Raw genomic sequence first — 65,597 nt, forward strand, 5'->3', positions numbered from 1 at the left:
AGATCACTATCAGGATTGAGTCCCAGGTTGATGACAACACAAAACAAGCTTTCTCCCAGCTTACTGGGTCTCTAAGCAGCCAGGGACTGGAGCTCAACAGTGATGCCACAATCAACTTTGCTGCCAACCATGCCTCTAATAAAGGCACACTGTCATTCACCAAAGATGGTCTGACCACTAGCTGCACCACTAATGCTCAGATCAGCTATGTGACCTTTGAAAACATTTTCCATTGTGTAATAACAAATACAGGTGCTACAGTGTCTGTCTCCAGCAAGGGATCAGTCAGTGAGAACAGCGCTGAACTCAAGGTTGAAGGAAGACTTGCAAGTTCAGAAGTATATCTAAACAGCATGTACAATGGTGACATTTTCAATGCCAACACCAGAAACATTATCACTCTCAAGCTGAATGAAGATGGTTTAAACTTCTCCAACAAATTAATTGCATCATTTCAAGATATTAAAATAGAAAACACAGACTCACTGATAGTTACCCTCAAATCCTTTGCCATGCATTCTGAATCCAACAGCTTCCTGAATGAGAACAACCACTACACGCATAACATTGCCGTTGACATACATGAATTCACAGCATCTTTAAAGGCTGAAAATGATCTTAAAGTAATTGGCATCATCTTCAGCAATGAGGCCCAGATGAAGGCAGACCCCTACAAGATGGAAGTTATTGGAACTCTGAAGGGAATATTTGGTGAGGATCAACTGAGACATGCATATGAGATCACATATGCTGACCAGACAGCCACTGCAAAGTGCAGCACCAATGGAAACCTCTTGGGCAGTCAAATCACTCAAAACTCAGAATTTGAGATTATTGGTTTTTCTATAAAGCTCAGCAATGAAGTGCACTTCATCTCTCCCTCTCTCCAACTGGAAAGCAACATCTTAACTAAAGTAGAACCTTTCATTGTGAATGTTGAGAACTCGTTTAACTCTGATGGAACACTTAACCTGTATGGGAAACACAGTGGCCAGGTAAAAAGCATGCTGCTCCTTCAAGCTGAACCTATGTCTTGCTCATACAAGCATGAATGGAAGGCCTCAACTTCTCACCAGCTGAACAATGGAAACTCCATTAAAACGAACTTCCAGCATAAAATAACCAGCACTATCACTCCTCAGCAGCAAAAGTTTAACTTCAATATGGAGTCTATGCTGAATGACCACACATTTGACCACTCCTTGAAAATATTCAACACTCTAAATAACATGGGTATTGCACTAAAAGGTACTGTGTCCACCAACCTTTTAAACAAAGCCAATGACAATCAAGAATTTGGCATCACAAGTGCACTGAAATATGAAAAGAACAATGATAGTCATTTTATTTATCTGCCTTTCATTGATAAAATTCCTTTTCTCATAGAGGAGGTCAAAATTACAATGCTCACCATTAAAGATCATAGCATTGGCCTGCTTGATGGAACTGATTCTATATATGACATTACAGCCACTTTTAAAAGGAAAGTAAATGAACTTTCCCAAGTAATTGTACATTTTGATGTGGACATGTTTTTCAATGATGCAAAACTTTTTGCCTCTGATATGAAAGCTGTAGTAATGGAAATGTTCAAAAACCTCCAACCCATGAGGGACTTCATTGACAATTTGGAGCAAAAAACTGGCATTATCACCAAGATAAATGAAATACTCAACATAGTTGATGAGATTTTGGCAGAATATGAGATTGAAGCAATAGTTGAGAAAATCATTGATGATGCTGTGAATTTAATGAAAAAATATGAACTAAGGCAAACCATGAAATCAGCTGCAAGTTCTTTAAACTCTCTTGACCTAAAACCAGTATTTGATAGAATCTTAAAACAAATGAATGAGCTGACAAAATTACTAAATAACAAAGTCAAAGAAATGATGGCTTATGATTTTGACACTTTGGCTGATGAAGCAAAGCAGATGGTCACTGACCTCATTAGGGTTCCCTGCTTTGGAATGCTGCACGGTGAGATTGAAATCAAGTCCTCGGAGCACACTCTGAAGACCAGTGCTGAACTTAATAATGCAACAGACAGATTGACTATTAACCTTAATTCTCAGTTCCAGACTCCTATTGATCTCTTGGCGTACACCTTTGATGCCACTGCTCACCTTAGCAACCCCAGAATGAAAGAGCTGTCTCTGATTGAGACAGTGAAAGCAAATCACATGGCTTTCACTCTTGATCATGAGGGATTCATGTCAATCAATGGCCCTATTGCCCAGGTATCTTCCAAGACCACAGCTAAGTCAACAACAGAACCATACAGTGCTGACTTAGTGAACAATGCATTTCTGAGCACAGAGAATGGCTTCTCAGGTACTTTGGAGACCTCTTACATCCACAGCGTGAACATGCCAGTGGCCAACATCTTCAGTGAAGCCACAATGACTCAAAAAGCTGCTGCTCAGCTGGAATCTGGAATAATCATCCTTACCCTTGTAAATAATGGCAAAGGAATATTGTCTGTCTTTGATTATTCTGATGAAGGAACCCATAAGAGTAACTTGAAGATTCTGATGGATGTGGAGTCCATAAAACTGACTTTTGATGGTGACACTGACAGCGGTCTTCACAAGATGAAGCAGAAGGTTGATGCTGAGACTAGGGGTTTGACTCAAATCAAGTTTAATGTGCATGCAGAGACAGAAACCCCTTTCGTCAAGAGAAGTATTGCAGCAGTGAAAGGACAGATTTGTTTGAAGGAACCCATGTTTGAGCTGAGTGGATCTCACGATGCTGAAATGATCGGCAAAGTTGAAGGCACCATTACCAACTCAGTTAACTTCAAGGCTGTGCCTTTTGAAATTATCTTTGACACCAAGAACAAGAAAAGCATTAAAATAATGCTTCCATTTAGATTGTCCAGTAAAATTGATTTGCAGAACGATATGGCTTTAACTCTGAATCCTTCTGTGCAGCAGACCAGCTGGGCCAGTCTTGCTAGGTTCAATCAATATAAGTATTCTCATTATATTAGCATGGCTAATGGTGAGAAGGAAATTCAGTTCTCTGCATCAGTCAATGGTGAGGCTGACTTTAATGTGCTGACTTTGCCGATCAACATTCCTAAATTGACTGTTCCATTCCTTAACAAAGGAACACCATATGTAGAGAAATTTTCTTTATGGGAAGACACAGGCCTTAAACAATTATTGATCACACCTCAGCAGACCTTTGATGTGGATGCAAAGTTTAAGTATGTGAAGAACCCTGAGATGTTCAACATGCAACCAGTCCTCAATTCTATTATAATACCCATTTTCACAACTGCCAAAATCACATCTGATACATATGATTGTTCTTATTTTGCCAAAATCACTCTTCCCAGTATTAAGGAATCAATTATGATCCCTGTCATGGGAGATTTGAGCTATGACTTCTCTGTGAAAACAGCTATGATCATTATAAATACCAAGGCTGAGATCCTTAATAAAAATGGAATTGATGCCCAGTTTGAAACTCAGGTTAGCTCTGAGTTTAACATACTCAATGGCAAAACCAGTGGCTCTGTCACCTTCAACATAAATTCGGGGATGAAATTGTTTACCAATTTGATTGTGGAGCATAAACATTTTGAAAACAATTATAATTTAGTTTTTGAGACCAACACAGAAGTATCAAAGACTGTTATTTCAAATATTGCAAAAGTAAATCTTCCAGAGGTGAAATTTATACTTTACCAAAATTTAACTGGAAATACAGAAGAAGGTCTTACTGTTTCAGTATCATCCCCATCTGCTGGACTCCTGGGTCTTCAGCTGCAGAGCAAGAGCTTATCCCACCACACAGGAAGACTTTTTGGTGCAAACCCAGTAAGAATTAAAAATATATATATTAAAATAATAAATGTATTAATTACACATTTTGTGTATCTTATATATCAATTTATATAAAAATACTTTTAATGTTCAATATACAAGTAGGTATATTACTAACATTATCTATTTTTTATTACAGTCTGAAGATGATGTGGACATTCTAAAGGTTGACGTTGCAATAAAGGACCCAAACAAACTAAACTTCCAGATGCAGTGGAACAAGGAGCTCCCTGGTCAAATTATTTTCTGGCTTAAGACGAAAGTTGCATCATTAAAGGATTTGAAAGACACAGTAACATATTTCATCACTGCACTTTACAATGACATCAGCAATAAGTACAATAAGCTAGAAAGAACTATTGATCACTGTCTAAAAGAACTGCCTGGAATCCTGAAATTAAGTGTGGAGAAGGCAAAGGAGCATGTTAGCTCTATCAAATTTCAAAATCTGAGCAAGCTCTCATCCTGGATCAGTAAAGTATTCTCTGATGCTGTCAACTCCAACATTCTGAATGAAGTAGCTGAGCAGGCTGAGAAGACCAAGATAATTATTGAAGACTACTGTAAAACTGTCAAAGCCCAGGCCCATGATATTTTTGCTGAGATGACCCTTGAACAACTGATTGAAGATACCCAAGCTTGGATTGAATCTACTGTGACCCATCTTGAAGTTCTCATGAACAAAATTATTGAGACCCTCAAGGATACCAAAAATATTCAGTATTACATAACACTGAATGACACAGAATTGAATATTGACATTACTATTTTATTCATAAAAGATTTAATCAGCAGAATGAGTTCACATCCTTGTACCAAGACAATAAGTAGCTAAACAAGAAATTAATATTATTGTTATGCTCACAAAATACAAGCTGCTGTGTAAGTAACTAATTTAGAAGTGTTCTGTAAAGAAAATAACTGAATGTTATGATACTGTATTTAACAAGCAATGTTAAAGTACCAATAAAAAAAAAACATTTTTACTGCATAAGGTGCTATTTGTATTTGTAACGAGCTATCTCTGCTTATACTTTAGACACTTGCAACAATATACAGATTAACAATGCAGATGCAAACATAAACAGAAAAGCAAATTAACAAAACTATTATAAAAATGTATAATTTATACCCTTAGTCTTATCTTAAGCACCAACTGTAATGTTGGGGTGAACTGAAACATGAAGGACAGCAGGAGGAAATTACATGTAGTTAAATAATAATAAATGAACATGCAAGAAATTAAAAACTCAAGAATAATAAGAAACAAATAAATAGCAATCAGGGGAAAATACAAATGGGAGCAAGAAAAATAATAACATTACACTAAATGTACATATACAAAACAAGTACTAAACTAAAAGAACAAAGAAGTATAGTGGGGTGGTAGTAATTTACAGCCCCGACAGAGGGAAAGCAGGAGAGGATTATGATTTGGAAGAGGGCCTGGAGATTTCGCCCACATGACGTCTTAGAGGACATAGAAATCAACACAATGGATACATTTACATTTACATTTAGTCATTTAGCAGACGCTTTTATCCAAAGCGACGTACAAATGGGGTAGGCAATAGAAGCAATTTATATCAACAAAAGGGCAGCAGTGCATAACTGCTCTGAGTGGGGTCTTGGCTTACCTAACGCAGACACAAGTCTTTTTTTTTTTTTTTTTTTTTTTTTTTTTTTTGTTTAAAGAAAGTATAGGAAAGAACAAGATAGGAAAGAGCAGGAGAAGAAGAAGAAAGTGCTAGCGATGTTGGGTCAAGTGTAAACGAAGTTTTGAGTTGGTTTTTGAAGATTGCTAGTGACTCTGCTGCCCTAGTGGCAACGGGCAGATCGTTCCACCAGCGAGGAACAGACCAGGTGAAGGTGCGCAAGAGTGATTTTGCACCTTTTTGCGATGGCACTGCAAGACGCCTTTCGTTTGCAGAGCGTAGGCACCTGGAGGGAGCACATGATTTAATTAGTGAGTGTAAGTACAAGGGAGCGATGTGATTGTCCTGTAGGCCAGCATCAGGGATTTGAATTTGATGCGGGCATCTATAGGAAGCCAGTGGAAACTAATGAAGAGGGGCGTGAAGTGGGCCCTCCTTGGTTCGTTGAAGACCACCCTTGTCGCTGCATTCTGGGGCATTTTCTTTAGAGATAGCTCCCTAATTATAATATGTGTAAGGAGCAAAATCAAAATCCTGTAATTTAATAAGACTAATCTGAGAAGGGATATCCAAAGCAACAAAATGACTTCGAAAAGAGAGTAAACAACACCCCTGTTTTTTGTCATCTCTCCCTTTTGATTTACGACACCCTCCTCACCTCTGCTCTTCCTGCTTCTGCTCAAAAGAGCTGGCTTAAGGTTCATTAAGAATAAGGCGTTATATGTCATGTGCCTTGTAAACCTATTGTTCCTCAATTTCATGTTCTCATTTGAAAGGTCTCAGTGCGATTGGTAAATTGGTCTCAATTTCACAGTAATCACTTATATTATGGAAAAGATTAAGAACTTGGTAGAACTGTCTTCTGTGGAAAAGGGGGTGTGCTCCTTTGGGTCTCTAAAAGTGTTCCAGCCAGGTGTGACCCTGGAGCATGGGAACCTAAACACCAAAAGGTTTTTACAACTCAATTTGGGATCTCTTTGGGATCTCCATACACCACACTATGTACTTTCTCAAGACCAGGTATAATGACCTTTTATGTTTTTTGTTTTTTTTTTGTTTATGTACTGCTGATCAGTTGTGCAAATGTTTATGAATTTAACCAATTTGGAACATATTCTTGCCTGGCAAAATAAACGTAATCTTGGTTAACTTATAATATTGTCTGAAATCTTTATTCTAGTAGGTTAGCGACTTCTGTGGTTTTCCACATTGTTGGCGTGCTAGGGTGAGTCAGATCAATGATCAATGGACGGAGCCGGAGGCATGTTCTTGAGATCTTGATTTCTGGTCACCAAACTGGCTTAGCATGGTCAGAAAATCATCAGACGTCAGAAAATTATGTAAAGGTCAGAAAGAAAATTGAAAAAGCAAAAGATTAATAAATATAAGTGATTTTTAAAGAAACGCAAGGAAAAGACTGAACGCGCTTTAACCTTTGACCAGGGCCTCTGGATTCTGTTCTTCGGGAAAGGGGGGACCCTTACATATGTAACACAAGAAAATTCAGGTATGTCCCTTATTGCTCTCATACAAACAGAGAAAACATTTAAATATTGAAAAAAAAATGCTAAAAGTCCCAACTGTGTCCCGGTGCAGGTTCCCCTGTGGAAGGCCACAGCCAAATCCATCGCCCACAAGCTTTTCCTGCTGTTTAGCTGAGTCGGCATACCCAGGGAGATCCTGACCGATCAGGGAACCCCCTTCATGTCCCGGTTATTGGCTGACCTCTGCCAGCTGCTAGGGGGGTGAAACAGTTGAGGATGACAGTCTACCATTCCCAAATTGATCCTTGGTCTGGGGAGGAGGGTTAACCAGACCTTAAAACAAATGTTAAGGGGAGTGGCCACCGAGGACAGACGTGACTGGGACTTCATGTTACCATATGTACTTTACTGTACCATATGAGGCATCCAGGAAGTCCTCCAGACCTCAACTGGCTTCACCCCCTTCAAGCTCCTCTTCAGCCAAGGAAGCCTGAGAGCAGCAGCCGGCAGACCATCACACCGTAATCGAGCACGTGAGGGAGATAAGGGACCGAATCGATCAGGTAATTAACCATTAGTCAGGAGCTGGTACTACCTTTAGGGCCAGAGGTTCACCCTGGTAACCGACCATGCACCCCTACAGTGGATGGCCCGAGCCAAGGACATGGGGGGTGTCAAGCATCCCGAGTATTGATCAGCATCGCCCTGGCAACCAATGCCGTGCACCTGGCAGCACTCATCACAGGCCGATTGGTCACACCTGCAGCTCATTCTGGTTTGGCTATAAAGCCACTCATGGCTGATCTGCAGTTGAGCATCGACTCCAAACGAGAAGGAAATTACTTAGTGTCTCTCCCATTTCCCCAAATAGCAGCGTGTGACCGATCGGCCCACAGAGCACCCACGGACCCACTGCACCGCGAAGGGAAAAGGTTTGAGCACCATTGTGCACCGGATCACCCACTTAGTGCACCAACTTCAGTTTATTACACTGTTTGTAAATAAATCCACCCTCCGAGGCTTTTGTTTTGAGCTCTCCTTGTTGTGTTATTCTTCACCTCGTCACACTATGCTGCCAAATATGAAAAAATTGCTACTCCAGCTGCTGATCACAGTTTTCAATTTGAAAACTGGTCCCTCCATTGTTCTTGAACATCTTGAGGCCTTATTGAATTCCTACTCAGAAGAGCAGCTGGATAAGTACCTCTGTGAGCCATTCCAGTGGTCACCCACTGGAATAGTGGAAACAAAATAAATCTTGCCTACACCTTTCTTGCACCACTGACAAGGAAATTCCTCTGTATACCCCCCTCTTGTTTTCAGTGAAAGAGTATTCAGCGAGATATTTGACAACAAGATGAGCCGCCTCACAGAAGAACATGGAGAACAGTTGTGTTCCTGCATGACAACCCGTCGTTCTTAAATTAGAATTAATGAAAACTTTCAGTGAAAGATGGGAGTGAGGAAGACTCAACTGAGACTGCAATTGAGTTAAAATTAAATCACATTACTTTTTATATTGTTCTGTAATGTTTACAAAATTTCCTTCACTCAAAAATTTGGGTTTGCTGCTGTTATTTGCACTAAAAGATATTTTTGATGCTGCTAAGTCAAGTCCATGGAAATCAGAGTTTTTTTCCCCACAGTTGTTTACTTGTTGTTGACTTTTTTATATTACAAAAATGCAGAACATCACAAAAAAGCAGAAAGTTAGAATGCACTTTAGATGTTCTGTGTCATTTATACCAAACACAAATGTTGCTGGTTGCTAGTATGTTTGCAGCACTACTATTTATTTTTTTATATTATTTTTTTATTATTATTTATAAATAAAAATCAATTTAACTAAAAATATAAAATTGTATTTATTTTATTTAAATGTATATTTAAGTTTACATTTATGTTCCAATGAACTGAAGCACTGAACAGTATAAAATAGGAGAGTACAATGATAGGCTTGTATAGTAACAAGATTGAACAATTTGTTATTAAATACAGAGATGCTCTTTTTTGGAAGGTTGCTGGGGCACTGTGGAGACCGAAGGAAAGTGTCTGGTACTGCTAATGGCCACTGGGTGTAGAGAAGGCAGTTTTAGCTTTAGCATCAAGTCACCAGAAACTTGCAGGCGGCAGTGAGGACGAGGACCATCACCTAATCTCCAGGCTGGAATTCCTGTGGTTGGGCTGCCTGGTTGTAGGGGTGTTGCTGTGCTTGTTGGACTTTGTTGAACTAATAGCATGAACCTGTCGATTTTCTCCCTCATTTCCTTTACATGCTCGAAGATGGTGTGGTGGGCTGCCGGTAGCTGTTCCCATGCCTCCTTATCGACATCCAAGGGGGTGAAGGCAGTTGATGCCTCAGGGAAGACCCAGATCCTGAAGAGCACATAGGGAAGCATCAGATCCCAATCCCGCCTGTCTTCTGCAACCACCCATCAGAGCATCTGTTTGAGTGTCTGGTTAAAGCGGTCCATGAGTTTGTCCGTCTGATGAACTGCTTCACCTTCAGCCATTAGCCGGGACATGAACGGAGTACCCTGATCAGTCAAACTCTCGGTATGCCCACCCGGCTGAAGAGGAGGAAGAGCTCTCGGGCGATGGTCTTGGCCTTCCTCAGGGGCACTGCTTCAGGGTAACGGATGGCGTAGTCCACCTAAGCGGACTTAGGGCCAGCAGTGTTTTAATCGGTCATCCTCCTTTTGGGCTTTTGCAAATGAGCCACCTCTCGTGACAAACTGGAACACATCAAAAACAGGTTAGAATTTTGGGAGGGGGACTCACCATCTCTCCCGCTGTCGGACATCAGCGGTGTAGGGCGTTGGTGTGGTCCACGGGCCGGCCTCCATTGTCTGCGGTTCCCTCTGGGACTGGCAGGCTGTGACGTGGCCCGAGCTAGTCTCGTCCAAGCACATGTAATGGCAGGTCTTTCACCACTCCCACTTCCACTGGCCAGGTGCTCCACACCACCGACAGGTCGCCGTGTGTCTGTGTGCATGCAGGTTATTTAGATGAAGACTTTGCACTTGGGGCGTGGAGCCAGGATGTTTGCCCGAGCAAATCCAGGTGGGCACAGAAGGGTTTACCGTTCACCTTGATGTCGATCTCTAAAGCTCCAAGGGGTGGCTCCTGGTGGATGATACAGCCTGCCAGCCATGTCCAACCGGGAAGTGCTGGGTCCTTGGTGGGCATTAGCTCGCTGGTCTGTGTACTGGTTGCTGGGTACCCTCTGGCGCATGTCACTCCTGGTGAAGTTTGTTTATCAAACGTGCAGAACAACCACTTTTTGTGTTAACACCACGTTTTGAATTAACAGTTGTGCATTTGACGTTGAGAGCATAGGTTGTAATTTGGATATATGTTTAAGATTTTTAATTGTAAATTATTATTGTTTACCACAGTAAAATATGCTATTAAATATGTTATTAATTACACTTATTTTAAACACCTTATCTGATGCAGCAGAATTAATAATAACCCTGAAATGCTCGTCCAGTGAGTGCTTAGCCGGATTAATATCAACTCTAAGAAAATGAATTTCCTTGGCCTTAGAAAAAAACATTCCCCCCGTGGTTGGCTAGACCACAGTACTACATCAGTTTTGTAACAAAATCAAGCAATTTAAGTGACGTTAAAGCGTGAGCAATGAATCATCCCGGTACCAAAAAAGTCATCTCCCTCCTGTTACTCCTCCTGTTATCCTCATGAAGTGCTTTGAGCGGCTAGTCATACACCACATCAAGTCTGTCCTCCCCCCTGCCCTGGACCCCTACCAGTTTGCATATCGGTCTAACCGATCAACAGAAGATGCCGTCTCCACTGCCCTCCACTCAGCACTCACCCACCTGGAAACCAAAGACTCACATGTCAGAATGCTGTTCATCGACTTCAGTTCAGCATTCAACACCATAATCCCGCAGCAACTCATCCATAAACTGGGCCAGCTGGGGCTCAACTCCTCCCTGTGCAACTGGCTGCTGGACTTCCTGACAGGGAGACCTCAGGCAGTTCGGGTTGGCAGCAACTCCTCCAGCTCCATCATCATGAACACGGGGGCCCCCCAAGGATGTGTGCTGAGCCCCCTTCTTTTCACTCTGCTGACCCATGACTGTACTCCATCATCCAGCTCTAACCTCTTCATCAAGTTTGCGGATGACACGACTGTGGTGGGTCTTATCAACAACAACAATGAGACACCCTACAGGAGTGAAGTGAGCAGGCTGGCCATGTGGTGCAAAGATAACAATCTCCACCTGAATGTGGAGAAGACAAAGGAGATTGTTATGGACTTCAGGAGAGCGCACACCCAGCATGCTCCACTGATCATCGACGGTGCTGTAGTGGAGAGGGTGAACAGCACCAAGTTCCTGGGTGTGCACATATCTGAAGACCTGTCATGGAGTCACAACACCGCATCACTGGCCAAAAAAGCCCATCAGCGCCTGTACTTTCTCCGTAAACTGAAAAGAGCAAAAGCCCCACCCCCCATCATGCAGAACTTCTACAGAGGCACCATCGAGAGCATCCTGTCCAGCTGCATCACGGTGTGGTACGGAGCCTGCACCGTGTCCTGCCGTAACACACTGCAGCGCATCGTGAGAGCTGCTGAGAAAATCATTGGTGCCTCTCTCTCCCCTCTCTGGGACATTTTTAATGTTCGTCTCACGCGAAAAGCCACCAGGATAGCAGGAGACCCCACCCACCCATCCCACTGCCTCTTCAACCTGCAGCAGTCGGGGAAGAGACTGCGGAGTCTACGAGCCAGAACCAGCAGGCTCAGGGACAGTTTCATCCACCAGGCGGTCAGGAGACTCAACTCCCTACCTACTCTCCCTTCACTCACCTCTACCTCTGGCCCCTGCCTCAGGCCTCAGACCTCAGACTGTGATCCCGCCCCCCACATAAACTCATAATCTCAGGGTCTACACTTTTTGCACCTCAACGCACTACCTCACTTTAACTTAATTTAATTTTCCAACAAGTGCCTTGTCTGTATGTTTAATGTCTGTATGTTTAATGTTGCACTATTTATATTTTAGATATTTTAGATATTTACCATTATTTTATTATACTTTAGTTTTTCATTCTTTTATCTTTATTCTTTTATTCTGCACGATTGCAAGGTCAGAAGGGAAGGAATTTCATCTGTGCTGTATGTTGTACATAGAGCATATTTGACAATAAAGTTGACTTGACTTGACTTGACTTGACTTGATGAACACAGCAACAAATTCAAACGCGAACTTAGCCGAAGTAAACTGCCGAAGAAAGCTGTGTCAAAGGGGGAGACAGGTCTTGGAAGGAGAGAGAAAGAGTGTGACCAGAGGGTCACGGCAAGGTTCCGAAGAGCCGGTCACAGGAAGGTCCTAACGAGCCATGATTCCTGGATGCACAGATGTTTTATCTCCTGGGGGGTTCCCCCTCAAAGAGTTCAGCAATCCAATGAGAAGGAGTCTGTTTTGGGTGCGAAAAATGGTTCTTTGTTTCAACTTCTTCTCATTTTCATTTATATGACCGCCTGCACGAGCGTGTTTCAGGAGTTGAAAATAGTTGGAATACAACACATTACAGTACTATACACCATTGTTTGAGCAATAACAAGATGAGCATTTACTTATGAGACATGGCAGGGTTTTGAATACCTTCACACATAGTTTCAACAAGAATGCAAATATAAGCAGGATACAATTGCTATGTTTGCCCCTGAGGTTAAGTGATAAGAAAAACAACAATTTAATAAAGAGTTGTACATTTTATACAATTTAGGCCAGGGGTGTCAAACTCAATTCCTGGAGGGCCAGAGCCCTGCAGAGTTTAGATGCAACCCTAAATAAACACAACTGATCCAGCTAATCAAGTACTTCAGACATACATAGTATATGTGGCAGCCCTAAAAACAGCGAGGGCCAAACTGTCCCAAGCTATCAGAGATGCAAAACGCGCTTATGCTAAAAGAATCCACAGCCACTTCCAAAACAGCAGTGACCCACGGCGCATATGGCAGGGCATTCAAGCAGTCACCAACTACAAGACAACTCCAGATGTGCTGAATGACTTCTATGTGCGTTTTGAGGCACAGAATAAAACAACGGTCAGGAAGTCCACCCCTCATACTAATGACCCAGTACTCTGCTTCACCACAGCTGACGTGAGGAAAACACTTTATAGAGTTAACCCATGGAAATCTGCTGGACCGGACAACATTCCAGGCAGAGTACTAAAGGAGTGTGCAGAGCAGCTAGCTGATGTCTTCACTGATATCTTTAACATCTCTCTGAGCAGCTCTGTCATTCCAACGTGCCTCAAAACAACAACAATTGTCCCGGTGGATTTCATGCCTCAATGACTATCGTCCCGTCACACTCACACCAATTGTGATGAAATTCTTCGAGAGGCTTGTCATGAGGCACATCAAGTCACAGCTACCACCTTCACTTGACCCATTACAGTTTGCTTATCGTCCAAACCGCTCTACGGATGATGCTATCACCACAACCCTCCATCTCGCCCTCTCACATCTGGACTCTCCGTCCGAATGCTGTTCAATGACTTCAGCTCAGCATTCAACAACATCATCCCTCAGCAACTTATAGAGAAGCTAAGCTTGCTGGGCCTGAACACCTATCTCTGCAACTGGATCCTGGACTTTCTGACAGGCAGACCTCAGTCAGTCTGGATTGGGAACAGTATCTCCAGCACCAGCACACTCCTCAGCTCCTCAGGGCTGTGTGCTCAGTCCACTGCTGTTCACTTTGCTGACTGATGACTGTGCAGCGATGCACAGCTCCAATCATATAATCAAGTTCGTTGATGACATGACCGTGGTGCGTCTCATCAGCAAGAACAACGAGTCAGCTTACAGAGATGAGGTGCAGCAGCTCACAACTTGGTGTAGAGCCAACAATCTATCTCTGAATGTCGACAAGACAAAGGAGATGATTGTTGACTTCAAGCGAGCAAAGAGCGACCATTCTCCACTGTCCATCGACGGGTCCAAGGTGGAGACCGTCAAGAGCACCAAATTCCTTGGTGTTTATCTGGCGGATAACTTCACCTGGTCACTCAACACCAGCTCCATCACCAAGAAAGCACAGCAGTGCCTCTACTTCCTGAGGAGGCTGAGGAAAGCTCATCTCCCTCCACCCATCCTGACTATGTTCTATAGGGGGACCATTGAGAGCATCCTGTGCAGTTGCATCACTGCCTGGTTTGGGAATTGCACCGTATCGGATTGCAAGACCTTCCAAAGGATAGTGAGGACAGCTAAAAAGATCATTGGCGTCTCTCTGCCCTCTATCACGGACATCTACACCACACACTGCATCCGCAAAGCCCACAATATAGTACAGGACCCCACACACCCCTCACAAACATTATTCACCCTCCTGCCATCTGGAAAGAGGTAACGGAGCATTCGGGCCCTCACAACCAGACTGCTGAACAGTTTCTTCCCACAAGCCATCAGACTCCTCAATAACCACACCTGAATGGACTTCCTGTTCCATAAGCATTCTTGCACGTCATATTTATTGTTGTGCACTTCATATTTATTGTTGTTTGTATTTTGTGTTCTTGCAGTAATTATGTCTTTGCCTTGCACTAATTTTGTCTTTGCACTGTTTGCACCAGTTTGCACACTGGGTTTGCACTCTACTCCCCTGCTGTTTGCACTAGTCTGCACTCTTTGCACTTTATGTGGCTAAGGCACTGTCTTAGCTCAATATGTGAGTTCTTTTGTATTGTGGTGTAAGTGTGACTCCATGTAGCACCAGGTCCTGGAGAAACGTTGACACATTTCACTATGTACTGCACAGCTATATGTAGTTGAAATGACAGTAAAAGCCACTTGACTTGACTTGACTTGACTTGCATCCAATTCTAGATCTTCGCAGGTTGAACCGCTCTCTCAGAACATACAAGTTCAAGATGTTGACAATCAAGATGACTGTTTCTCAAATCCAGTCAGAAGACTGGTTTATGACAATCGATCTAAAGGATGCATATTTTCACATAGAAATCTTCCTGAGGTTTCTGAGGTTCGCTTTCGTGGGTTATCATTTCTTCCATCAGTATTAGGTTCTTCCATTCGGCATAGCCCCGCACATATACCAAATGCATGGATGCAGCTCTGGCTCCTCTGTGACTCCAGGACATTCGCATTCTCAATTACATAGACGACTGGTTAATTCTAGCCCAGTCTAAAGAGCTAGCACTTCGACATCGGGATGTCGTCCTGGCTCATCTCAAATCTCTGGGGCTGAGACTCAATGCCAAGAAAAGCGTTCTCACTCCTGCTCAGAGGACAACATATCTAGGAGTTGTATGGCATTCGGTCACGATGCTGGCACAACTGTCTCCAGCATGCATCGAATCCATTCTAAACACCCTAAAGGAAATCAAGCTAGATCGGAAAGTGACTGTTTATCACTTTCAGAGAGTTCTAGGTCTCATCGCAGCTGCATCCACAGTAATACCCTTGGGCCTTCTGCACACTCCAGTTGTGGCTCAGAGCCAGGGGATTTCATCCAAGGGCCAATTCCCAAAAGCAAATAAGGGTTATGCGTCAGGCGCTCCATACCCTTTCTATGTGGTTCAGACCTCGGTTTCTGACCTTGGGTCCCACTCTAGGTCCTTGTTGTCATCACAAGATGCTAACGACAGACGTTTCCTTCATGGGCTGGGGAGCGGTCTTAGATGGCCGTGCAGCCCAGGGGATCTGGAGTGGTCACCTTCTCGCATGGCATATCAGTTGCCTTGAGATGATGGCTCTATTTCAGGCCCTGAAATATTTCCTCGAGTAGTTGAGAGGCTACCATTTCCTAGTGCGGGTGGACAAGTTCCTGTCCCTCAGGGTGATTTACATTCCTGGGCATATGAATGTGGGAGCAGACATGCTGTCCAGACAAGCTATGACACATGGGGAATAAAAACTCCACCCCGAAGTAGTGAGTCTAATCTGGGAGAAATTCTATGTAGCAGAGGTGGACCTCTTTGCCTCACAGGAGACAGCACAATGTCCCCTTTACTACTGTCTGACTCATCCAGCTCCCCTGGGTCTGGACGCAATGGCCCACAAGTGGCCCAGACGGTGTCTTTTTTTACGCATTTCCTCCGATAGCTCTGCTCCACGGAGTCCTGGCAAAGGTTCGTCAACAGGGCCTGTGCCTCTTATTGATAGCGCCTTGTTGGCCAACCAGAGTATGGTTCTCAGATCTAATAGCCCTTCTTGACAGTTCACCATGGGCAATTCCGATCAGGAGGGATCTTCTGTCTCAGGCACAGGGGACAATATTTCATCCCCGGTCCGAGCTCTGGAACCTTTACGTATGGCCCCTGAAGGGGACCAACTGAGAAATGCTGGCCTTCCAGCCAATGTAATAGATATTATTCTAAGCGCTAGGGCTCCCTCCACCAGAAAGTCTTATGCCCTCAGATGGCGTGCTTTTGAAGATTGGTGCATGACACATCATGCAGACAGTTCACTGCCAGATTGTTTCAGCGCTGGAGTTTCTGCAAGAGAAATTGTCCTCTGGCACATGCCCTAGTACTCTCAGAATTTACGTGGCTGCCATTTCGGCCTGCCATATTCTGATTGATGTGGTTTCCATGGGAAAGCACCCTCTAGTTGCAGTTAAGGCCACCTATCAGAGCAACGGTACCATCATGGGATTTGACCGTTGTGCTCGAGGGGCTGGCTGGCACCCCTTTTGAACCATTAGAATCAGTGCTGGACAGGTTTCTAGCGCTAAAGATGTTTTTTCTGATGGCCGTGACTTCTCTGAAGAGAGTTGGTGATTTGCAGGCTCTGTCGGTTTCGCCATCCTGCCTAGACTTTGCCCCTGGGCTGGTCAAAGCTATTTTGCATCCTCACCCTAATTATCTTCCTAAGGTGCCATTCTTGACTGTAAATCCGGTTGTTCTTGAATCCTTCTGTCCTCCGCCATTTACTACACCGGAGCAGGAGAAACTTCACTAACTGTGTAAAAATCATATATTTTTAATTATATTATATTTATTAATCTTTGGCTTTCCAATTTTAATTCTGACCATTCACATAATTTTATCTGACTCCAATCTTTCGAATCTGACTCTATCTTATATTTATTTAAATGTAACTGCTGATCCCTCTAGTTGTGATTAAATTTGGATCATTAATATAATACTTAATATAATATAATATAATACTTCCTAGTTTCGACTTATCGTTCGTTAGGAGTCTGGGTCGCTTAGAGACCTTGTTTGGCCAGAACAGACTCACAACACATCTGGGCTAGTCCAGGTCTAAGTCAGAGGTTACCCCATAGATTGTTTACCTTAATGCAGCCATTTCCTCAATAGACTCAAAAAGAGTAATTTTTCATGCGTTCCCTAAGTAATAGCATGCTAAGCCAGTTTGGTGGCTAAAAGTCAAGATCTCAAAAACGTGCCCCCGACTCCATCCATTGATTGTTGATCTGACTCACCCTAGCACGCCAACAATGTGGAAAACCTCAGAAGTCACTAACCTACTAGAAAAGTTATTTCAGACAATATCAAGATTAACGTTTATTTTGCCAGGCAATAATAGTATCCAAATTGGTATAATTCATAAATATTTGCACAACTGATCAGCAGTACATATACAAAACAAAACAAAATAAAACAAACATAAAAGGTCATTATACCTGGTCTTTTAGAAGTACATAGTATTGTGTGTGGAGACACACACCCCACTATGGGCCAATCTAGCTACAGAATCGCGCCTTGTTGTGTTTTGTCACAAAACAAAAGAGATCCCAAATTTAGTTGTAAAAACCTTTTGGTGTTTAGGGTCCCGTGCTCAAGGGTCACACCTGGCTGGAACACGTTCAGAGACCCAAAAGGAGGACACAGCCGCTTCTCAACAGAACACAGTTCTACCAAGTTTTTAATCTTTTCCATAATATAAGTGATTACTGTGAAATTGAGACCAATTTACCAATCGCACTGAGACCTTTCAAATGAGACCAAACATGAAAGTGAAAAGCAATAGGTTCTTAAGATACATGACATATATAACATCTTAGTCCTAATGAACTTTAAGCCAAGTCTTTTGGGCAGAAGGAGGGGAAGCAGGAAGAGCAGAGGTGAGGAGGGTACCATAAAGCAATAGGGAGGGGGTGTGTTGTTTACTCTCTTTTTGAAGTCCTTTTGGTCCTTTGAATATCCCTTCTCAGATTAGTCTTATTGCATTACAGGTTTTTGATTCAGCTCCTTACAGCATCTAGGTGTTCTGGTCTCTGATTAACATAATCTCTGTGTGCTGATCCACCATCTAGTCTGGATACAAACTGTGAAATAGATTAAGAAGGAAACATGACTAATATTTGCGTAAATGCCATTCTTTTTACAATGTCACAAGTACATTGTGTTTTATGAGGAGTGTTCCCGGTTTCATCTGATCTAATTAATGCAGCCTAAAAATCCTTTAACAGATTTGAATAATAAAAGTGTGTTGGTGTATTATGTGTAGGCTAGGTTAAAAAGATGTGTCTTTAATCTAGATTTAAACTGAGAGAGTGTGTCTGCTTCCCAAATAGTGTTGAACGCGCAGGAAGACCTAATAGCACTAATAACGAGATACAACCATGATCAGATGATAAAAGCAGGTCATTTGTAACTCTAATGAGAGCTGTCTCAGTAATATGGTACGGTCTAAATCTTGATTGGAAAGCTTTGCAGATACTATTTTTCTCTAATAATGAATATAGTTGTGAGTATACTACCTTTTCTAGTATCTTTGACAAAAAAACGGAGATTAGATATTGGTCTGTAATTTACATAGTCTTTGGGGTCAAGATGTGGAATAGAGTCTAACATACATGTTGCTGGTTTAGATTATTTAACAAGTTTGTACAATTCCTTCTCTCCTATAATAGAGAATGAGTAGACTTTTTCCTCAGGGAATCTATATCTGTTGGGATACTATGGCTGACAGCTGCATAGTTACAATTTTATTTCTGATAGTATCAATCTTGGAAGTAAATTAGTTAATGAAGTCATTACTGCTGTACTTTTGGGAATGTTAGCACCTGTTTACACTTTATTTTTCATTAATTTAGTCACTGTATTGAATTAATACAGTTTGTTTTCTTCTAAAAGATATGAAAATAATCAGATCTAGCAGTTTTTAATGCTTTGATGATGTTTTCTTCAAATTGTGGTTGAATTCCATTGCTGTCATTTATTATCTGATTTTATTATCTGTATCATTATTTGGGTTTTTTGCTTTTATTAATTACTTTAGTTCAACAGTAAGGATTAATTTGCAAGAGTAAACATTTTGCACAGGAAGCAAGCTCCAACAGAACCAGTTCATACTGATTTGGAAGGTGAATTTAGTTCTATGTGTAACAACTTTTGCAGAGCACCGAGCAGCTCCTGATCTACAATGGAAAAACAATATCTGACTATGTTTATGCTAAGTGTTTTTGCAAAATGCAAATAAGGGAATAAAATGCATGAGATGTGTGTGTTTCTAGAGGAAGAGGAGGAGCTATCTTTTTGGGGTTTAAATGAGGAGCTAAATTAAGTTAGGGGGAGAGACACAATCGATCAATCTCCAGTGTTATATCTCTGTCTACAACTCTTTAATAAAATTGCTGATTATTGTTAAGTATTGCTGGTCATCCTTATTCCCAAGAAAAATTCAACAACATTTTGGGGCTGCGAGCAGGGTTGCAGAGGGGATTGAATTTGGATCGGGATGAACAGAGACTTTGAGTCTCGGGGGGATGTCTGTCTCCTGAATGCTCTAGGTGTTGCTGCATTGGGCATTGAACTGCATAGACTGATGCCAGTCATTTAAAATAGAGATAAGCAAAGTGTTATTTGCTGTATTTTTATGCCTGATTGTAGTAGCACTTTGGGGAGTTCTTGAGATAGATTACAGACAGAGCGTTGAGATTCAAATTATGTTAATTTCTCAATGCAACCATAAACGCACATTTGGTTTTTGACTGGGAATAGATTTTGGTTTGTACATGTCATAAATTGATGTGCTTATTGTAAGGAGGTGAATCAAGGATTTCAAAAAGAGAGTAATCAACACACCCCCTCCCTGTTGCTTTTATGACACCCTCCTCACCTCTGCTCTTCCTGCTTCCCCTTTTACTGCCCTGCATGCCTTGATGCTGTTGTTCTGTATCCTGACCTCAGTCTCAATTATTCTGACTTTATTAAACTAATTAAGATAGTAAATTTAAGAGTAAGTCTCATCATTGACAGACCTGAACCTGGGAGGGAAACAAGGAAGATTTTACCCAACAATTAATAATCCAAATTTAATCACAAATAGAGGGAACAGCAGTTACATTTAAATAAATATAACTAAAATCACGAAAGATTGGAGTCAGATAAAATTATGTATAAGGTCAGTACTATAATTGGAAACACAAAAGATGGGGACCATTACAGTATACTTTTAATAGTGAAATGATTTTTTATTTTTAGTTTTCAGTGTGTATGTGTTAAATTGTGTGTGTGAGTTGGAATTTTTGACGTCAACAGCCAGGGTGTGGTCCAACAGCCAAGAGATAGAGGCCAGGAAGTGCCTAAAAGACCAGAGGAGTGTGGTCAGGTGGCCAGGAGAGCCATCAGGTAGTCAGGGAAAGACTACTGGGTAGACAGTCAGCGTGAACTGTCGGACAGTCGAAGGGCGACTGGGTCACGGAGGTGGGCGTTGTCTCTAAGGATTCATTACCATTACAGTGTTTCATTACCTTTGTTGTTTTTTTGATTTAAAGGGAAGCCTGAAAACCCCAGGCCCAAGATAGGTTTTTTTAAAGCATTTTGATTTAGTGATGAGGAAACCACCGCAAGAGAGCCTAAGCCCAAGACAAGGGGTTTGAAACAGAAAAATTTGGTGGTCAGGGAACTGCTGTATGTAAAACTGTGGGCATTTTTCATTTATTGTATTTTCTATCACAAGCAATGTATCATATCACAGGCAATATATGATAAAGAATTGCTGCTGGTGGGAAAATTTAAAGGATTTCAGTTAATATTTGCAACGGTAAATTTGTAAAATTATAATGGTTATCACTTTTTTGGGGAAAAAAGGAAACAGTTCGCTGTGAATTTATTTTAGGCTGCAGGTCTAAAATGTGATTAATACTGCTGTATTCTACTGTTGTTGTGTTGGGTTTGAATACTGAATCTGCATTGCTGTGCAGTTGCAGCAAATTGCTTGGGGAGAATTAGAGAATATCTGCTTGCAGTAAGTCTGACAATTAGTGGGCACAATTTTTTATTACCAGAGAGAAGCACTTAGAGATTGTGTCCATTTGGGATGATTTTAGGTTTTTAGTACTCATCCTACACACATTTTATATAGATTTAGGAAGTAGACAGAAAAACATTGCAATGGAGAAGATAACTAGATTGAACAAATACAAAATACAAAATAAGAGATTATTGAAATTGATTGGAATTGGTTGAGGGAATATAAAGCTAGTGATACTAGCAAACATAGGGAGCAGAAAAGGGAGAATAAATTAAAGGGAATGGACGCATGGGCAAAAGCTAGGGAGTTGTGGAGCACACAGGCTGAGAAAATGAGTACAGAGATAGAGGCTGAAAGCTGAAAAGGAGCAAGAAGTGAAACAAAGTAAACTTAAGAGCAGGGATGTAGGAGGTGCCTACTCACACACCACTTGCTCCCTAGTTGAGCCTTGTGGGATTTATGTTTTAAAGGATTTATGTTTTACAGGTTTTACTCAGTAGAAGCACTGTGCCCAGGCCTCATAAAGGCTCTGAGTTTTTCTACTTGATATTATGTGTGTATGTTGTAACAGCCCATAGTTCTGTCACTATATATTTGGAGTTGTTGTAGTTATACTACCCTCCTCTAGGGGCTCTAGGGGGAATAAAATCTCTAATTGTGCAGCAGTAGAGGAAGAGATTGTTTGGAAGAAGCATGGTCTGCTCCCCATGTATCTTTTTTTGTGGTAAAGAGTTCTGTTTGAGAAGCTTTAACATTTGAAGCCCTATCACCAAGGACCTTTGGATATTGGTCTTTTGTGCTGCTAAGGTGGCCATTGAGGACATATGAAGGGTGGTTTCACAGCGGTATCTGAACTTGATGGACACACTTGATGAACTTTTATCGTCTGGAGGTTGGACTCAAACCTGATGGTTACTAAGCTGTGAACTTTTGGACATTATCAAGCCTAATCAACGTTATCATCATCGTCATTATCAACTACAGCCTCTGCTTTGATAAGTATCAGAGACATTTATGAAAAGACCTTGAATTCTGTTGGTCTATGTGCAAATTTAATCATTTGTGTAGTGTTTGATTATGGCATGTTAAAAATTAAGCGATCTTGGGTATTTTTATGATGTTATGTTTTTTTTTTTTGTAGCTATGGTTCACCTATGGAAGTTTGTACTTATTTAAGGTGCGATTCACAAAAAGGCTGATGGGTCCTTAATAAAAATAATATAATTGTAGCAGGCAGTTTCTTAATATAGAGAAGAGCGGTTACAATGTGCTGTGCAAAATGTCATATCTGCAGAAACAGGATGTGGCAACTGCTGAGCCCATCTACTGATCGAGAAGAAACAACTGCACCTGGTTCTGTGAAGGACACCCTGAGTGGGAGGAAGACGCAAGCACAAGAATATAAATACTGTGTGAAATGTAGTGTGAGCATACAGGACTGCTCTGCATGCCTTTAATGCTGTTGTTCTGTATCCTGAGCTCAGTCTCAATTATTCTGACTTTATTAAACTAATTAGAATAAATAGTAATAAGATAAGTAAGTAAGTCTCATCATTGACAGACCTGAACCTGGGAGGGAAACAACAAAGATTTTCCCAACAGCCTCCATCTGAATACACCTAACCTCCAACCACTGCCCCTCCCCTGTACTCAGTGCCACCTTAATACAGTGCCCACTGTCCATTGTATATATCCTGCAATATCAAGACAGATTACATTGCAAGACACGGTGGAATTAGATGTTGACATCAATAGAGGAGAAGCTGCAGTGAGTGAGAAACTGATCAGCAGATCAGAGCCATTGCTGATTGTAATAGAAAGTGAAACAGGAAGTGAGCAGCCTAAGAGAGAGAGTCCAGAATTAAAATCATTTATGGATACTAAGGCAAAGGATATAGAAAGACTTAGACAGGAAGTGGAAAAACTGACAGTGGAGGTTGAAGCAGCAGGGAAAAAAAGACAAAGCAGTAGGGTACACAGAAAAGAGGGAACTGACAGAGAAGAATTAGAAAGAGAATTAAGAGGAAATAAGAAGAAAATGCCCACAACAGTCAGCTTATGATTTAGACATGCTGCATCTTCGCGGACTGTATGATATGAAACCTTTCCGGGCAGACAGAACGGCGGATGACTCCGGTAAGACCAGAGGCGGGGGATTGTGCATTTATATGAACAATGCTTGGTGCACAAACTCTGTTATCGTTGGGAGACACTGCTCAGCCAACCTAGAGTTTCTCATGGTTAAGAGTAGACCGTTTTATCTGCCACGGGAGTTCACATCCACCATCATAACTGCTGCTTATATTCCTCCCAATGCTGATGCCAAGCTTGCTATGAACGAACTTCATGCAGCCATCAGTAAACAACAGTCTGCTCACCCGGAGGCTGCATTTATTGTTGCGGGGGATTTTAATCACTCTAACTTGAAGGCAGTCCTCCCTAAATTTCACCAAAACGTTTTCTGTCACACCAGAGGAAACAGAACTTTGGACCATGTATACACAAACATGGCTGAAGCCTATGCTGTGACCCCCTTCCCCCATCTAGGACAATCGGATCACCTTTCTTTGTTCCTCACCCCCAAGTACTCCCCCCTCATCAACCGTGTGAAGCCATCAGTGAGGACCATCAAAGTCTGGCCAGCGGGGGCTGACTCCACACTCCAGGACAGGTTTCAACACACAGACTGGAGTATGTTTGCTTCCCAGGCTACCTGTGGCTCTCACACGGATATAGACCACTACACTTCCTCTGTTCTGGATTACATCAACACCACCATAGACAGTGTTACTACCCAGAAAGAGATCACCACATACCCAAATCAGAAGCCATGGATGAATAAGGAGGTGCGCCTTCTGTTGAAAGCACATAACACTGCCTTCAGATCAGGTGACGCACAGGCCTACAGCACTTCCAGGGCAAATCTGAAGAGGGGCATCAAAAAGGCCAAGTATTGCTACAAGCTGAAGTTAGAGGAGCACTTTTCCAACTCTGACCCTCGACGCATGTGGCAGGGCATCCAGGCCATCAGTGATTACAAGCCCAACCACTCCACCCCCATAGCACCTAATGTCTTCTTTCTGAACGAGCTTAATGACTTTTATGCTCGCTTTGAGAGGGATAATAATGAAACGGTCACCAATATCACCCCCTCAACCGACCCACCCATCACACTCACCTCCTCAGAGGTTTACACTGCACTAAGCCGGATCAACACGCGCAAGGCTGCTGGACCAGACGGTATCCCTGGACGCGTACTACGGGCATGTGCAGAGCAGCTCGCTGGGGTATTCGCGGACATTTTCAACATGTCCCTTGCCCAAGCAGCTGTGCCAACATGCCTCAAATCCACCTCCATTGTGCCAGTGCCAAAAATCTCTAGCCCAGTGTGCCTAAACGACTACCGCCCTGTAGCACTCGCACCCATCGTTATGAAGTGCTTTGAGCGACTAGTCCTCATTGTGGACTTCAGGAAGGTGAGAAGAGGCACACATGATCCCATCCACATTAATGGGATTGCTGTGGAGCCTGTCTCATGCATCAAGTTCCTGGGAACCCACATCTCTGAAGATCTGTCCTGGACCACCAACACCTCCAGCCTGGTCAAGAAGGCTCACCAGCGTTTATTCTTTCTGAGGAAACTTAAGAAGAACCAGCTGTCCTCAGCCATCCTGGTGAACTTCTATCGCTGTACAATAGAGAGCATCCTAACAAACTGTGTCACAGTCTGGTATGGGAGCTGCTCTGTTGCTGAGCGTAAGGCACTGCAGCGGGTGGTGAAAACTGCCCAGCGCATCACAGGAACTCCACTTCCATCCATTGGGGACATCCAGAAGAAACACTGTTTGCGTCGAGCACGCAGTATTCTTAAGGACTCCTCTCACCCTGCCCACAAACTGTTTTCCCTCCTGCCATCCGGCAGGCGATTCAGATTCCCCCGGACTAGAACAAGTAGACTGAGGAACAGCTTTTTTACCAGAGCTGTCTCACTACTGAATTCTACCCCCCACTGATGCCACCCCATTAAAAACAAAAATACAAAAATGCACTGTTAACATTCATTGCACTCCACTGTATATATCTTTGTAAATGTATGTACATATCCACTGTACATACTCTTGTAAAATTGTCTATACATATCCTGTATATCATGCTCTTTCTTATGTACATAACGATCTGTAAATTGCTTACACATAATCACTGTAAATTCCCCCTTCTCATCTGTAATTTAATTTGTACATATTTATCTTTGTAATTTATATTTATATTTGTACCTATATCCTGCACTTGCTGCTTATTGCACTCCTGGTTAGACCTAAACTGCATTTCGTTACCTTGTACTTGTACATGTGTAATGACAATAAAGTTGAATCTAATCTAATCTAATCTTATAAGGAATACAATGTAAGCCAAAAAGCAGAATATGACAGCATTGAAGGAGAAGAATATGAAGGGAAAGAAGAAAGGGAAAATGCATGCAGTCAATATAACAAATCAGATTAGACACAACCACAGTGTAGATGAAAGAGCCGCGCAGACTAGTACGAATAGTCCTGTAGGTTGGACCAGGTCAGGTCAGCAATATCAGGGACGGCCCAAAATCCAAGCAGAAAGGGCATACATCAAATGCCTTTGAGAATCAATCAATCAATCATTTTTATTTATATAGCACTTTTAACAACACAGGTTGCATCAAAGCTGTTGGGTCTGGATGCCCCTTTAAGGTTCTTTACCACCCCGAAGACAACTCAATAAGAGACACGAGAATTTGTTCCAAATGTGTAACTTGCAAGTGACATCGCTTCAGTTGCAAGGGAAGTAAACTGTTTCCAGCTCTCTTCAGGTTGCTTCTGAAACGCAGCCCATCACACATCTTAAATTATACATAAAGAAAGAGCAACCTTTCTTGTGGGTGCTTGATCCTAATTAGATATCATTTAGATGGAATCTGCTTGGGGCAGAGTTCAGCAAGAGTTCAGCAAGGTGTCGGCTCTGGACAGCGTCCTGTCCTTTGTGAGCGTGTTGCCAAACTTTTTACACACACATAGAAGTTCTTCAAAACCATATTGATATATGAGACAATAATGTCAATAAAAGTACGAAACAAGAATAGTAGTTCCAACATTTCCCTCCTGTTTGACATTATTACAAAATGATCATCAGAAACCTCCACTTCTCTGCAGTCTTACTTCACTGTACAGGGGAGCCCTTTGAACCCCTAGCCTAGCATATTCCCTGCCTGACAGGGGCTCTTTCCCTGTTTTTCCTGTCCCTCGGGCCTCCTGCTGTAGCAGAGTGTAAGACACAATTGTGTTAGAAAGCATTTTTTTTTTTAACATTGATCTGATACAAGGGATTACGCAGGTCATGAATAAGCAAAACAAAATCAAAACGATGATAGAAGCACAGATTTTCAAAAGAATTTTCCACCAGCTTCCTGAAGTGAGCCATGACAGGGGATCCCACTCTGATCCCACTCTACTATCTCTGGCCATTACCAACCACAAGTTGGGAATGTACGTACAACAGCTTTCCACATCCACTCGTCCGGGTGGCTGTCTGTCCATCTTTTCAGTCTCACAATGTTCCTTTTTACAGTTTCGATGATGATGGTGAGTAGGGCAGCAAGACCTACTACACACCCGAGTCCACTTACCACCCATTTGGGTTGGGGAACCCTGAGACCCATAGCTGGGAGTGAGGGATTAGTTGGTTTCTTCAGCAGCCAAAGGTTTTGATACCGGTCGACTTCCACTCTCACTCGAGTCCCAGGCGTTCAGCAGTTTACAGTGGCTCTGGTGAATCCACGTGGCTTTCTCAGCGATTTTCAATACAGTGGGTGTGGTCAGGATTACGGTATACAGCCCCTCCCAGCTTGGTGATGACCAGTTCTTTCGTTTGATGACTTTTACCAACACGCTGTCTCCTGGTTTTGATCCTGTGGAGACTTTTGATCCTGTGGAGTATCTGGCAGGCCATTTGCACCTGCAACATCTACTGTCAGTGCGTCAGCCTACTTGCTTGGTACAATTTCTACCCATTTAGAAAAAGGGTCAATCAGAACCAGACAATATTTATACTGTTGACATGGTGATAATTCAATGAAGTCCATGTGAATAAATTAAAAAGGAAATTTACAGCGCTTAGGCCTAAAATTTCCCTGTGAGTTGTGTTTGCAGCAGATCAAGCATGATCTACAAAATTTTTTAGAGTAATTTATAAAGCCTGGTACATAGAAGTATTGTTCTACCCTATGCACCATCCCTCCTGTTGACACATGCGCTTGCCCATGTGTCAATACCGCAGCTGTTTTAAACAAACTTCGTGGTAAACAAATTTTGCCTTTATATCTATAAAGTTGATTTCTCAATTCATCCCCTTCTTTGATCCACAGTTGTTGCTCTGTCTTAGGTTTCAGTGGTAATACCTTTACCAACCTGCACAAGGTCACCTATCAGGGTGAAAACCTGGGCTGTCTTAGACTTCTTATCTTTTAACACTTCTTAACTCTTGTGTAGCATAATTCATGATGGGCATTACCCCATCTGTGGGTGTATTAACATTGTGCTTTCTAATAAAGCTGGAGATTGGTGGTAGAAAACCAGTGAGGAGGGCCTGCTTTAGGTTTTGTTGATAAGGGCTAAATGCAGCATTCGTTGCGATACCAGGGGTCCCTGTATATTCTTTGTTCCATTTCGCCTAGATCTTCTTTTTGTAATGCACAAAACTGAGCCTTCTGATTTGCTTTTCTCTCCCTCTCTTTAGATCTTTTTCCGGCCTGCTCTAGCCATTTCATTGTTTCAATTATTTGTAATTCGTACACCAAGTTTTTACTTACCTTTTTTAATGAGATACATATTATTAAAGCCTCAACCAATCTACTGCACTCAGGCAGAATTAATTTGCCTTGGAACCATGGATATTTCTTTGTCCATTCCACCAGGTATCTGCAGCTATCCGGGGCATATGTTTCCATGAATTTAGCATCTCCCGACAGTTTACTGTCATCGTTCCCCATTTTTTAGGTATGATTCAACGATAAACCACGCGTTGAATGAAATCGTCCACTAAACCAAGCTTCTACAGGCTCTAATAGTCTGCTGGTATAGCCATTTCACTCAACCAGTTTTCTCAATTTTGAATCATACCACCCCTTTAAATCCTATGTGAAAGATTCAACTAGTGACTTTTCCTAATGTTCCCCTTTAATTTATTGATTTCCTTGTAAAATCAATAACATACATACTATCATTCATACCGTTCACACAAAATTTTCCTCAGTCGACGACAAAACGTATCTAACGTTTTACTCAGAAATTTTAATCTGTTGCGGAACTGACATCTAGCCGGGCATCTAGCCTCGTCCGAGCGAAACTTATCGTTGTGTAACTAACACTCAATCAGAAAAACACTGAGATGTAGGCATCTAGCCTTATGGGTCGACAACAAAATGTATCTAACGTTTTACTTAGAATCTGTTGCAGAACTGACATCTAGCCGGGCATCTAGCCTCGCCTGGAGCGAAACTTATCGCTCAGTGTAACTAACACTCAATCAGAAAAACAGCCATCTAGCCTTGTCCGGGACACAACTCTATTGCATGCATTCAAACGATGATTATATTTACCTAATTAGCGCTGAGATATCTTCTGAAAAACGGTCACCGTCAGACAGCACGGAGAAGTAGATTTTTGCAGACGGAGATTTGCTGACCTCCCACAAATTCACGAGGGTGGATTTTAGACAGGCGTCTATTGCCCGACTCTGCGCAGAGATATTCTCTCAGGTCCTCTCCGTCCTCTTCTTCTCCGATCTGCCTTGTTGGTGACCGGGCGGAAACCCCAAATTTTTTGGGTCTGGATGCCCCTTTTAAGGTTCTTTACCACCCCGAAGACAACTCAATAATTCAAGACTCAATAAGAGACACGAGAATTTGTTCCGAATGTATAACTTGCAAGTGACATCGCTTCAGTTGCAAGGGAAGTAAACTGTTTCCAGCTCTCTTCAGTTTGCTTCTGAAACGCAGCCCCTCACACATCTTTATTTATACATAAAGAAAGAGCAACCCCCATAAAAAGGTCACAATAGGGCACATTCCTTTCTTGTGGGTGCTTGATCCTAATTAGATATCATTTAGATGGAATCTGCTTGGGGGAGAGTTCAGCAAGAGTTCAGCAAGGTGTCGGCTTTGGACAGCGTCCTATCCTTTGTGAGCATGTTGCCAAACTCTTTACACACACACAGAAGTTCTTCAAAACCATATTGATATATGAGACAATAATGTCAATAAAAGTACGAAACAAGAATAGTAGTTCCAACAAAAGCACTGTACAGTATAAGGTAGAAAAGTACAATGACAGGGATGTATAGCGACCAATTTGTTATTAAATGCAGAGACGACCTCTGTAATCAATTCAACATTAAATCACTAGAAGTTAAGTGTCCCCAACAAAGCAAGCCAGAGGCGACAGCGGCAAGGAAACAAAACCCCATCCATACAGAATGGAGAAAAAAAAACCTTGGGAGAAACCAGACTCAGTTGGGGCCAGTTCTCCTCTGACCAGACGCCCAGCACTTAACTTCCAGTTCAATTTTAAACTGCTTTAAAAAGCTGTGTCAGATAGTGTAAATGACTTAGTGTGTGTGTGTGTGTGTGTGTGTGTGCATCAGGATCTGGTGATCTGTCCACGGGCGCATCTAGGTTTTCTGGTCTCTGATGAACATAATCTCTGTGTGCTGATCCACCATCTAGTCTGGATACAAACTGTGAAAACAGATTGAGAAAGAGACAGGACTAATATTAGCGTAGATGCCATTCTTTTTACGATGTCACAAGTACATCGTATTTTAGGAGTAGTGTTCCCGGTTCCAGCCAATCTAAGTAAAGCAGCCTAAAAATCCTTTAACAGATTTGAATAATAAAAAGTATGTTGGGGTGTTATGTGTAGGCTAAATTAAAAAGATGTGTCTTTAATCTAGATTTAAACTGGCAGATTGTGTCTGCTTCCCGAACAGAGTTAGGGAGATTGTTCCAGAGTTTAGGTGCTAGATAGGAAAAGGATCTGCCGCCCGCAGTTGATTTTGATATTCTAGGTATTATCAAATGGCCAGAGTTTTGAGAACGCAGCGGACGTGCAGGACTATAATGTGATAAGAGCTCGCTCAAGTATTGAGGAGCTAAACCATTCAGGGCTTTATAGGTAATTAATAAGATTTTAAAATCTATCCGATGTTTGAAAGGGAGCCAGTGCAGTGTTGACAGAACCGGGCTAATATGATTATACTTCCTAGTTCTAGTAAGGACTCTGGCTGCTGCGTTTTGGACTAGCTGAAGTTTGTTTATTAAGCGTGCAGAACAACCACCCAATAAAGCATTACAATAATCTAACCTCGAGGTCATAAACGCATGAATTAATATTTCTGCATTAGAGGTTGAAAGCATAGGTCGTATAGATATATTTTTAAGATGGAAAAACGCAGTTTTACAGATGCTAGAAATTAGGTTCCTAACTGATGATGAAGAATTAACAGAGCAGCCATCAAGTGTTAGACTGTGTTCTAGATTATTATATGTGGGGTTTTTAGGTCCAATTATTAGCACCTCTGTTTTTTTAGAATTTAGCATTAAGAAGTTACTCATCATCCAGTTTTTTATATCGGCTATGCATTCTGTTAGATTCCCAATTTGGTGTATATCACCAGGCTGTGCTGAAACATAGAGCTGAGTATCATCAGCATAGAAGTGAAAGATCACACCATGACTCCTGATAACATGTACAGGTTGAAAAGTAACGGTCCTAGCACTGAGCCTTGAGGAACTCCATATTTCACTTTTGAGCGATAGGATACCTCCTCATTTAATGCTACAAACTGATAGCGGTCAGATAGATATGATTTAAACCATGCTAAGGCGCTTCCTCTAATGCCAACATAGTTTTCTAGTCTATCCAAGAGAATGTTGTGATCGATAGTATTGAATGCTGTGCTATGATCTAATAGCACTAATAACGAGATAAAACCACGATCCGATGATAAAAGCAGGTCATTAGTAACTCTAATGAGAGCAGTCTCAGTACTATGGTACGGTCTAAAACCTGATTGGAAATCCTCGCAGACACCATTTTTTTCTAAAAAGGAATACAGTTGTGAGGATACTACCTTTTCTAGTATCTTTGACAGAAAAGGGAAATTAGAGATTGGTCTGTAATTTACTAAGTCTTTGGGATCAAGATGTGGTTTCTTAATAAGAGGCTTAACTACAGCCAGTTTGAAGGTTTTGGGAACATATCCTAATGACAATGATGAATTAATAATGTTCAAAATAGGATCTATGACTTCTGGAAGCAAATCTTTTAATAGTCTAGATGGAATAGGGTCTAACATACTTGTTGCTGGTTTAGTTGATTTAACAAGTTTATACAAGTCTTCTTCTCCTATACTAGAGAAAGAGTGTAATTTTTCCTCAGGGGATCTAAAGCTCACTATCAATCTTAGAAGTAAAGAAATTCATGAACTCATTGCAGCTATACTCTTGGGGAGAATATTAGCACCTGTTGACATTTTATTTTGTGTTAATTTAGTTACTGTACTGAATAAATACCGGGGGTTGTGTTTGTTTTCTTCTAAAAGGGATGAAAAATAATCAGATCTTGCAATTTTTAATGCTTTTCTGTATGACCAGATACTCTCCCGCCAGGCAATACGAAATACTTCTAATTTAGTTTTTCTCCACCTGCGCTCCATTTTCCGGGCTGCTCTCTTTAGGGTGCGTGTGTTGTCGTTATACCATGGAGTCAGATTGTTTTCTTTCATGTTTCTTAAGTGCAAAGGAGCAACTGTATCTAAAGTGCTAGAAAAAAGAGAGTGCATAGTTTCTGTTATATCATAAAGTTTTTGCGTCGTATTGGATGTGCTAAGGAATTGAGATAAGTCAGGAAGATTACATAGAAAGCTTTCTTTTGTGGTGGAAGTGATGGTTCTACCATACTTGTAATAAGGTGCACAGTTTACAGGTTTAATTATACAGAGTTCACACAAGACTAGATAGTGATCTGAAATGTCATCACTTTGCTGCAGAACTTCAACCATTTTAACATCCATTCCATGTGACAGTATTAGATCTAGAGTATGATTTCGAAAATGAGTAGGTCCAGAGACGTGTTGTCTAACCCCAACGGAGTTCAGAATGTCTAAGAAAGCTGATCCTAATGCGTCTTTTTCATTATCAACATGGATATTAAAATCGCCAACAATTAAGACTTTATCTGCGGCCAGTACTAACTCAGTTAGAAAATCAGCAAATTCTTTAATGAAATCTGTGCTGTTCCCTGGTAGCCTGTATACAGTAGCCAGTACAAACATGACAGAGGATTTATCACTAGCACATGATTCTGTAGAAAATTTTATATGCAGCACCAAAACTTCAAATGAGTTATACTTAAAGCCTGCCCTCTGAGAAGTACTAAGAATGTTGTTATAAATTGTAGCAACACCTCCCCCTTTACCTTTTAAACGTGGCTCATTTTTATAGCAATAATTTTGGGGGGTAGATTCATTTAGAGTAATATATTCATCTGGTTTTAGCCAGGTTTCTGTCAAACAAAGCAAATCTAGGTTCTGATCTTTGATCAAATCATATATATAAAGTGCTTTTGTGGAAAGTGATCTAATATTCAGCAAGCCAAGTTTTATCATTTGCTTATTTGAATTCTAGGTAGTTTTAATTTGTTGGACATTAATTAAATTATTGCTTTTGATTTGGTTTGGACGTTCTCTGCATATTCTAATTCGGGGAACAGAGACAGTCTCTATAGTGTGATATCTAGGTGAAAGAGTCTCTATGTGCTGAGAATTAACTTCCTTCTGTGACGTGAGGCAGCTAGCAGACGGTCGGTTTAGCCGGTCTGTCTGCTTCCTGACCTGGGCACTAGTTGGTCATGTTGGAGCTATAAGACTATATGCCATATTTCTAGATAGAAGAGCAGCACCACCCCAGGAGGGATGAAGCCCATCTCTTTTTAACAGGTCAGGTCTGCCCCAGAAACTCATCCAATTGTCTATAAAGCCTATGTTTTTTTGCGGGCACCACTTAGACATCCAGCCATTGAGACCCAGCAGTCTGCTGTAAATCTCATCACTTGGTAAGCAGGGAGGGGACCAGAGCATATTACATTGTCCGACATCGTGCTTGCAAATTCACACACCTCTTTAATATTATTTTTAGTGATCTCCGACTGGCAAAGTCGAACATCATTAGCGCCGACATGAATAACAATCTTACGAAATTTACGTTTAGCATTAGCCAGCACTTTTAAATTTGACAAGATGTCAGACACTCTGGCTCCCAATAAGCATTCGACTACGGTGGCTGGTGTCTCTATTTTCACGTTCTGTACAATAGAATCGGCAATTACTAGAGCACTTTGATCAGGTTTCTCAGTGGGTGCGTCACTGAGTGGGGAGAACCTGTTTGATGTTCTAATCGGAACGGATAAGCGTTGTTTTGACCCGCGACTAGCCCGCCTCACGGTCACCCAATTGCCCTGCTGCAGGGGCTCTGAAGCTGGAACCGTACAATGTACATGATTCACTGTACTAGTCGCATCCAAAGCAGTATCAGCCCTCGCATTCTTACTGTCCTCAATTAAAGTTTGGATGCGTGTCTCTAATTCTAAAACCTTCTCTGTCAGCCTAGCTATCTCCCTGCATTTATCACACGTGAATCCCTGATCGTTAACAGAGAAGGATAAGCTATACATGTGGCAGACGGTGCAAGTGACGATGCAGGGAGAAGCCATTTACTCACCGTAAGGATTCACTTACCACTCTTGTTTTGATGAGCTTGTGAAAACTGAACAAACGAGCGCGAGGAACAAATGAACAGGAGTGGAAAGAAGCCTACAACAGGCGCGAAAACGCGGGTAGGAAAGAAAGTTAATCGGCTAACGAGTACTAACTCACCGCCGAGTTTTAGATTAAAGCGAACGAACTAACAGCAGTCTAATTAGTTAGATTAATTTGATAGTATCAACGGTATGTAGACAGTTAAATTATATTTGATCGCTAGAGAAGAGGTGATAAATTGAAGAGCGAAGCTACACAGAGCTACAAACAAACCAACCTCTCAGCAGACAGGAGCAATTGAGCAGGAGCAATTGAGCAATCCACAAGCATCGAGAAATCGAATAGAGGGAAGACACACTAACTATGTTCCACAGAGATGTTGAAAAATGATGAATAAATTGATTTGAGGGAAGGTGCAGGGCCATGGATAGAGGCTGTAGAAACAGAAACACAGGGCCAGAAGTTAGCCGTAGGAGACCTATAGGTTCTTCTGACCAAATGCTTAAGTCTAAGAGAGGCTGAGGATATATGGCTTGATGCAGGGTTGAGCCAAGCTGTGGGAATGCCTGACTTTGATGGGCACAGCTTTGATCAATATCGAGGAGTAGTCTGGAACTCCTAAGGGCTCTATACCCAATGAAATTTGATGAGGCAAAACTGACTCCTCCGCCACTAGGGAAGCAGGACTGTATAAGCTGTATACCGCAGCATGCCAAAATGTCGAGGCAACAGGGAGGTGATGACCCCACCATAAATCCCAGACGCATGGAGACTCAACTGTTCAGGAATGGGCACATAAATGCACTGCCAGCTCCAGTCAAAGCAATGTTACTACACACTCTAGGACTGAGTCAGAAAAACCACAATGAGTGGGAAGAGACACTAAAGCACCACTGTCAAAGGCATCAACAGAGTGAGAAAGCTTTAAAGAATCAGGCAGATGAGGTCCAGAGAAAGCTAATGCAGGTGACTGCAATAGCAGGTCAAAGAGAAAACGAAAAGGGCTACTGCCTTTGTGAGCCAGGCTGTCCTGCAGGGGAACAACTAGGCACCAAGCATTTTTGGAGAACCAAATCATGAAGCTTGTTGTGGATGCTGAAAAACAGGCCACCATATAAAAGATTGCCTAAAAATCTGTGGAGACAATAGGAGTAAGAGGAGATTTCCATAAATCAACAGGTGGCATTGTCGAAAACCGATTGGGAAGAACCAAAATTAAAATGGGGTAAAGCTTAATTGTTTAATTGACACTGGAACAACATGCAGTTAAATTGACCCAAAATTGGTCCCGGGCTAGTAACATCACAAACATCTGTTAAAGCTATGGGGGCTGGGGGTTCAAAATGGTAAAACGCACATGCTGCATGTACATTTCATACAACACTGCACCAGATGGCAGTATCACAAGGGCACTAGAGGGGTTGACGGCATTATCAAATGAATTGGCTTAAAATTCTGGTATAAATGACCCAGTGATATGACTGCTGGAAAAATGGTTTGGGAGATGATAGTATCAGTGTTAGTTTCAGTAGGGGTAGTGGTGGTTATTTTGGCCACACATGGTTGTTCCACGTTTGTTCACACATGGCCTCCGCAGGCTCTCCTCTCTGACTAATGGCATGACGCGGTCTATCCTCTCCCTCATCTCCTTAACATGCTCCACAATGGTGCGAAGGGCTGCCGTCCAAAGTTGAGGCTTGAGGGACTTCTCTGATGCCGAAGAGGATATAGGGTAGCATTAAGTCCCACCTGTCCTCTGCTACCACACGTCTGAGCATCTGTTTCAGTGTCTGCTTAAATCTCTCGACCAGGCCATCCATCTGGGGATGATAGACCATGGTCCTCAACTGTTTCACTCGCAGCAGCCGGCAGAGGTCAGCCATTAGCCGGGACATAAAGGGGGTAACCTGGTCGGTCAGAATTTCAGCTGCCGACCTGGCTGAAGAGGAGAAACAGTTCCTTTGCAATTGCCTTCGCTGTGGCCTTCCGGAGGGGGACTGCTTCAGGATAACGGGTGGCATAGTCGACGATGACCAGCACGTGTTCGTGTCCTCGGGCAATGGCAACTTTGGCAACGGTCCTGCTAGGTCCATCCCGATGCACTCGAAGTGCACAACTGCTTTACTTACCTGGCCAGTGGAAATGGTCCTGAATACGCTGAGCGGTGTTGGCTGCCCTGAGGTGTCCTGTCATCGGATGAGAGTAGGCCAGTTCCAGGATCACCTCCGTCTTTGACTTGAGTACCACCAAGAGCAATTTCTCCTCCTCTCTCCACTGGGTGACGCAGTACAAAAGGCCATTTTTAACAACAAAGTTCGGGAGAGGATGGGGCCCAGGTCGTACGTCCTGCCCCTCAACAACACGTACTTGCGGCCAGCAGTGTTTGAGGTGATCGTCCTCTTTTTGGGCTTTGGCGAACGAGCCCCCTCCCGATACCTGCTGGAAGACATCAAAAAACAGGTTAGAACTTTAGGAGGGGGAGTCACCACCTCTCCTGCTGTCCGAGGCTAGCAATGTGGGGTGGATCCGTGGTTCGCGGGCTGGCCTCCATTGTTGGCGGTTCCCTCTGGGGCTGGCAGGCTGAGTGGCAGCAGCAAGCAGGTGGTCGAAGCCCGGCCAGTCTTTTCCTAGCAGTACCGGCAACGGGAGGTCTTTGACCACACCGACTTCTACTGGCCAGGCCCCCGCCTTGGCCGAGAGATGGACCTGCGGGGCCAGAACTTGCCGGGTGTCCCTGTGCACACAGGTTTCGGAATGTACGCCGTGTTCTCAAAACGTGGGGCCAGGATGTTCACGCGCACCAGGGTGACCTTGCTGCCCGAGTCCAGTAGGGCCCGGAAGGGTTTGCCGTTCACCTTAACCTCCACCTCCGAGGCTCCCTTGGGCAGCTCGAGGATGCAGCCGGCCAGCCATGCGCATGCGGGGGGTGCTGGATCCTCCGTAGGCATCGGCTCATCGTGAGCAGAGGGAACCGCTGGCCTGTTGACTGGTCGCGGCGTGCCCTCCAGCGCGTGTCGCTCCTGGACCACCCTCTGGGGAAATAGCGGCGCTCGCTCCCCAGGTTCCCAGTGTTGGAGAAACCAAACCACAACAATGTATTCTGTTTAACATGCAAATGAGTGAATAAAATGCATGAGATGTGTGGGGGTCTAGACGAATAGGAGGAGGTAACTTTTTGGGGTTTAAATGAGGAGCTAAATTAAATTAGTTGGAGAGACATGATCGATTAATCTCCAGTGTTGTATCTCTGTCTGCAACTCTTCAATAAAATTGCTGATTATTGCTAAGTATTGTTGGTCATCCTTATTCCCAAGAAAAATTCCACGACAAAATCTGTATGATGGATGCACTTTGAGCTTCAAAAACATGGCAGCCATTTACTGACATTATAAAAGGCCTGAAAGAACCAGGATGTTTATTGATTGTGTCTGTGTAAAAGGACAAAGTTAACATTTTGAATGAACTATCACTTTCCTGGTTCAAGCGTTGATGGGAAAAAAAAGCATTTTTAGCCATTTATTGAAAATGGACAGGTGTGTGACATTCACTCTCATCAGCTCATTAAAGACCACAGTACCAGATTCTGGGTTAGTCGTAGAGGCTTGGTAGAACATGCTGAAAGATCTGCTAAGAGAGCACATAGACCAATCCGGAGAGAACAGGAGCTTGTGCCCTGTAAGGAAGGGTCTGATCTTCCTAATACTGTACAGGGCAAATCTGCAGGATCTAGTCAACTGTAGGCACAACAGTAGCCTTTAATAACACCCTGAAGGACCTACCTGAGAGTTTAGACTTCAGCTACTAGAGTGCAGTTCCTGAGACACCCTTTGTCAAGAGGGCTGATAGGACAATCAGGTGCCAAAAACCACAGATGGATCTAGCAAAATGAGTACAGATGACTTAGAAGCTCAGTTGAATCGCCTCTTTTAAGACCAGACTAATTACTGTCCAGGAAGTTCTGTGTGAGAAAGCAGAGGTTAAACATGACTCATTTTTTATTAAATGAATATAATTGTGTGTTAATTAAAACATACTAAAGGAGAAATTATTTGTAACTCTAGGCACAAGTTACTTCGCCAATACCTGCCTTGCCACAGCCAATCACCAGAACTTGATTTAGGCACATAAAGCATTCTGCATGCTTACTGTTTCAAAATGTTAACTTTGTCCTTTTACACAGACATAATCAAGAAGCAGTTGAGGAGAAGCAGTTGATCGGCATTAGTCTGCAGGAACATGTAAGTGTATTTGTTTGTAGTCTAGTCTTATTGTAGCGCAGCCTCGTTGCTAGGTTTCGCTGTATTGTTTACCTCGTGTCACGTGATTATTGTCGTGTCACGTGATTATTGTCGTGAAGTGTCGTGCGAGTTTCGGACCTTTTGTTGTTGCAAATTGGGAGGCGTGTCCTGCTTTACTCAGTCACGCAATCAGACCGTACTTATCAGAACACGCTACACAGATCCTCGTCCAGGCACTAGTCCTGAGTAGACTGGATTACTGCAACGCCCTCCTTGCTGGCCTCCCAGCCTCTACAACCAGACCTCTTCAGATGGTACAGAATGCAGCGGCTAGGGTGGTCTTCAACGAACCAAGGAGGGCCCACGTCACACCCCTCTTCATTAGTTTACACTGGCTTCCTATAGATGCCTGCATCAAATTCAAATCCCTGATGCTGGCCTACAGGACAATCACAGGCTCCGCTCCCTCGTACTTACACTCACTAATTGAATCATATGTTCCCTCTAGGTGCCTACGCTCTAGAAACGAAAGGCGTCTTGCAGTGCCTTCACAAAAAGGTGCAAAATCACTCTTGCGCACCTTCACCTGATCTGTTCCTCGCTGGTGGAACGATCTGCCCGTTGCCACTAGGGCAGCAGAGTCACTAGCAATCTTCAAAAACCAACTCAAAACTCATCTTTTTCGTTTGCACTTGACCCAACATTGATAGCACTCTCTTCTTCTTCTCCTGCTCCTTCCTATCCTTTTCTTGTTTAAAAAAAAAAAAGCCTTGTGTCTGCGTTAGGTAAGACAAGACCCCACTCAAGAGCACTTATGCACTACTGCCCTTTTGCTGATATTAATTTGCTTCTATATGCCTACCTCATTTGTACGTCGCTTTGGATAAAGGCGTCTGCTAAATGAATAAATGTAAATAAACATCCTGGTTGAAGTATTACATTTGGTTATCGATCAACAAGACATTTTCTTATCGCAATGGTTTCAAGACAATATGGTCAATGCCTAAAAAGTAACAGATACCCAGCCCTTCCAAGATGTTTTTCTTTCTTCTGCAGACAATTTTGTGTTTGTTTTTTTCTTCTTTCAAAGTTGTCCAAGATCTGTTGAGAAATACATCTCAGTGGGTATAAAAAACATTTTGATTATCTAAACATCTAATGTAGACAGCATAAAGGTAATCCATACGGTTCTAGTTAACGAAATTATAAACTTAATTATAAACTTTTGCTTTTACTTAAAGTGACAATAATTGTTGTTAATACGGATCTTAAGGATTAATCGTTAAGAGATGCAATTGATTAAAGCTATAGATGGTCGATTAACCAGTAACGTCTCAGGTTACGAATGTAACCATGGTTCCTCTAGGGAACGAGACGCTGCGTCACAAACGCTTTGGGAACGCCTTCAGCGTGCGCCGTTCTGAACCACGTGTAAAGTCTGTCCAATGGAGGGAGCGACGCCATGGACGCAGATGACGTCGCCGACCAGGAAGTATAAAGTGACGCTCTGCGATGCCGGCACCAGCCTCGTAGTGAAGTAAGCGCCGGCAGGGGTGCGGAAGTATGGCATCGACGCAGCGCCTCGCTCCCTAGAGGAACCATGGTTACATTCGTAACCTGAGACGTTCCTCTTCAGGAACTCGAGCTGCGCCACAAACGCTTTGGGAACGAGATGCCCACGCCGCCATATTTCCAAGGCCCTGCCTGAAACGGGTCCCCTCAGACCACCCATCAGGAAAGGACAGAGGAGCCAGGAGCAGCCCTCATGTCCAAGTTGTAAAACCGGGCAAAAGTGGAGGGCGTGGACCACCCCGCAGCGTTGCAGATGTCCCCGAGGGGGACACCGCTAAGATAGGCCTTAGAGGCCGCCATACCCCCTTGTAGAGTGCGCTCTGACCCCGAGAGGGCATGGGAGTGCAGAGGTTTCATAGGCCAGGTGGATAGCCTCAACTATCCACCTGCTAACAGTCCGCTTAGCGGCAGCGCCACCCCTATTTGTCGGACCAAAACAAATAAGTAATTGGTCCGACTCCGCAGAGACGCAGTCCTGCAAGACATAAGTGTCCAGTGCTCGCACTGGACACATGCAGTTGAACTTCCGCTGGTCTGGATCCTGGAAGGGGGGAGGACAGAAGGCCTGCAGTACGATCGGCTGTGGTGTAACAGAGGGCATTTTAGGTGTATAACCCACTCGTGGTATAAAAAGCCTTGGACATGCCTGGGGCAAAGTCCAGGTGAGTAGGGGCCACTGAGAGGGCCTGCAGATCTCCCACCCTCCGCAGAGAGAGGTGATGGCGAGGAGAAATGCTGTCTTAAAAGATAAGACCGGTAAGGGAACCTCTTCGAGGGGCTCGAAGGGTGCCTTACACAGAGCCTCTAACACCACAACCAAATCCCAGGGGGGAATTCTGGTCCGCACTGGAGGTCTCAGCCTCAGCACACCGTGGAGGAATCGTGTAACTAATGGGTGTTTGCCCACTGAGTGGCCACCAATAGGGTCATGATATGCAGATATAGCTGCCACGTAGACCTTTAGGGTGGAGTGGGATAACCCCGTGGAGAATCTCGCCTGAAGGAACTCCAGCACTGAACCTACTGGGCAGTTAACTGGGTTTAAGTGGCGATCTCCACACCAGGAAGTGAACATTTCCCACCTCCTGGCATACACGCTCCTCGTAGAGGAGCTCTGGATTGGAGGATGGTCTCAACAACCTCAGCTGAAAGACCAGAGGCTATGAGTTGTGCCCCTCAGGGGCCACACCCACAGCTTCAACAACTCCGGCGAGGGTGAACTATTGTTCCCCGCCTGAGAGAGTAGATCCGGCCTCAGGGGATCTCCCACGGATGACCGTCTACTAGGCCGATGAGGTCCGCAAACCATACTCGGCCCGGCCAGAACGGGGCTACCAACAGTAGTCTGACTCCGTCCTGGCGCACTCTCGCCAGAACCCCGGGAGCAGGGCAATCGGGAAATGCGTACAGGCGACGCTCGGCCACGCCTCAGACATGGCATCCAGTCCCAGGAGCTGGATGAACTAGAGAGAACCAGAGGGGACATTGTGCATTCCTCGAGAAGCAAAGAGGTCCACCTCTGCCTGGTAAAATCTCGACCAGATCTGCTTCACCACGCCGGGGTGAAGCATCCATTCCCGGCCTCAACCCCTGTCTCGACAGGGTGTCGGCTCCCGCATTGAGATGCCCAGGGATGTAGATCGCTCTCAGCGAGCAGATTTTGTCCTGGGACCACACAAGGATCTGGTGCGCCAGCTTGTTCAAGGGGCGCGAACGCAGACCTCCCTGGTGGTTGATGTAAGAGACCACCGCTGTGTTGTCGGTGTGCACCAACACATGGTGACCTCTCAGGTCTGGGAGAAAGTGCTTCAAAGCACGAAATACCGCTAACATCTCTAGCAGATTGATATGCCACCCGTGGTGGTGATCGCTCCACAGACCGTGGGCCGGGCGCCCGTTCAATACTGCGCCCCAACCGGTTAGGGGATGCATCTGTCGCAAGGAGGTCCGGCGACATAGAGCTCCTAACCTTGGGCCCTGATTCAGGAACCAAGGCTTCCTCCACAAGTCTAAGGCCCGAACTGCACGGCGTGACACTTTGATTTTGCGGAGTGGGTTTCCCTCGGGAGAACCCCTTGGTCCTGAGCCACCACTGTAGGGTCTCATGTACAGCAGGCCAAAGGGTATCACGTTGGACGCAGCTGCCATCAGGCCCAACAGTCTCTGATACTGCTTGACAGTGAATGACTGGCCTTCCTGACTCTCTCGACTGACATGAGGATTGACTGCACACGGGCAGGAGACAAGCGTGCCCACATTGTGGTCGAATCCCACACCACGCCTAGGTATGTGGTCCTCTGAGCGGGACGCAACACACTCTTCTTGGCGCTCAGTCTCAAACCCAGCTCCCCCATGTGAGACAGAACAACATCTCGATGTTGAACTGCCATCTGCTCTGATTGAGCTAATATCAACCAATCGTCGATATAATTGAGTATGCGGATGCCCTGGAGTCTCAGTGGAGCCAGAGCTGCATCCATACACTTCGTAAATGTGCGGGGTGAGAGTGCTAGGCGAACGGAAGTACTCGATATTGGTATGCTACGCCCCCGAAAGCGAACCTCAGAAACTTCCTGTGTTGAGGAAGGATGGATATATGGAAGTATGCGTCTTTCAGATCTATGTTGACAAACCAGTCCTCGGATCTGATTTGAGTCACCACATGCTTGATGGTAAGCATTTTGAACTTCAGTCTGCTGACTGAGCGGTTCAAGATCCTCAGATCTAGGATAGGACGCAACCCCCGTCCTTCTTTGGAACAATGAAGTAGCGGCTGTAAAACCCAGATTCCACAGCATGAGGAGGGACCACCTCGATGGCCTCCTTCCTGAGCAGGGATCTTACTTCCTGTTCCATCACCAGAGCCTGCTGGGGGCCGACTACTGTCGGTGTGACTCCCCTGAATGTCGGTGGTGGAAACCCGAACTGAATTCGATAGCCTTTCTCTATCGTTAGTATGACCCATTGAGATACATTTGGCAGAAGTTTCCACGCTGCTAAATAATCTACTAAGGGAATCAGCCTCTCGAGGCTGACCTCTGGTGTGTGAGATACAGGTAACCCGGTGGCCTGAAACGGTTGACCGGCAGGCAGACAACGGGCTAGCTGTAAACGGACCCCGCAGGGGAGGCGCGCTCCCGCCGTGACGCACCCGGGTGAATCCGGCTGGGAACGCGTGTTGAAGCCTCCGCACTCTGGCACGAGGGCAGAGATAGCGGAGTTACTCCCTGAGGGCCCTGAGGAGGAACGGGTGCCGTCTGACCAGGCATAACCTGATCCTCCCCAGGAGGGGCAGCCCTCAGAAGCCCTGAACCACTCATATCAGGGCTTCTTGGCCGTGGACTTCCTGTCCAAAAAGGCCCTCAGGTCTTTAGGCCCGAAGCCCCGGCCCAGAGCGCGCGCTTCGCCCCTGCTGTTTTTAGGGGGAACGAGAGGCGACGCCTGTTTTGCACATGCCTATATGAGGAGCTGGCACGCGGTGGGGGCATCTCTCGTCCCGATGCCCCCTGAGATCGACGTGGGAGGAAACTCTTGAACGCCGCCGCCTGTTTACGGGCCTCCTGGTACCTATCGACGACCTCATTAACGGAGTCGCCGAATAGGCCAGAAGGCTGCAGGGGCGTCAACAGGCAGACCCTGTCCCGCTCTTTCATGTCGGACAGGGTCAGCCAGAGATGCCTCCGCGGCCACAAGGGATGACATAGACCGCCCTACAGCACGGGCGGTCTCCTTAGTGACGCTGGAGGCAGAGGTCAGCCGTCCGACGCAGTTCTGCGATGTCATCGGACCTGACCCCCTCTCCCTCATCAATCTCTTTCAGCAGGTCGGCTTGGTATGCCTGCAACACCGCCATAGTGTGCATGCAAGCCCCAGCCAATCCTGCTGTCACAGACCCTTTAGCCATCAAAGCCGACGTTGTTCTCAGCGGCCTTGATGGTAAGGTCGAGCCTTCAAAAAGACGATGCCGCACCGGGGACAGATAGGTCGCAAGAGACTGTTCTACCCGGGGCATCGCCTTATAGCCGCACTCCGCGACTCCCGCCACATTACCATAATGACTAGCAGCGGTGGGGGAGAAAACACGGGCGGAGTACGGCCTTCCCCAGGACCCCGACAGCTCACTGTGGAGGTCTGGGAAGAATGGAAGGCTCCGTCTCAGAGGTGGCTGCCGCTCTCAGAAATCTTTCATCCAATTTAGATTTCTGAGGCTCAGCGACGCTCGGCGGGCCAATCGATGTTTAATTTGGCAACCGCACGAGTTACCACCTCTAAGAGCTCCTCATATTGTGGCGTGTGCAACGGCGCATCGTCCACCACGTCAACATCAACCTCCTCGGAGGAAGAGTGAGCGCGAGTGGGCGCTCTCCCCGTGGCGAAGAAGCCGGAGTACGGGCCGGACCCACGGGATTGAGCGCCGATCTGGCGGACTCCGATGGAGAAAGGGACGAGCCCGCCTCCATCTCCTCCGCCAGATCGAGTTGCGATCCCCAGACGCGCGCTCGCCGCTCCGCCTCGGCGGAAGCGGTCCCGCACCCCTGGGGACGCTGGTGAAGTCTCCCTCGTGAAAGAGACCTCCGGGAGCGGAGTGTTCGCAGCGGTAGCTGCAAACAATGCGGACAATCAGTCCCCTCGAGGGCTGACGCCGCGCGTGCTCGCTCCCAGGCACGCCACGCACAAGCTGTGTGTGTCCCCACCCGTGATATAACGAGGGCAGGGATCAGCACACCGCTTGAAACGCGATGGAACACCAGCGTGTTTCGCCTTAGATTTCCTTTTTAAACTCTGATCATTAGCCATAGTATTTTCTTTTAAGCTAGACAAACAGACAGCAAATAGACAAACAATAACACGTAGCGCTTACTGAACGCAGAAAGCTGGTGCCGGCATCGCAGAGCGTCACTTTATACTTCCTGGTCGGCGACGTCATCTCGTCCATGACGTCGCTCCCCTCCATTGGACAGACTTTACACGTGGTTCAGAACGGCGCACGCTGAAGGCGTTCCCAAAGCGTTTGTGACGCAGCTCGAGTTCCTGAAGAGGAACCAGGCTCGTGCTAATGGTCTATGAGTGATGTGGGGCTGAACCTTTCACGTAAATAATCTACTCATTTACAAACTTTAATCGTCCATTAAATCAGATATAATAAAGAGTCGCTTATGAAATAGCTTTTTGTCATGGTGTGGTTTAAGAGAAGGAGCGCTAGACGAGAATATAACATAAATAGTCTTTTAATACTCTACACACAAAATAAATAATATAGTTGCAGACAGGCAGGCAGACAGAATAAAACCACACATATAAACGATGACCGGACAAACTGAATGGAAACAAACTGGACTTAAATACACAAAGTAAATTCCTAAATTAACGGGATACAGCTGAAGACAATTAAGACAATTAACAGAGAACAGAAAGTAGGGCACAAAGCACATGGCACATGAAAACAACAACAAAAGAGTCTGATTATGTGACACTTCTACAAAAGCTTTGCTTAAAAATCATGTAACACGTTTTCTGTTTATGCCTTTGTTATAGTGCCTAAAACAGTATGAGGATACCTTTGTGGGCTGCATATGTTATAAACAAGATTGTATTTATCAGGTAATAGGTAAATTGCAAATATCATGTGTTTTCGTTAATGGTTTTGTCTGTAGCAGTGTCACAAAATTCTATGTCTCACCATGGAAATTGTTGTATCTCAGCAATAAAATGTCTAATCTGCCCCAAACTTCACACGTTTGATAAGGGTCCTGCCCTGAACACATCTGAAGAACCCTATAATATTCCATTATAAACATAGTGCCACCAGCTGACAACAGGAAATTACTTGTTTTACAATAACTGAGACATAGCATGTTCAATCTTCACCAAACTTCATATGTTTGATTAAAGTACTGGTCTGAAGACATCTACATGTAAATGTTCAATTATGCATATAGTGCCACCTGCTTGCAGCAGGAAATTGGCACATATAAATTGCTTTTACATATTATTTCTATATTTTCTTCTTTAAATGCACATTTTTCCCTATCTTCTATGAGAGTTGGTTAGCCCAGGTGCGTGGGCCCTTTCATCGCTGCTTGCAGCTTTAATTAGTGCCCAAGGATCACGGAGAAAGGACCCTCTTGGATTTGCTCCATTTATTATTAGGGCCCGAGCACCACGTGCAAGGACCCTCTGGGAATTACTCCATTTATTATTATTAGGACCTGAGCATCGGTGCGAGAATCCCTCTTTGCTCTGTTGTTTTATTATTAGGGCCTGAGCCAATAGGCACAGGGCTCTATTGTTTTTCTAAGGATTCTTCTTCTTCTTCTTATTATTATTATTATTATTATTAGTTTAATTTTTCTTTCAACTAAACTGGTGTAAAAGTATTGGCAACAATTATGTCAACAACAACAAAAAAATGAAAATCTTTTTTTTTCACATTTTTTACTAAATACAGAAATATCACAAATGTCAACCTCAAACTTGTCAAAGTAAAAAAAACAAAAACACTGAAACTACATACAATTGATTTGGATTAATTACATGATTTTGTTTGTGACATACACTCATTTTTATAAACTGCATTGTGAAGTCAAACCAATAACATACTTTTGAGAGCAAACGTTAATTGAACCACTAAAAGAAACAATAATCAGTTATACTACTCTAAAATCCATAACTAAAAATGCAGAAAGGCTGTAGTAACACTAGTGACAATTTCTAACCAGAAACATACAGAATAATGCATGTGGCATGTCTCCCAGATCAATGAATTGCATTTGAATTTGTGGGGTCAAATAATATCCATGTCATATACCATGTTATTCTGGTGTAAAAATGAAATTAAATAAATAAACATCTAAAACATAAATAAACAAAAATAAAACCCATTAGAAATAGAATCTGGAGCAGATGAGCAGTCTGAGAGTTAGAGGTGAGTAATGTTAGTAGCTCCAAAACCCATATAATTATATATACAGGTTTTTTTAATGCAGTCGTAACATAATGCACCCGAGTGTGTGATTGTGCTTGCATATGTAAAGGTGCATGTGTGTATCAATGTGAAAAAGAAAAGATGAAGCAACCGATTGTAGTGAAAAAGAGAGAGACTGCCAAATAAAACAGTATGTACAGCAAATTAATGTCAAATGTCACAACTTAATTGTTCACAAAATGTGATTACGTCATAGTAATCATAGGCAAAGATACACGCAATTTTTTTGTTTCTTGTTACCTGTGTCAGTTGTTAAACGTCTTCCTGTTCCTGTGTTTGCGCTATGCTTTATTGGTTTCCTCAGGGACATCCAAAGGAACAAAAGGACTTCAAAAAGAAAGTAAACAACACCACCCCCCCTGTTGCTTTTATGACACCCTCCTCACCTCTGCTCTTCCTGCTTTCCCTCCTTCTGCCCAAAAGACTTGGCTTAAAGTTCATTAGGCATAAGGCATTATATGTCATGTGTCTTGTGAACCTATTGTTCTTCAATTTCATGTTTGGTCTCATTTGAAAGGGCTCAGTGCGATTGGTAAATTGGTCTCAATTTCACAGCAATCACTTATATTATGGGAAAGATTAAGAACTTGGTAGAACTGTGTTCTGTTGAGAAGGAGGTGTGCCCTCCTTTTGGGTCTCTGAAAGTGTAACCCTGGAGCACGGGAACCTAAACACCAAAAGGTTTTTACAACTAAATTTGGGATCTCTTTGTCTGGTCTGAGTATATAAGGAAAGTGACAAAATACAACAAGGCGCGATTCTGTAGCCAGATCGCCCCATAGTGTGGTATGTATCCCCATACACCACACTATGTACTTTTTAAAGACCAGGTATAATGACTTTTTTTTGGTCATTATAAGTTTGTTTTATTTTGTTTTGTGTTCTTTTTGTACTGCTGATCAGTTGTGCAAATGTTTATGAATTATACCAATTTGGAACCTATTCTTGCCTGGCAAAATAAACATTAATCTTGGTTAACTTATAACATTGTCTGAAATAACTTTTCTAGTAGTTTAGTGACTTCTGAGGTTTTCCGCATTGTTGGCGTGCTAGGGTGAGTCAGATCAACGATCAATAGATGGAGCCGGGGGGCACGTTTTTGAGATCTTGACTTTTGGCCACCAAACTGGCTTAGCATGCTATTACTTAGGGAATGCATAAAAAATTACTCTTTTTGAGTCTATTGAGGAAATGGCTGCATTAAGGTAAGCGATCTACGGGATATCCTCTAACTAAGACCTGAGTTGTTGCGGGAAGTAGAGAGGTACCGGCTAGAGATAGTTGAGCTCACCTTCACGTGCAGCTTGGGCTCTTGAACCCATCTCCTCGAAAAGGGGCTGGACTCTTCAGTGAGAGGCGGCGGACTGGTGTGGGCTTGCTCATAGCCCCCCAGCTTAGCCGCCATTTGTTGGAGTTTACCCCAGTGATTGAGAGGGTTGCCTCCCTGAGACTTTGGGTTGGGGGAGGGCTCTCACTGTCATTTGTGCCCACACTATAGTCGGGGACTCTATCGTCCTGCTGGGGGCTGATGCTAGCGACACTTGGAGGGGCGTGAATGAGAGGATCAATCAGAAGGAGAAAGGTGAAGGAACTAAAATCCCAGCTGTCCGGATAGCAGTCATTTTTCACACAGCTAACTTCAAAGGCAAGAGCGGCCACTGAAGCATCGTTCCGGGTGAAAAAAAAAAAGTACAGTTGTATTGAGTTGTATTGTGCAATATAGGTTGATGCAGTAATGCAAGGTACACCAGCATATACTATATAAAAATAATTCTCAATATATTTATAAATAATGTGTTTTGCATTTTTAGTGGGCGGTAGATCATTTTGACTCGGTCATGTCATAAGTAGCTCTCGGGTTGAAAAAGTGTGTGCACCCCTGACGTACACCATCTTCAAGCATAAAGGTGTCCCTCATTACACGTGGCACCAGGACACCCTAGGGCGGAGGTAGATGATCGACTTTGTGGTTGTATCATCTGATCTCCGGCCGCATGTCTTGGACACTCGGGTGAAGAGAAGGGCAAAGCTGACAACTGATCATCACCTGGTTGGGGAAGAGGCCAGATGAAGAAAGAGTCCTATCGGGACTGGTTGGCTCTAACAGAATGCATAGTCGATATAAAAAACTGGATGATGAGTAACTTCTTAATGCTAAATTCTGAAAAAACGGAGGTGCTAATAATTGGACCTAAAAACCCCACATATAATAATCTAGAACACTTGATGGCTGCTCTGTTAATTCTTCATCATCAGTTAGGAACCTATGTGTGCTGTTTGACAGCAATCTTTCCTTCAAAAACCATGTCTCTAGCATCTGTAAAACTGTGTTTTTCCATCTTAAAAATATATCTAAATTACGACCTATGCTTTCAACCTCTAATGCAGAAATATTAATTCATGCGTTTATGACTTCGAGGTTAGATTATTGTAATGCTTTATTGGGTGGTTGTTCTGCACACTTGATAAACAAACTTCAGCTAGTCCAAAACGCAGCAGCCAGAGTCCTTACTAGAACTAGGAAGTATGATCATATTAGCCTGGTTCTGTCAACACTGCACTGGCTCCCTATCAAACATCGAGTAGATTTTAAAATCGTATTAATTACCTATAAAGCCCTGAATGGTTTAGCTTCTCAATACCTGAGCGAGCTCTTATCACATTATATTCCTGCACGTCCGCTGCGTCCTCAAAACTCTGGCCATTTGATAATACCTAGAATATCAAAATCAACTGTGGGTGGCAGATCATTTTCCTATCTAGCACCTAAACTCTGGAACAATCTCCCTAACTCTGTTCGGGAAGCAGACACACTCTGCCAGTTTAAATCTAGATTAAAGACACATCTTTTAACTTGGCCTACACATAACACACCAACACACTTTTTATTAAAGGCAATACAAAATACTTCTAATTTAGTTTTTCTCCACCTGCGCTCCATTTTCCGGGCTGCTCTCTTTAGGGTGCGTGTGTTTTCATTACACCATGGAGTCAGATTGTTTTCTTTTATCTTTTTTAAGTGCAAAGGAGCAACTGTATCTAAAGTGCTAGAAAAAAGAGAGTGCATAGTTTCTGTTATATCATCAAGTTTTTGCGTCATATTGGATGTGCTAAGGAATTGGGATAAGGCAGGAAGATTACTTAGAAAGCTTTCTTTTGTGGTGGAAGTGATGGTTTTACCATACTTGTAATAAGGTGCACTTTTACAGGTTTAACTATACAGAGTTCACACAAGACTACACAGTGATATGAAATGTCATCACTTTGCTGCAGAACTTCAACCATTTTAACATCCATTCCATGTGACAGTATTAGATCTAGAGTATGATTTCGACAATGATTAGGTCCAAACACGTGTTGTCTAACCCCAACGGAGTTCAGAATGTCTAAGAAAGCTGATCCTAATGCGTCTTTTTCATTATCAACATGGATATTAAAATTGCCAACAATTAAGACTTTATCTGTGGCCAGTACTAACTCAGTTAGAAAATCAGCAAATTCTTTAATGAAATCTGTGCTGTGCCCTGGTGACCTGTATACAGTAGCCAGTACAAACATGACAGGGGATTTATCACTAGCACATGATTCTATAGATAATGTTATATGTAGCACCAAAACTTCAAATGAGTTATACTTAACGCCGAAGTCGAACATCATTAGCGCTGACATGAATAACAATCTTATGGAATTTACATTTAGCATTAGCCAGCACTTAAATTTGACAAGATGTCAGACGCTCTGGCTCCCGGCAAGCATTGGACTATGGTGGCTGGTGTCTCTATTTTCACGTTCCGTACAATAGAATCGCCAATTACTAGAGCACTTTGATCAGGTTTCTCAGTGGGTGCGTTACTGAGTGGGGAGAACCTGTTTGATGTTCTGATCGAAACAGAAGAGCGGTGTTATGACCCGCGACTAGTGTGCCTCACGGTTACCCAATTGCCCTGCTGCACGGGCTGTAAAGCTGGAACCGAACAATGTACATGATTCACTGAACTAGTCGCATCCAAAGCAGTATCTACAGCCCTCACATTCTTACTGGATGCGTGTCTCTAAGTCTAAAACCTTCTCTGTCAGCCTAGCTATTTCCCTGCATTTATCAAACATGAATCCCAGGTCGCTGACAGAGAACTATACATGTGGCAAACGGTTCAAGTGACGATACAAGGAGAAGCCACCGATACATTCACTCACCGTAAGTTATGGAAAATTCACTTGCCACTCTTGTTTGACGAGCTTGTGAAAACGGAGCGAATGAGCACAAGGAACAAATGAAAAGGAGCGGAAAGAAGCCAATAATAGACACGTAAACGCGGGTGGGAACAAAAGTGAATTGGCTAATGAGTACTAACTCACCGCCGAGTTTTAGATTAAAGCAAGCGACCTAACAGCAGTCGAATTAGTTAGATTAGTTTGATAGATAGTATCAGCGGTATGTGGACAATTCAATTATATTTGATCGCTAGAGAACAGAAGGTGATAAATTGAAGAGTGAAGCTACACAGAGCTACAAATCAATCAAACAATAATTTTTATTTAATAATTTTAAGCGCTTTTAACAACACAGGTTGCATCAAAGCACTGTACAGTATAATGTAGAAGAGTACAATGACAGGGATGTATAAAGACGAGAGTTACCAATTTCTTATTAAATGCAGAGACGGTCTCTGTAATCAATTCGACGTTAAATCACTAGAAGTTAAGTGTCCCCAACCAAGCAAGCCAGAGGCGACAACGGCAAAGAAACAAAACCCCATGCATACAGAATGGAGAAAAAAAAACCTTGGGAGAAACCAGACTCAGTTGGGGTCAGTTCTCCTCTGACCGGACGCCCAGCACTTAACTTCCAGTTCAATTTTAAACGCAGCTGTGTCAGGTAGTGTAAATGACTTGGTGTGTGCGTGTGTGTGTGTGTGCATCAGGATCTGGTGATCTGTCCACAGGCGCATCTAGGTTTTCTGGTCTCTGATGAACATAATCTCTGTGTGCTGATCCACCATCTAGTCTGGATACAAACTGTGAAAACAGATTGAGAAAGAGACAGGACTAATATTAGCGTAGATGCCATTCTTTTTACGATGTCACAAGTACATCGTATTTTAGGAGTAGTGTTCCCGGTTCCAGCAAATCTAAGTAATGCAGCCTAAAAATCCTTTAACGGATTTGAATAAAGAGTGTGTTGGTGTGTTATGTGTAGGTTAAGTTAAAAAGATGTGTCTTTAATCTAGATTTAAACTGGCAGAGAGTGTCTGCTTCCCGAACAGAGTTAGGGAGATTGTTCCAGAGTTTAGGTGCTAGATAGGAAAAGGATCTGCCACCCGCAGTTGATTTTGATATTCTAGGTATTATCAAATACCTAGAAATACCTATCAAATACAAACAAATGAACCTTTTAGCAGACAGGAGCAATCGAGCAGTATACACTGTATACAGTGCTGGTGGGAATCTGCTAACCTCGACTGGGGACATTGTCAGGTGGTGGAAGGAATACTTTGAGGATCTCCTCAATCCCGCCAATGCGTCTTCCACTGAGGGAGCAGAGGCCGGGGATCCAGGGAGGGACTTGACCATCACCCTGGCTGAGGTCACTGAGGTTGTTAAGAAGCTCCTCGGTGGCAAGGCACCGGGGGTGGACGAGATCCACTCTGAGTACCTCAGGTCCCATGATGTTCCAACTATAGGGGGAATCACACTCCTCAGCCTCCCTGGGAAAGTCTATGCCAGGGTACTGGAGAGGAGAATTCGTCTGATAGTCGATCCTCATATTCAAGAGGAACAATACGGGTTTCGTCCTGGACGTGAAACACTGGACCAGCTCTATACCCTCTTCAGGATACTGGAGGGTTCGTGGGGGTTTGCCAAACCAGTCCACATGTGTTTTGTGGATTTGGAGAAGGCATTCAACTGGGTTCCTCGTGGTGTCCTGTTGGGGGTGCTCTGGGAATACGGGAGAATATCAAAATTAACTGTGGCAGATCCTTCACACCCAAAAATCTGGCTAACATGGAAAGCAGACACACTCTGTCAGTTTAAATCTAGATTAAAGACATCTTTCTAACCTAGCCTACACATAACACACTAATACTACACTATTATTCAAATCTGTTAAAGCATCATTAGGCTGCAGAAATATATAAAAGCTATAAAAGCTGCTCCCAAATTGGAGTGAAAGTAACCTCCAGAGAGAGCGAAGGCAGATCTATTGTCCATGAAGAACACAGCATGACGCAAAGAAATTAACTTGCAACTATGAGCACAGCAGCCTAAATGAGACGAGACAACACAACACACAAACCAGGTGTTAGAGAACATGAGCTGACAAGCCGGAAACAGGTAGGGGTGGAGACATAACAACATGCACGTGGCCAGCTGTCAAAGCAAAGCCATGCACCAAGACAAAACATGAGCACAATGACAGCCAAGAGACAAGTGATCAGACCCAAGAACTGACCCCAAATGGGCCTGGTTTCTCCCAAGGTTTTTTTTGTCCATTCTGTATGGATGGGGTTTTGGTTCCTTGCCGCTGTCGCCCCTGGCTTGCTTTGTTGGGGCACTTAATTTCTACTGATTAGCATCAATTTGATTACAGAGAACGTCTCTGTATTTAATAATAAATTGTTCAATCTTGTCATTATAACATCCCTATCATTGTATTCTCCTGTTTGATACTGTTCAGTGCTTTGATACAATCTGAATTATTAAAAGTGTTAGAGAAATAAAAGTGAATACATTAAATTTACTTTCTCCCAAAATTAAATTTACATTTTTAAATGGGATATATCAAGACTTATTGACAATAATAATGTATATTCTATAATTATATTGAAACTACGGATCGGGCGGGCGGGCGGGCAGGCAGAGCAAGGATCAGAGTAACTGACTAACTGTGGTGAACAGGTATATAAAGGGACTGGACTGAGTGGCTGCAGGTGTGGGTAATCAGTACTCTGGAAATCGGGATTGTGAACAGGTTGGCGAGATCGGTTGATGAGGGGAGTGACGGAGTGACATATTATAGATATCATTTACAAGAAATACCCTGGCCACTCTTTTTGTCATTCTGTCTTTCTCTTTATGTTGTATTTGTATGCACCTGTTCTGTTCATTGTAAAGTAAAAATGTTTATATTGGCAAGTTGTTTATACATTAATAATTGTTCAATATTTGTTTTTTGTTCAATAAGAAAAACAAGAAAAATGAAAAAAAAGAGTTTAGTTTGTTTTTTAACATCACATTTTTCAGAGCTATTTGACTTGCTGATCAACAAGTCAGAAAAAATATTTATAGTATTTTGTATTCTATTCTATGTTTTATTAGTTTAAGAGGTACTAGGTGAAAGAAGGTGTTGGTCATTCACTTCCCCCCTCTACAAATCTGAAATAAATACGACTTTCTAACCATTATGACTGCGCTAAAAGGATTGGAGGTTTTAAAATTGTTCTATAATGCCTTATGTTTACTGGTGAATTTGTGAAATTATGTACACCAGTTGGAGAACTACTATATTTGTATTAGAAAATAAAATGTTTATTGGTACTTGGGTAGTAATTTTAATAAACATCAGCCTCTAAGAAGATTTCTGTAAACATGATAAAAAAACAATAAATATTTTAACTGTTGTTAATTCTAATATGACTGCTTCAATTCACAGTATTTCATGCAAATTCATGCAAAGATTTAAATGGCATGGTTCTCTTCCAGATATTACTGCTTTAGATATTGACATCAGGGGAAAGAATGTAATAACATAAAGGTCTTAACAAAGGAAAAGTATTTTGCCTAATGTTGTTATAAAGTTTGCCGAAAGAAATATAATAAATATATATTTTCACAGTAATCACAAAGGAAAACAGGAACAGGACAACATTACAAAAGTCTATACAAAACAAAAGCACAGGATCAGAGAACTTGTTATTCCAACAATACATTCTGTTGTAACACTTTGACTGTTACTCAACCGGAAACCACATCACATGGTCAAATCCAACTCCAGATCTAAATATAGCACATAGACACAAATGAGGTCGCTCTCAATGCCACTCCCATGCCTTTTGCGAGGGAATGAGACAGCATTAGGAGAATATGAAACTGCTGACTAACTGCTGTCTAATTTGCTGCTGAAACTTCAAACATGAGGCATATTTACTTGGAACAAAGCTGAGAGAAGCACTATTAGTAAGATCTAATGAAAGTGTGAAAATCAATACAACCATTTTTGAACACCTAAGAAACTTATATCTACAATGTAAATTTCTGAGGAAGAGATGTGACTTCATTCAAATGACCCATAAAATTTATTGTGTCCTGATTAAGTGTTCCAAATCATTCACAAATGTCTCTGGGGTGTAAGAGAACACTAGGTCAAGAGTTTTAAACTTTCTAAACATAAGAGCTGTAAGTTGACCATTTCTGATCATCAACAAATATTATATTCAGCAACTTTAACAAACTAAATAACGTAAAAAAGTAATAAAAAAAAGGAAAATAGCAAACAGAATATGAAATCTAAGAGAATACTAATAAAAATCAATAACATTTACAAAAAATAAAGAAACTGAACATTAATTACAATAAATTAACGTTAATTGTGACTGTATTTTTTGCCATAAGCCAAGCCATTTTAGAATTTAAAAAGATACCCACCAGACACTGATATATCATAATATCAGACAGATGTTGCATTTTGGTTGAAAATGAAAATCAGGCTACTGTTAGTATTTGACGTCAACTTGATGTTGATGGATTTTGGTCACACAACCTAAAAACAATGTCAGAGGAAATCTGTATTGGACATAAATTTAACATTAACATTAGATATTGGATTTTGGTCACCCAATGCCGCAACCAAAAGATAAAACAAATATCAAAGTCATATGACGTCTTGCGCTTGCTGGGTAGGGTCTCTTTATTTAAAGACCATTGTTATGCTGAATGTGTAAACTCCATGAGCACAGTACAAAGGTTAAATGGCCCACTCTGAATTCACCCAACATTTTATTCAGACACAAGCTTTTGTTTAAATGTTACTTATATCTATATAATATTTTTCATGATTTGGTTTTTACTTAATTTGTCCACAAATAAAAGATAAACCAGCTATAATATAAAAGTAGAATTTTCAAATAAAACAAAAAAATGGTTCCAATCACAAAACTCACTCAAACATTTCTGCATTATTGCTAGGAGACACTATGTTCATATATTGGCTGAAAATAATATAATAAGACATATTTGATATCGTCCAACTGATACAGTAGGATAGGGTCACTCCCAGACACTCTCAATCTCAGATACTTTAATAATTTCCAAATGTGTATTTAGCATTTCAAATTCAAATTCAAATTTTATTTGTCACATACACATACATACATGGTACGACATGAAGTGAAATGTTCTTATTTGCTTCATTTGCAAGCAAAGCCACTCATGTATTCACACTGCTTTACCTTATGTCTATGAATCTTCCCATAATTAGTTGCAAATTTATTGAAATGAAAACAAAAGGCCTTTGAGGCCTGTCCAATACATTTAATAAACTCTGTCAGACCAAATAAACATTAAAAATGGGTGTCTTCAGCAGTTCTGATTCATTCCCTGAAACATTAATTCTCTTATGATGTAATATTTAAACGTTAAGAGAGGCAACTATTTGGTTAAAACTGTAATTTATTACACCTAAAACAGTTGTTGGCAAAACAGAGCAAAGTGTATTTTAATTAATTAATAGACAACAACATCACAATGGACATGATAAATACATCAGTTGCTTTCTGTTTTTTTTTAATCATTCAATTCAGCATAATCAAAGAATCAAATAAAAATCCTCTACTCAAATAAGAAAAAAGTGCCAAGTCTACAAGGTTAAGCTGTGAAACCTATCGGTACGCCGTGTGCCACAGTCCTTAGTCCATTAACATAATTCAGCAAAGGTTTATCCAGCGCCCAGCCTGAATGGGCCTATATGCAGTTACGAGCAAGGCGTCGTTTTTGATGGGATGCGAAAAAGCAATCTTTTCGTGAGGTGTGTCCCGAGAACCCTCACCTTTGTGTCAACGGTTTATTTAAGACAAATCACATCAGTCGGCAACAGTTCAAACAGCCAACGGGTGGTCTTGGTCTCTTCTGTAAAGATGCTCGAGTAGCGGTCTCAAACACTTCCCTAACCCCGTCTTTGGTTTTGGAAGAGCACTCCATGTAGTCATGTGCTCCGATGCGAGCAGCCATGGCGCGTCCGTCCTCCGTTCTCACTGGTTCCTGTTTCATTCTCGACAGCTCGCTTCTCACATTGTCATCGCACCGCAAGTCTTTCTTATTCGCCACCAAAATTATGGGCACATTAGGACAGAAGTGTTTAACTTCCGGCAACCATTTTTCTGGAATGTTTTCCAGAGAGTCCGGGCTGTCCACGGAGAAGCACATGAGAATGACATCAGTATCCGGATAAGACAAAGGTCTCAATCGGTCGTAGTCCTCCTGTCCTGCCGTGTCCCATAAAGCCAGCTGAACGCGTTTGGAGTCCACGTCAATGTCCGCGACGTAGTTTTCAAAAACGGTGGGCACGTAAACTTCTGGAAATTCATCTTTGCTGAAAACGATTAATAGACAAGTTTTCCCACATGCCCCGTCACCAACCACCACCAGCTTTTTGCGAATACTCGCCATCAAGTGTTACACGACCTAAATGTAGCGGAAAAAACACGTTCAACTGCGCAGGCAGAAGTATTAAACATGATGTGTCACTGCGGACTTTATATGCGCTCTGCGAGTTCTTAATATAGCAGTCCAATCAGTGTGAGGGACTGCCTCTGATCTCACCCTTACAGCACGAGTCAAGTTCTGTCGGGACAATTTCAGTAGCAAGCTGAGATGAAAACTGCCAAAAAATTCATTCATTTTATTAGGTCTATGTTGGCTTCAGAGAAATACAATCTAGATAGTCTCTTCTGTACATAAAAGACCCTGTCCTTTTGTTTAGATTTTAATTGAGTTTGTCTTGTTGATTCACATGAACACTCCCATGAGGTTTTTGGGAGTTTTAATCATAAAGATTTAGTTGGATAGTGAAGGTCGGTTGCACCAATAACAGTTAGGCTAGATTAATTAAACTTTTATAATTTAAAAAAACAACAACAACAAAAAAAAAACCCTTTGTTTAAAACAAGCACTTGAATTTGAACCATTTTGTTTTTTTTTATTTAAATAAAGAGTTACCAGATATTAGTCAGACAGTGTACACATATTCTAATGAGGGTTTGTTTACTTGCAGGTGCAAATTTACTTATTGTCAATAGATTCAAAAGGGACTAATAGTTATAATCATTTTATATAATAATACTCTATAAGTACAGGCTGTTCCATAATTTAGTTAGACAGTAAGTACATTTTGTTTAATGTAAATACAATGGCTATCACTAAGTACTTAATTGGGTAATTACTCTGTGACTCCTTAAAATAAAGTATTACTGAAAGTTCACATGCAATGTCTGTGTGCAAAGTGCTACAGCTGCCTATGAACACATTTGTGTATCTCATAAAACATGCTCACATCTCTTTGAGCTTTGAGTTTGAGCACTAATGGCACAAGAGTGACACTATATTTGAGTGTTACAAAGATCCTGCGACACCTGGGCCAAGATGGTCAAGCCCACAAGACACTGGACATCTATAGAGTGATGCTGGACAAAAGTTGCATTATTAAAATTAAAATCGGGTTGACGGTGGTATTTGACATCAATTTAAAGTTGACTTAATGTTGGATTTTGGTTACATAACCAAAAAACAATGTCAGCTGATGTCAGTATTGGACAAAAATTTTACTTTGACATTAGATGTAGAATTTACGTTGGATTTTGGTCATATAACGTCACAACCAAATTACTGACATTTTAATGCAGACAGGAAAGGACTTATAATTGAAGATGTTGTTGTCTCAGTCCGTCAGCGGCAGAGTGCTTCTTTTGCACCCCGTGGGACCTGCCATTCAAGATGTATTATCCACATAAGGGGAATGCTGACAATTATGATGCGGCCGTTGAGAGAGAATTAAATGTCATTCATACATCCCAGATACAGACAAGAAATTGTTCTTACTCATCTGATCAACCTTTGCCAGTAAAGCTTTCAAATATGATGTAAGAATAGGCAGTCAGATGGTACATTTTGAGTTCATAAACGGTACTGGTGAACCTCTGTTAGGCAGAGACACAGCCATGCAACTCAGAGTACTCAAAATTGGAAGAGACATTGCAGCATTGACAAACCTCAGACAGTCACTTGAATCACATTACCCAGAAGTGTTTCAGGGAGTTGGTAAGCTCTAGCCAGTAGCTCAGCCTTTAAAAATAATACCATTCAATCTGAGATGTCCTGTGAAGGAAAAGATAAGAACGCCTAGAAATGGACATTATTGAAGAAGTAAATGGATCTACTCCAATTCTAAAATCATACAACAAGCCATTTGAGTGATTATCAGAGAAAGATCTCAATTCCTACAGTAGACAAACTTCAGGTAGTGGACAGGTAGCGGAACAAATCATTGTGGATCGCTTCCTCCGAGCTCTTCCGTGGTTCCATCAATAAGCTGTATGGATGCAGAACCCTACGACTACCCTGGAGCTCGTCGAGGCAGGTCAACCTGTCGGCAATGCTGGGCACCTGGCCCATGGAGATGTGTGTGGTGAAGAATTTGCTTGTCCCAGTGCTGCTTGGACGAGATAGGCCAGGACTTGACTGCCTGCTAGCTGCTGCCTCACAGCCTGCCAGCCCCAGAGGTAACCGCAGAAGATAGAGGCCAGCTGGAGGGCCACCACCACAACCACTTTCAACAGCGGAAGAGATGGTTAGTCCTCATTCGCCAAGGCCCAAAAAGAGTACGATCAACTGAAACACTGTTAGCGGGCTACTATAGTTGTTTAATCCCTAACTTTTCCTCTCTAGCCAGGAAGGGGCAGCCGAAAAAAGTGACCTGGACACCCGCCACAGAGGAGGCTTCGGGAAGATCAAGGCAGCAAGTCCTGGACTTCATACCTGAAGTACAAAACCATCTCTCCAGCAAAATGGTGACCCACAAAACTACATTTATCTAACAAATCTGTATTGAGCAAACACATTAATTCAGTTCAGTTAAATATTTACTCTACTTATCAGATCATGGCTTTGCATAACTGTTATTTAAGGACCTTTTCTAATGTTTCAGTAAAAATGTTTTTGGGTTAATCTGATTGTTAAGTTTTACAGTAAATTGTTGTTTTAACAGGAATTTACTGGCGGCAGGGTTGCCAGCAATCAACTGTTTTTCTACATTTTTTTGCCATAAATTGATTACAGAATATTGCTGTTAAATTACATTTGCCACAGATGAAATCAATTGAAAAAGATTCTGTTTAAAGAACTCAAAAATCATCATCATCAGCTTCACAAATTACTAACCAGACTGATGTTATTTCTGTCAGTTGTCTACATAAATGCTTATGGAGAATTAACAGAGATTTAAGTATTGTTGATATTCTTTTTGATTATTTTGGGGTACTACCATGATGGAGATCATTGTTAATCAAAATGTATAATATTGATAATTATGTTTTGCTAACCATCTTTAAACACCACCTTCACAAACATCTCACCACCGAAATTTATAAAGTGTTTAGGGTCATCGGTCAGTTGAACAGTGGTGTGTGAAACTCTGTCAACAATATATTAAAGTTAGAGATCTGCTTTATATGATGGGCAGTTAGGGGGAAAAAAAGACAAATGTGTGTTGTTTTATGACCTAGAAAAAATACACGACACCAACCCTGTTGTCGTTCTAGTGGATGTAGTAGAATCACATGCTAAACCAAAGGAGGCAGCATCAGCAGATCTTAATGATGGTGTTCATGACGACAATGGTGCTTGATCTTTTTGTTTATAATATATTAACATATATTTGAAATAATGTTTTGTTATAGACCTATGGGTATGAAATAAAGAATGAAGTGAATGAAAAACAGCACTTTATATACAAATATACCATTTAATTTTATTTTCTTAATTTAGTTCTTTATTCTAATTTAGTTCTTAAATCTAAGTACTTAATCTAATTCTTTAATTTAGTAGAGCATAGCTTAAATATTTTTAATGTATCAATGCTACTTTCTTAAATTTATGCTTAAAATAACCTGACACAGACAGCACAGACAGCAGCTATGAAGAACCAACCCAAAAGAGGCTGCCTATTACTGGAGCTGAGTTACATAAAAGAAAAGTTAAATTATATAGGTTTGATCCTGAGGTTCTGACATACATGAAAGAGAGCAGAAGGCAGCTTGATGCCTTAAAGCTGAAGAAAACCACTTAGGTGATGCTATGCTAAATTCTAGGTGATGCTATGCTAAATTCTAAACCTTTGATTTGACTTGGTTTCTTTACTGTTTTACTTTGGGGCTCAACTGTTTGACAGTGCAGCACTAATGTTGTACACACAAATACTGTTTAAAAACAAACAAAAAACCCTTTAGCAAGCATTTTCTGCACATTGTTCAATGAATTGTTCATGTTATTTAGTTGGTGTTTTGAAAGATATTTTGCAGTATATTTTATATATTTATAAGTATATTACAGTTTTCTGCTTGTACAGCTATTGAATACATTTACCTGTAGTAAGTTGAGTTTCGTTTTTCCTGATCGACCTCCTGATTGGCTACTGCCTGGGCAAATTAGAACTAGCTTTTCGCTGTTTCCACTGCATACACTTTGTATTTATTTGTTGAGTGTGCGTCCAGTGCTCGCGTTCAGACTCCTCGTGTGAAGACTACGAGGGTAAAGACATACGACTTTTCCTGCGCGACTTTAACTGAGCAACGCACTTAAGTACATTTTCCTTCATTCTCTTACACATCTTCACTCCCTCTTTTCTACCTCTATCATGTGTCTCCAACTCATTCCGGTTGTCTCTCGACCTCGCCCTAACAACACACACACACGACAATGCACTCCTACTAACCTACGCTCCGTCCCTACATCCTCTACTACACCCCTATCTTTCTCTGTTGGTCTGTGGAATTGCCAGTCAGCGGTCAACAAAGCTGACTTCATTTCTGCTTTTTCTTTACATTCTTCACTCAACATTCTGGGATTGACGGAGACCTGGATTCGTCCAGAAGACTCAGCAACCCCAGCAGCTCTAGCCAACAATCACTCTTTCTCACACACACCTCGTCAGGTTGGCCGGGGTGGTGGCACTGGTCTGCTCATCCCAAACAATTGGAAATATTCAACCAACTCACTTGTATGTAATTACATCTCTTTTGAATTTCATGCTATCACAGTTACTACTCCGACAAAATTCCACATAGTGGTAATCTACCGCCCCCCTGGACATATTCTAGACACCTTCCTAGAGGAGCTGGATGGATTATTGTCATCTTTTACAGACGAAGGCACTCCACTCCTACTCTTCGGGGACTTCAACATTCATCTTGACAAACCTTCCATTCCCTTCTAGCTTCATTTGACCTCAAACGCCTCATCACGACAAGCACCCACAAATCAGGCAACCAGCTTGATTTAATTTACACACGCAGTTGTACTGCAGACACCATTTCAGTACAACCGCTTCACATCTCTGACCATTTCCTTCTTACATTTCAACTGCATTTTCCTATCTCTGTGCAACCAACCCCAATACCGGTTACTTTCCGACGTAACCTTCGTTCCCTTTCTCCCTCCCATCTCTCCTCTGCTGTGTCCTCCTCCCTTCCCTCACCTACCCATTTCTCTTCTTTGGATGTGAATGCAGCTACAGATACCTTGTTCAGTGCTCTAACCTCCTGTCTAGACGACATCTGCCCTCTCTCCTCCAGACCAGCACGGACTGCCCCCTCTAGCCCCTGGTTGTCTGATGTTCTCCGTGAGCATCGGGTCAAACTCAGGGCAGCGGAGAGAAAGTGGCGCAAATCTAAAGATCTGACAGACCTGAGCAGGTATCAGACTTTGCTTTCTTCCTTCTCTGCCGAAATCCGCACTGCCAAATCATCATATTTCCAAAACAAGATCAACAACACTTCAGACACACGTAAGCTCTTCAGATCATTTAACTCCCTGCTCTATCCCCCTCCACCACCTCCCACCACCTCAATATCACCTGACGATTTTGCCACATTTTTTACAAACAAAACAAAAGCGATCAGTAGCCAGTTCTCAGCCCCCCCAACGCACAACCCTCAACCAACCGCATCGACTACCGATTCCTCCACTTTCTCCTTCTGCTCCCTCACTGAGACAGAAGTATCCAAACTTCTCCTCTCCAGCCATCCAACAACATGTCCGCTAGACCCCATACCCTCTCATCTTCTGCAAGCAATCTCCCCCACTGTCTTGCCGGCACTCACGCACATCATCAACACATCTCTCCTCACAGGCACCTTCCCCACAGCATTTAAGCAGGCTCGGGTAACCCCACTGCTCAAAAAGCCCACTTTAAACACTTCCCTTATTGATAACTACAGGCCAGTCTCTCTTCTTCCATTCATAGCGAAAACACTTGAAAGAGTGGTTTTCAACCAGGTATCACTGTTTCTTTCGAAAAACAACAAACTGGACCATAACCAATCAGGTTTCAGGTGCGGCCATTCAACTGAGACTGCGCTGCTCTCAGTCACGGAAGCCCTGCGGACTGCAAGAGCTGAATCCAAATCATCAGTTCTCATTCTGCTGGATCTATCTGCTGCTTTTGACACTGTGAATCATCAGATACTGCTGTCTACCCTCTCATCACTGGGCATCTCTGGGATCCCACTTCGCTGGTTCGAATCCTATCTCACTGGTAGGTTTTTTAGGGTGGCCTGGGGAGGAGATGTATCCACAGCACATCAACTGGTCACTGGGGTTCCTCAGGGATCGGTTCTTGGTCCCCTCCTCTTCTCCATTTACACTACATCACTAGGCCCCATCATAAAGGCTCACGGCTTCTCCTACCACTGCTACGCCGATGACACACAGCTCTACCTCTCTTTTCATCCAGACGATCCAACGGTAGCTACTCGGATCTCGGGTTGCCTGGCGGACATCTCGACATGGATGCAAGAGTACCATCTACAGCTCAACCTGACAAAAACTGAGCTGCTTGTATTCCCTGCCACTCCAACTACACAGCATGACTTCACCATCCAGCTAGGTTCTTCGTCAATTACCCCATCAACCTCAGTCAGAAATCTTGGTGTAATCCTCGATGACCAACTAACCTTCAAAGATCACATTGCAAAGACTGCTCGATCCTGCAGGTTTGCACTACACAACATCAGAAAGATCAGGCCCTTTCTAACAGAGCAAGCTGCACAGCTACTTGTCCAGGCCCTTGTCATTTCTAGACTGGACTACTGCAATGCTCTTCTGGCTGGACTTCCATCGAACACAATAAAACCTCTACAAATGATTCAGAATGCAGCAGCACGGCTGGTATTCAATGAGCCCAAGAGAACCCATGTTACACCTCTCTTTATCTCCTTACATTGGCTACCGATTGCAGCTCGCATCAAGTTCAAGGCACTGATGCTTGCATATAGAACAACCACAGACTCGGCACCGGTCTACTTCCACTCACTATTACAAATCTACACACCCTCTAGAAGTCTGAGATCTGCTAGCGAGCGACGCCTTGTGGTACCATCTCAAAGAGGCTCGAAATCACTCTCCAGAACTTTCTCGTTCTCTGTTCCTGGCTGGTGGAACGATCTTCCTGTACATATCCGGAATGCTGGATCTCTGTCAATCTTTAAGAAACTGCTGAAAACTCACATCTTTCAGCAATACCTGACCTCATCATAAAAAAAAAAAAAAAAAAAAAAAAACTCTCACTGTCTCTGTCTCTCTTCTCATCCCCCTTGTTTATTCCTTCCCTTCTGGCATGTACTAATTTGAACACTTCCTGTGACTGGGTGTTATAAGCACTTACTCTGTCTGTTTGTCTCTCAAAAAAATGAATCGCTGTTGTACTCTCAATTGTAAGTCGCTTTGGATAAAAGCATCTGCAAAATGACTAAATGTAAATGTAAATGTAAATGTAAAAATAAATGTTTGGTTTGTGTACACATGCTTCATTTATTGGACCATGTTTATTATATATTGTTTGTTTTTAGTATAAATAAAATGAGATATCTTAGCATAACTAGTGATTATATATAAAACCAATATAGAGCAATACAGATTTAGGTAAAACATTTTTAGTTAATGCTACAAAAGAAACAGTATGCCAAAGTTTCAAAATTTGCTGTATAATATTTACCAGGAGTAGGAGGATGTACTGTAAATTTACAGAATTTTCAGTTTTTAAATTGAAGGAAATATCCATAATTTTACCACAAAATGACCTGGTAATTTTCTGCCAGCAATTCAAGAAATGTTTATTTCACTTTATTTTGACTGGTCAATTGTGTCATTAAGGGTTAATTAATTCAGAATAGCCTCTTACTCTGCAGTTACAGATAGTGCTTATTTTGTTTGCGTAACTTCATGCAGCACAGTAACAGTGTTTTGTTCCTGAATGAATCGGTGTTTCAGTAGAGAGAATATTTCAACGGCTCATTAATTAATCTTTCAGTTTATTGAATTCACTTTATAGGTTGCCATGTAATACATTTAATAATATAATAATATTATAATAACATATATACTGTATATATATATATATATATATATATATATATATATATATATATATATATATATATATATATATATATATATATATATATATTATAATTGTATGTAG

At 42.5% G+C, this 65,597-nt stretch overlaps 2 protein-coding genes and 2 pseudogenes across 2 annotated transcripts in view; 2 read left to right on the forward strand and 2 right to left on the reverse strand.

The window, feature by feature from the left end:
- LOC122324858 (apolipoprotein B-100-like) overlaps positions 1-4,827 on the forward strand; it is a 15,643-nt gene extending 10,816 nt beyond the window's left edge. The window contains exons 25-26 of the mRNA XM_043219563.1: positions 1-3,830; positions 3,976-4,827. The exon at positions 1-3,830 is cut by the window's left edge and continues 570 nt beyond it. Of these exons, the coding sequence (XP_043075498.1) occupies positions 1-3,830; positions 3,976-4,671 (4,526 nt within the window). The 3' untranslated portion in view covers positions 4,672-4,827. The remainder of the gene's footprint in view (positions 3,831-3,975) is intronic.
- An 8,921-nt stretch (positions 4,828-13,748) lies between these two features.
- Positions 13,749-16,323, forward strand: LOC122324804 (annotated as a pseudogene).
- A 19,259-nt stretch (positions 16,324-35,582) lies between these two features.
- Positions 35,583-42,723, reverse strand: LOC122324806 (annotated as a pseudogene).
- A 13,452-nt stretch (positions 42,724-56,175) lies between these two features.
- LOC122324861 (rho-related GTP-binding protein RhoB) lies at positions 56,176-57,587 on the reverse strand. The gene has a single exon (XM_043219569.1). The coding sequence runs from the start codon at positions 57,512-57,514 to the stop codon at positions 56,924-56,926; it is 591 nt and encodes a 196-aa protein (XP_043075504.1). The 5' UTR covers positions 57,515-57,587; the 3' UTR covers positions 56,176-56,923.
- Positions 57,588-65,597: the final 8,010 nt, after the last annotated feature.

This window comes from Puntigrus tetrazona, chromosome 20 (assembly GCF_018831695.1).
Source record: "Puntigrus tetrazona isolate hp1 chromosome 20, ASM1883169v1, whole genome shotgun sequence".
NCBI classification, from domain to species: Eukaryota; Metazoa; Chordata; class Actinopteri; order Cypriniformes; family Cyprinidae; genus Puntigrus; species Puntigrus tetrazona.

Excerpts from the sequence above, each read along its gene's own strand:
- LOC122324861 (XM_043219569.1), bottom strand. The coding sequence starts at position 57,514 with ATGGCGAGTATTCGCAAAAAGCTGGTGGTGGTTGGTGACGGGGCATGT.